At 41.1% G+C, this 70,451-nt stretch overlaps 6 protein-coding genes across 8 annotated transcripts in view; 1 reads left to right on the plus strand and 5 right to left on the minus strand.

Annotated features, from left to right (window-relative positions):
* Positions 1-5,243, minus strand: part of depdc7a (DEP domain containing 7, paralog a) — an 8,440-nt gene extending 3,197 nt beyond the window's left edge. The window contains exons 1-4 of the mRNA XM_035651722.1: positions 5,149-5,243; positions 1,975-2,437; positions 534-664; positions 201-393 (exon numbers count right to left, since the gene is read on the minus strand). Coding sequence (XP_035507615.1) covers positions 201-393; positions 534-664; positions 1,975-2,429 — 779 coding nt within the window. The 5' untranslated portion in view covers positions 2,430-2,437; positions 5,149-5,243. The remainder of the gene's footprint in view (positions 1-200; positions 394-533; positions 665-1,974; positions 2,438-5,148) is intronic.
* Positions 5,244-9,646: 4,403 nt separating this feature from the next.
* Positions 9,647-21,373, minus strand: qser1 (glutamine and serine rich 1). 2 transcript variants are annotated; one of them, XM_035682388.1, is made up of 13 exons: positions 21,240-21,373; positions 18,973-19,082; positions 18,252-18,389; positions 13,994-17,329; positions 13,118-13,422; positions 12,653-12,769; positions 12,415-12,548; positions 12,143-12,330; positions 11,862-11,999; positions 11,675-11,772; positions 11,405-11,551; positions 11,114-11,209; positions 9,647-10,972 (listed from the first exon to the last, which is right to left on the minus strand). In XM_035682388.1, exons 3-13 carry the CDS (start codon positions 18,346-18,348, stop codon positions 10,832-10,834), a joined length of 4,797 nt encoding a protein of 1,598 aa, XP_035538281.1. In that variant the 5' UTR covers positions 18,349-18,389; positions 18,973-19,082; positions 21,240-21,373; the 3' UTR covers positions 9,647-10,831. The 2 variants fall into 2 exon arrangements, with proteins under 2 accessions (XP_035538281.1, XP_035538280.1); XM_035682387.1 differs by lacking the exon at positions 21,240-21,373 and adding an exon at positions 20,872-20,981.
* A 733-nt stretch (positions 21,374-22,106) lies between these two features.
* prrg4 (proline rich Gla (G-carboxyglutamic acid) 4 (transmembrane)) lies at positions 22,107-26,039 on the minus strand. Its single transcript, XM_035682261.1, has 7 exons — positions 25,727-26,039; positions 25,471-25,584; positions 25,123-25,286; positions 24,996-25,023; positions 24,372-24,510; positions 23,416-23,610; positions 22,107-23,262 (listed from the first exon to the last, which is right to left on the minus strand). Exons 2-7 carry the CDS (start codon positions 25,568-25,570, stop codon positions 23,235-23,237), a joined length of 654 nt encoding a protein of 217 aa, XP_035538154.1. The 5' UTR covers positions 25,571-25,584; positions 25,727-26,039; the 3' UTR covers positions 22,107-23,234.
* Positions 26,040-29,700: 3,661 nt separating this feature from the next.
* eif3m (eukaryotic translation initiation factor 3, subunit M) lies at positions 29,701-35,408 on the minus strand. Its single transcript, XM_035652462.1, has 11 exons — positions 35,251-35,408; positions 34,509-34,641; positions 34,065-34,203; positions 33,651-33,774; positions 33,440-33,534; positions 33,164-33,247; positions 32,970-33,069; positions 32,234-32,315; positions 30,961-31,104; positions 30,615-30,675; positions 29,701-29,941 (listed from the first exon to the last, which is right to left on the minus strand). The coding sequence occupies exons 1-11, from the start codon at positions 35,290-35,292 to the stop codon at positions 29,818-29,820; spliced, it is 1,128 nt and encodes a 375-aa protein (XP_035508355.1). The 5' UTR covers positions 35,293-35,408; the 3' UTR covers positions 29,701-29,817.
* A 7,249-nt stretch (positions 35,409-42,657) lies between these two features.
* On the plus strand, positions 42,658-53,162 carry wt1b (WT1 transcription factor b). Of its 2 annotated transcripts, none has more exons than XM_035651901.1 (9): positions 42,658-45,483; positions 47,565-47,687; positions 48,538-48,637; positions 50,048-50,128; positions 50,619-50,724; positions 50,853-51,000; positions 51,334-51,423; positions 52,271-52,354; positions 52,549-53,162. In XM_035651901.1, exons 1-9 carry the CDS (start codon positions 45,090-45,092, stop codon positions 52,668-52,670), a joined length of 1,248 nt encoding a protein of 415 aa, XP_035507794.1. In that variant the 5' UTR covers positions 42,658-45,089; the 3' UTR covers positions 52,671-53,162. The 2 variants fall into 2 exon arrangements, with proteins under 2 accessions (XP_035507794.1, XP_035507792.1); XM_035651899.1 differs by having other exon boundaries at positions 42,659-45,483; positions 52,271-52,363.
* Positions 53,163-59,874: 6,712 nt separating this feature from the next.
* On the minus strand, positions 59,875-65,614 carry rcn1 (reticulocalbin 1, EF-hand calcium binding domain). Its single transcript, XM_035651902.1, has 6 exons — positions 65,069-65,614; positions 63,904-64,097; positions 63,624-63,802; positions 62,064-62,124; positions 61,457-61,656; positions 59,875-61,305 (listed from the first exon to the last, which is right to left on the minus strand). The coding sequence occupies exons 1-6, from the start codon at positions 65,290-65,292 to the stop codon at positions 61,198-61,200; spliced, it is 966 nt and encodes a 321-aa protein (XP_035507795.1). The 5' UTR covers positions 65,293-65,614; the 3' UTR covers positions 59,875-61,197.
* Positions 65,615-70,451: the final 4,837 nt, after the last annotated feature.

Raw genomic sequence — 70,451 nt, forward strand, 5'->3', positions numbered from 1 at the left:
GTACCTCAAAATAAGGAAGTACAGTACTTGAGTATATGTACAATTTTATTATCAGTTTGTCTGTAAAGCAGCTGGTTAAGAGTAAAAAATAACTAATAATAACCTAATAATAATTAGGACTGATATAGAGACATATATTTGAATACAAAAATCAACTTTTATATAACACTGTAAAACTGTAAAAGCTTTAGAAGACCTACTGTGCTTCACTGAAGGCCTTGAGGACCTCCCGGTCTAGGTAGCTTGATGTATACAACAGGTCCGGGTCACTGTCCATGCCGTGCAGGGGAGGCCGTGATGTCTCTTTACCCTCTAACAGGTTTTCCAACAGGGGGAGCTCTATCAACTGCAACAATCTGAACACTGCCTGCTGGTGCCACACCTCATCCACAACTGTGAAAATACAGGAGTTAAAAGCCATAAGGGTCGTAGACACACAGACACATGGTGTGACAGAGCATTTGCTGCATGAAAAACACGGTACTGGTTTTTACATCACTCTCCTGTGTCTCATCAGATAGAAAGCGACTTACGCTCTTGCGAGAGGCCGAGGTTGATCATCTGAGGGGTGATGGTGGAGCTCAGGTTGAGGTTTTCCAGCACGTCCTCCAGTGATTTGTCTGTTTTTACAGGAGAGTGGGTGGAGTAACTCAGCACCCCTTGTCTGAAGAGTCACATAATAACAGCAATCAGTGGAAATGATTGGGAAAAAAACACAGACTTATTACAGGAACAAATGTGGCATCAGGCTGCACATGTTCGCCAGTACCTGTGAGTCAGTCACAGTTTGGTGCTGTTTTGATTTTGGTCATCTCAAATCAAATAGACAAAATAAATGCCCAATTTCCAGCATTGAACAATTTCTGATGAACATTAAATAGGACATGTGAAGCTTTTCTTTTCCGTATATTTACATTATTCCCATAAAGACTTTACTCGGCCCATGCTGCAAATAACAAAAGCCTCATTTAATTAAACTGTTTGAGCACATGGTTCCTCTAAGACTTTCATCTCCCATTAGAGGCAACAGGCCTGTTCTCAGGTCCAGTCTGGAGCTGCCACTCTCATTACAACACAAAGCTGAGGCCATATGTTAGCACCCCATGCATCCTGCCTGTCTGTGCTACGTGCTGGACAGCCTCCCTACAATTTAATTCTCCAGACTTAAAGGAGAGTCAACTGAGTTTGAAGGAATAGTTTTTGGAAATACATTATTGGTTGAGTGAGATGAGATGTTTGATACCATTCTCGCGTCTTTTACGGTAAATACTAAGCCACAGTTGGCTTAGCTTAGCACAATGAATAGAAACGGGGAAACAGGTAGCCTGGCTCTGTGACAAAATCCTCTTACCACCACCTCTAGAGCGCACTGATTAACACAAACAAAACTACAAAAATTAAGGTGTAGAAACATTGTGATATAACATGGGGTATTGCAGCGGACTATTTCTTGCCAGGGCTCAGTAACTTTGTGGAAGTCACTACATCCAGCCAAGAAATACTCTGCCACATAATCCCCTGTAAACAAACACTTCAGTTTTGGTATCATAGGATAACAAGATATAACATCTTAAATGGTGATATTTAGAGGTGCTGGTAGGCAGATTTTGTTACAGAGCCACGCTGGCTAATATTGACCACACAGGCATGAGAGTTATATATATCTTCTTATTCAACTCTGCAAGAAAGCGAATAAAATGTGTTGAAACAAGAACCTCAGTGGGTTTCGGTCTGTTTCATTTTTCTTTTGATTTTACTTTTTCATTTTGCAATTTAGGTTTATGTTTGAACTCATTGTCACACACTATTGAGGGAGTTACTGGAAATTATCAAGACATAACTCCCAGGTCATGCCTCACTAGTTTTTAGAGACATGCAGTCTACAGATATGCTGGATTTGGGATTAGCTCTGGAGGAAGGAGAACAAAGCAAATCAAAAATGCAATCTGAAGATATTTTGACACCAGTCTGTACCTTTCACGTGACGGACTATAGCTGTTCTTGTTCCTGTTCATGCTCGGTGAGTCATAGCCGCTCTCAATGGTACTAGTGGAGTGAGAGTTGGCGTTGGTCAGCGATGTGGAGGAGCTGGTCGTTGGGCTCAGGAATCTGTACAGACTGCAACTACTGTCCTCAAACGTGGCTCGCTTCTTTTCCTTCCCAAATACTTTAATGCCCACCGGCTCAAACACCCTTGAGTCCATCAGGGCCTGACAGAGACGGACGGCCTTGTAGCGGGGCACTGCCTCATCACCAAAGAAACGGTTCAGGGTGATGTGCGCCAACACCACGTCCACGGCCTCTGAGCCCAGGAAGCAGTCATGGTAGGACTTCAGGTTGTGGCGCCGGCGCTTGACCTGCACGCGAGTGTGGAGATTGGAGATGATGCTGCCCCAGATGTAGGTGGCCCGGAAAGGCTTCCCAGCCATGCCTTGTTCTGATGGAGGAGGAGAGGAGAGAGTCAGTGGATGGTAAAAGAAAGAAGGGTGGGAAGGAGAGTCAGAGGCTTATTCCACATTGACATTTATCACTGACCTTCTCAGCTTTGTCTATTGTCTGAGCACTTTCCCAGAAACTACAGGGAATTGTCTTTACCAAACACACACTCCCTCTCCTCTGTGTAATTTCACATAATCAGAATCTGAATTCAAGTTACTTTATGTGGGTGTAACCGCACATGGTCCAAGATCAGCGCATCTCATGAGGGTAGAAACCAAGCCCAAATCCTCTTTGGAGGCATGCTTGAGTACAGTAAGCTCAACCTTTTCATTTAAATTAACTTAACAGATGATTACTACTGCAATACCGCCATCAGCCGGTGTAGGTTAAGAGAAACAGAAAGCATAATCTGTGCCTAATTTTCTTACCAGAACAGACACCCGATGCAATCTTTCTACACAGGTTGCAACACTCAATCACGCACAAGGAAACAGAGACAATGATCATATTGTGAGCCATCTCACACAAGAGATATTCTGATAAGTTCCTGTTGTATTTTCCACTGGATGTGCTGCATTGCTACTAATACATGCACACAAATCAGATGATGATTCATGCAATCAAACACTGACACGTTCAACACATCATTCTCGACGTATCTCATCTGGCCGCATGCCTTGTGTGTTATCCACCACAAGTCCGACCAATGAAGGAAAGCAGAGCCGGCCTTAGCAAGATGTTAGGCTTTCATCTCACAACAGGAAACATTTAAAGCCTGTTGAGCAAATGTTAGGGGAGGATCTGAGAGGCTCACTGAGGCCAGAGGCCATAAATCAGGTATTGTCAGCGGCAGCCAGGCTCCATGTTATGATAACAGCACATGACAAATACTATTACTGACCCATCTGTAGATCTTGACAACAAAAACACTTGGGAACGGTACAGCAGCAAGCAGATGTTCGCTCCCACTCATTTCAAAAAATACAACAGCTCATAGAGAACAGAGGAAGAGGTGTGTGGCAGATTTCTCGGTGATCTGCTGATTAATGAGACACATCTACGTCAAACCGTGTCTCCCTCTGGGGGAGAAGAAGCTGTTCTGAACTGGGGATTTGCATGTCAGGGAAGAACAACTGAGGCTGCAGCAGGAAGAACACCTGGAACGATTACATGCATAATAGGGTTTATGGGAAATATGAGAAATTGATAATGCAATGGATTGGATCTTTCAGTGTTTTAAGACAAAAGGCAAATATAAATTGATAAAGTCACTATGAAATGCAGAATATCACAGGAGCTTAATGTACTTTATCATAGTAGTAGAAAGAAACTGCATTATCAGAATGAAATCCTTGATTTAGGAGTTAGGGCAGGACCATCTGGAGAATCCCATCAGGGGTCCCTAGATTACCAGTCACACAATAAATCCGGATCTTATCAATATCCATTAATGCTTGTTAAAAAGGAAAAAAGAAGTGGGGGTCAGGTGTGGGTCAAAACAATCCTGGGAACCCGGCTGTGCTCTGTCACCTCGTGTTGCTTGCGCCAGGCTGAGATTTGAGGCCAGTTTGTACAACTGACGCCAGACTTCTTCCCCGTGCCTTCGGTCCTCTTTCTAACAACCCAACAGATAGACAGGGACGATGCAAGAGGCGACTGACCTGAATTTCAGCCAAGGACAACAGTGCACCGTGTGTTTGCACACATCAGTGGAGGTAAATAATCGCAGAGGGAGCAGCGCAGTTCACACATGGGGATACCCCTGTAGTGAACAGGGACTATCTGCAAACCGGAGCTGTAGATATATGGCAGCAGAGCAAAAGCAATAGGTACATGTTTAAGGACTGCTGCCATAAGCTGCACTAAACACAGGACTAACGATTCCAGGCAATGAAAACACCAAGAGCAGCAGGTTGTTAATAGCCTGTGGCAGATACCTCCATTCCTCCAACATGCTGAGACTAGTGATAAACGGATCAAGCCTCAGGACACAATATGAATATGCTGAACTATGATAAACTATTGGCCCGTATGGATTTGAACACTCCTATCCTCTGTGGTATATAGTGTATAGTTTCCCTCTACACACCCGTTCTACCTGTTTTTTAACACAAACACTGCGCTGCAAGCTGCTGAGTCGGCAACTGAGCACAAATGCCAGAGAACAAAAACCCTGTTCTAGCTTATCTACATACTGAATTATTAAACTTTGATAAATAAATTAATTACACAGTATAAACCCGTTATAAAGGACGCCTTATAATTTGTTTTTAATACTTTCAACACTTTAGAATATGTGTTTAGAGATTTTGGTTAAATTACAAAGTGGGATATAGGCTAAATATTATAAACTTATTTTAAGAAACGGTGAATTTCGATTAGACATAACATCACTCTTCGATTAGCATTACACCACCTTTCCTCTTAGAAATAGTAACACAAATAATCCCAAACACAAAGTGTGCGTAAAAATACATTCCTGTAAGTATTGGCACATTACATTTAAATAGTTTCTGTCAAATCTAAATGAGCAGTAGTGGACACATTAAAGTGTACTTTCTTAAAACAGCCAACAGAAGCAGAATACAGAACTAAATAACTCACTCAATAACAAACTCTTCAGGTCACAACATTATTTCAAACACTACAGGGAATTAACATAGCCTGTGGTTTTATCAGCTACCAGAGAATAAACTGGTGTTAACCTACCTGGTGTTCGGTGCGTTAAAACTTCCTCCAGTGACTGTAAAGACAGCCATTCAGACCAAGTCCCTGGTCTTCGATTCACAACGTGACGCACGCAAGTACAGTCAACCCCGAAACCGTCCCCTCCCTCCCTCCCTCTCTCCCTCTGTGATCCATTATTCATGTCCCAATCACCGCCCTGCCCGGGCATTAACGTGGTAATGAGGCTGCCGCTGTTTCCTTCAGGTTGAACAAAAGGCGCACTAACTCACTTATTCTTACATTTGGGCAAATCTTTAAGGAGCTGAAACTAGAAAGGAAGGAAGAGCAATGGTCAGGCATACAACTGTTGAGTACCACGGTGTAACCAAAAGCTTCTCCAGCGGAAGGTTTTACTCACACTCACTTAACAGGTGGCTGAAATGAGTTTATCATGTGAGAGCATTATAATACATATATGTAGAGCAGCCAAAAGCAATGAGCAGCATGATTACAGCTATTTATTCCACATTCCTAATGGTTCTTACTGGTCATGTAAGACTTTCAGTTAACATCCAGGAAGTTTTCACACAGCCTAACCTTTTCACTCAACAAGTCACACCCTGAAAGCCTACACTGGCTAAATCTGATATAAGACCTACAGTGCAAAATTCAACAGCAGCAGCCATGTGAGACAGATATGGACAGATAAGAAGAGAAGAAAATATGTGGAAGTTTGATTGACTGGAAGTTAAAGGGACAAAACACACAAAAGGGTGCCTCAGGTGCTAAGGTGGCACCTGATGTTGTTCCACCATGTCTGGGATCATAATGCAGGCAGCCTATCACTGAACTGAAATGACTGCCATCATACAAAAAACGTGCACACCCCAGAGTAAACACACATGAGCTGTAGGGACACATTTCAGATTCTCACCTGGTGTCTTCCTTTCTACCTTCAGGTGTAATCTGTCAATGGAAAAGCAGTAAGCTGACACTGTAAAAACAATGTTGGTCCGTCGCTGAAGGGAAGACTGAGAGGAAGACAGCCATCATCGTGACACAAAAGTGTGGTGCAACGGGTGAGGCATGCAGCTGGGGCAAACCGGTTTGATTACTGTCCTGTTCACCTGTTTATTTGTTATTTCTCGTACCTTCCAATGCGGTTTGGCTGCTCTTGATCAATGCAAGGTGCTGTAAGGAACCTGCAGGGCACTCCACTCATTTTACACATGACAGTCAGTTTGCTCATGAGTCCATGACTGTTGTATAACATGATCTGTGGGACTGGAGGAAGCTTTTGGATGGTTGAAAAGATGAAGAACGAAAAGAAGAGAGCATTTATGAGGTAGGAGGAATGCAAAAGTTGCATTATGGGACATGTAGGATTCAAAGTTGTTGGAGCTTGAACCATACAAAGAAATAAAAGTCAGGATATCTCGGCCTCAGTTTTCACCATTTTTCAAATCCGTTTCCAGTGTGTCCACCTACATTATGCATTTAACAATAACAGTTGATATAGTCACCACAATTAACTATTAAGTGTTATGTCAGTCTCTGACATCAAACAACCTCTGAGCACTGAATGAACAGAAGCTCAGGATACTTGGTTATAGCTTTAACATGCTGTATGTGTTGATTCACATTTTCTGTTGCTGTAGATGATGTATTTTTATATTGATACAGCCATCAAGTCTTACCAGGAACTCGGCCGTAAAGGAAAGGTAACTGTGTGCCTTTGGTTGGAGTAAGCAGCAAAACTGGTTTTACAACTCCCCAGAGCATTGCATTTTGATGTGCTGGTGTTTTGTAAACTTGCCACAAAGCTGACTTCAGTGCTGCCGTGTGATAAATGTGTTAGACCTACACAGAAAATGAAAGAGAGAGAGAGCGAGAAGAGAGAGAGCACTCTGGTTAATACAATCAAAAATTCTAGTCCACAAGGTCAAAGCAATATTTACTCTCTTGCTTCTCTCCATGTGCCCGGAAAGCCCTGCATATTTTCCCTTTCTTTCCCTTACATACTTATCGGTCATGCAATGTCAGTCAAGTAGTAGTTTGTTTACAGTTATGTTGATGATAACTAGCTAAAGGAATTTTCTCTATGAGGTGGCAATTAAAATAAGCAAAACTCACAATGCGAGTTTCTGTTTAAGGATCCAGTGTCACATTGAAAAATATGAAGGAAATGTTAAACACTTTGCTTTCAGGTGGTAGGCACAGTGTAAAGCACTGCCATTACTGTGGAGTTGTTGAAATACATTCCTTTCTAAAACTTTTTAGATTCAGAAAAACTCAGACACAAGTTCCCAGATACGGTGGAAGAAGTACCCAGATCCTTCAATTAAGAAAAAACTATAATTTAAAAATACTCTGTTACAAGTAAAAGTCCTGCATAAAATTCTACTTAAAAGTATCACACGTATAAGTTCTCACTCTGTGACTCATATGACATTATTAGATGGTTAATACCAGAGCAGCATTATATTGTTGAAGCTGGTTGAGCTCACTTTGTCTAATCCCAAACGTGGGGGCCCATCCTGAGCGTCATAAGAAAAAATAGGCAGGAAAGACAAAACAAGAATCTCAGACATAAAATCTATATGAACTGAATATTCTTTAACTGTAAGAATTTTATGAATTAAGTGAATGTTTTATCTCTTTTGACTTTAAACAATTATTCTAATAAATTTAAAGGGAAAAGTGGTGGAACTCGTAGACATCTGAAACTCGACAAGGGCCTCCACAAGGAAAAGTAATGAAAAATGAAAAGTACTGGTAACTAGAAATTTAAAAAAAAATGTGAAGGGGTAAAAAGCCCAACATTTTCCTGTGAGCTGAAGTTGAATATGTGTATAAAGTAGCATACAATAGAACAACCAAGTATCACCATAGTACAGTACTTGAGTAAATGTACTCAGTTACTTTCCACCACTGCCAAATGCTCAGATTCAGATCTTCAGTTGTCGTGGAACATGTCAGGTTAGCCTGTGCAGCTTCCAGATGAAGTATTAATCTGTAACCCCCCCTACATATTTCTGTTGCACACCTTGCAAGTGTGTACGTGATTGGTTAAAAAAAGCTTTAAAACTACACCATCCTCACACAGCACATACAATTTTAACTACAGGGCATTTCCTAAATAAATAGGCAGTCAGTGTTTTGCAGTCGTATCCAACAAACAGCCATCCAGTTGCTGTGCCCTTCTCACATTCTCTCACGCTGCCTCAAGGGTCCTCTCAGTCTGTCTCCCACATATGGAACAATGCAGTGCATTAAAAATTCATATGCTTTTCATCTGGAGAGCAGACATTCAGTATCTGTCTCTCCCAGTTGTGCCCATGCTGGAATCTCAAACGCTTGCCTTACAGGCCATCCTCCGCAACTCCAAAGGACAGAGGACAGTGGCTTTCCTCACAGAGCTGTCGCTGCAGCACAGAGACACTTTTGTTTGTTGGGGTTTGCCAGTCGTTTTGCATTATGCTTGACTGGCCGGACAATTATATTTTATTCAACAGGCTCAAGACCCTCTCAGACGACACAAAGTCAACCACCCATTCACAGTGAATAGTTTAGTCATGAGATCATGTTAGGCGAACATCACGACAAGTTTTGCGCCTTCCAATGCCCACCCCTACCCCTCCATAATATAAACTGCACACTCCATCAAGCAGGTGAAGTTTAACACTAACTGACCTCTCTGAGCTGAGCTGTGAAAAATTGATTTAGAGTTTAGGACTTGCTTGGTTGAGACCTGTAGTACAGTTCTGATGAGTTTGGATTGGACTTTCCTGGTAGGACTAGGACTCACTGTTGAGGCTTTTAGAGTTGTAATGGTGACAGTGACAAAATACCTAATGAAGGATGATAATCTCACACACTCTTCTTACCTCTAACATCTAAGGCAGCTGTCAACATAGCCTCTGAAATAGCAACAAGGACACATCCATCAGATCCTGTGCAGTGGAGTGAATCTTATGTACCAAACAACCTTGGCGCGCAGTCATACTCCTGGTAAAGTACTTCAGAGAAATTCACTGACACCTACAAATTGCGCTCTGAATCTCCTGTTCAGAAAGTTTCTTCCTCGTGCAGTCTACCCATCCGTTTTTCTCACAAAGGCAGTGATTGTGTATTCATGTTCTCGGAGCACTCCAGGTTAAATATTGTCAAATTTACACATTTGTTCCTGTGAGGTTTAAGAGAGCCGAACAAGAGGCTCCATCTGTTTTAAATGCTGTTGACTGCAGCCTTATGTTGGAGTTTTGCTTAAGACACCTTCTTCCCACCTGTTGTGACTTCGGAAATCAAATGTTACGTAATCAGGAAACTAATTTTATATTTATTATGTCAGAGAAATTGCAGTGAGACGATGGTTCACAGCAACCATCGCTCATTGTCATTATAGTGATCCAGCAGTTAAGGAATCATATTGCAGCATTTTTAGTATTAAAGTAATACGTTTCAGAATCTGGTGCATCACACACGAGCCCCAGATCATTTGTGAAATGTTAACCATGTCAGACAAAACATACCAAAGCAACACCTAACACATGCGGCACTTTATTTACAAACTGCATCTGTAAAGAACAAGATTATTTTTGATAGCATAAAATTGGTAACTGACTTATAAAGAGTCCATTTTGGAAAACTGTGAAAAAAACAATGAAAAAGTGTCTCAGAAATTGTAATGAACAAGAGAACATAACAATATTTACTTCTGTGAAAAATATATATCTATTTGTCATAAAAATGTGGGCTATGTGTTTAAAGGAGTATAAAGACAACTTTGATTTATTTCAGTTTAACCTCAGATAAGTCAAGGTAATAATATTTGATTAACAAAATTCATAAAAAGCAGTACTGGAACGGCACTGACTTGCATCTTATAAGCAATGGGGTGTTTGAAGCACAAAAGTTAAACCATAATATAGATTCAGTATATAGTTACTAATTTCCCCTTAAGAGAATTGCTGCAGTTCCCACCTCCCTGTTCTTTTATACAAAATGTACATTATATATAAGTTGGCTCTCCATTACAAAATGGATGTTTTACAAACAGTATATAGCTACGGTTATATGTATATAATATATAGAATTTTTTCTTTTTTTTTTTTTTACATAATCAACTTCTCTGTGTGAGAGCCTACTTATCAAATAATTGATGAAGGCTTGTTATAACTGTAGGAAATTTAGATTTCTGCATTTTTATTTGCTGTGCTCTACTTCCTATGCCGATTACTTTCTATCTAGTGCATAGCCTACTCACTGGTTAAGATCTGGCATTTAACTAAAACAAAAAATATATATATAAAAACAAAAATTATATAAATCTATGAAAAGGCCCATAAAAAGTGGGCTTGTAACTACAAAAGCCTACAAAGACTAGGAGAAGCATTAAATAGAAGTCTTCCAAAATGCTCCCAAAAACAAAGTCCTTGTCCTCTGTTGATCAAGTTACTGCTTCCTGCTGGGATGCAGTGATGCAGCCTATAAACTTTACTGCTGTCCCGCTGTTCACCTGCTGCCACTTTTTAGGCCACGGGCCTCCGCATGTCTTTTAGGCAAGTCGGCTGACAGTTCCCTGATTCAAATATCTCTGTGGCTGGAAGGAGATATTCACTCCATCCTTCTCTGCTGCCAGTCTGAGCTGGAGGCATCCTCTTGTTTTTAAGTGTTGGACTTTCTTGTTTTAAGTCTCTCTTTTAAACCAAAGTCAAGGCCTTGATCATCGGCAGGCCTGCTGCACTTGATTGATTAGCTCTCCGAAGCGATCAAAGAGCCCCTCTACCCAAGCGCCGTTCTGCAGACACTTCTGTACCGTCTCCTCCTGCCCGAGGTCCCCAGCCTGCACCCGCAGAGACGCAATCTGGAGGGCAGAACAGAGCTCAGTTCATAGTCCCACCAAAATAATTAGCATCACCAAGTTAAACCGGCAAAATATTACTCGCCAGAGAATAAAATCTACGTTAACCCAACACAAGCATACACATGTACAACAATGTCTCACCTCATCCTTACACATGAGATATGTGTGATACTTGTAATGCTGCAAAGAGTGGTACAGAGAGAACCACTGAGTCCTCTGCTGGTCAACCGTATACTCCTAGAGAGGGAAAAAGCAAAGTCTTTAAATGCTTTTAGAGGACATGTCAAGACACAGCATGACAGAGAAAGGAACAGTGGCTTCAGTGATCTGAATAAAGGAATGAGTGAGAAACACAAAATGGTGACACTGTGCCCTCTGCTGGACACGTATCGACAGCACACTGAATTTTACAAAAACATCATCTCGTCTTACCTGTGGCACTTTGTTAGGCATCTTGTAGGGCTTCATGGTTTTCTTATTGTAGGCCTTCCCACTGAGACGCACCTTAAAGGCTGGGGTTTCCCCATCCTTCTTCAGTTCAGTTACCACTGAGATCTCTGGGAAGTTGTCTAGAGCCGTCTGAAGACACAGAACAGGAGGGTCACGCTAGAAACTATCATCGCTTTCAAAAACAATTCTTCCACTGCTTTCCCAGAGAACTCACACCGGCCCATTAATATCCAGTTTCTAAGACACACCCACCTTTAAGACCTGTCCTATGTGCAGTTTGTGAAGCAGGCGTTTCCTGTTGTCAGTGATCATCCCATCTACTCTTTTCATATGTGGCAGCAGTAACTCATCTGAAACAAGAGGAGACACATTTTTCCATTCAGTTTCTGGCCTACTATTAAGCCAGTAGCTCATTTCCCAGGAGAGCCAACTCACTCACCGTTTGTCCTCTCCAGTTCTGTCATCACATCTTCATCTAAGGCAATGCTGATGAGCAGTTCCACAAAGCTCTTGAATGTCTCCTTCATGGTTCGTGTGTTGAGAAACCGTGAAGTAAATGGCACTGGAGGGTTTAACTCTAAGAGTGTGTGTGTGTATGTGAGTATGTGAGAGAGAGAGATCAAAGATTATAAGGATGAGAGCGAGAAGAGATTCAGACTTAAATCATATCAGCTTATATCCAAACTAGATTTAATAAGCGAAGTCAAAAGGCTTCCTCACCATCATCTTCACCACCTTCTTCTGCAGATGATCCTGAGGCAGTGGGTGAAAACTCCTCCTTCCATTTCCTCCTCTTCTTAGGTGGTGGCTCTGCCCTGGGCTTGGGTTGTTTGGGTCGAGGCTTTTGGCTTTGGGAGACCAAGGAAGGGGGGGCTGTCAAGCCCAGCAAAGTTTTCACCTGAACGCCCCTGGGTGGCAGAGCAAAGCCTGTTACATCACTGCAACACTGTTCAAACAAAATTGAATTACATCAGTTAATAAGCTTAGCGTACCTCAGCGAGTTCATAGGCTTGCAGCGTGGCTTCCGACTACAAACTCGTACATACTCCCTTTTGTTAACCGTGTCCAAGAATTTCACATATACCCTCTGGTACATTGTCTTGGCGTCACCAAAGTATCCAAGATACTACAAAGAAAACACACAAACAGAAACATGTTACCTGATCCAGAAAAAGAATTTGAACAATCAAATACTGCTAAGTGCACACTGACGTGTCTGCTTTTACTTACACTGTTCGTGGCTGAGAACACTCTCTTTCCATCTCTCAACTCAGGCACAAATTTCTGCAGCAGAGCCTTCTGGACTTTCCAGATGGCTGGAGGTTCACTGCCTGCTCTCATTGTCACCTGGACACATTGACACGGTGCAGAACAGGTTTCAGTATTAACGCTTGCAGTAGAAGAAAATGAAACAATTAATGTTCCAGTGTGTAGTCTGGTGTGTGACTATCCTTCCTCAACACCTTCCGCGTTACGAGAAAAGTGGTGGGTGGCATGTTCAATGGCAGATGTTTCATTAAAATAAGCTCCATTACACTGCCACAAGTCAATATACGTAGTTCAGTTCTGACATGTCACATTCAACGTGCATGACAAGCATCCTCATCTGTGCAACCCTTTCCACTTTGACCACTTGAACACTAAAATACATGTTCACAAGCGTTCTTTCTCCGCCCAGGTTTTTCCTGACCGTACCTTCAAGTTTTCGATATCCTCATTTCTGACAACAAACTCGTCTCTCTCCCGGTACATCCCCTCCCCTCCGCTGTCCGACAGTTCCTCGTCAGTCAGTCCCTCGATGGCCACACTCATCAACTGTACAGCCAGCTGGCCCGGTGGGGTCTCTTTGGACTCCTCTTTGGCCACAAATGCAGTCGCTCCTGAGATGGTATTTGTCGTCTGTATGGGAGCGGTGACCTGCGACAAACAGCTCTCAGTGACAGTGTGTGGCATGGTGGGTACTTGGTTTGGCTTCATCATGGAAACAGGGATTTGGTTATCTGGAGAAGAGTTGCAAATATGAATGCGTTGAAGAAAAGCAACTTCTGAAACAAACAAACTCGACTCGATTCCTCACGTGTACAATAAATCAAGAGATTTCAGACAGCATTCATCAAAGAGGGAAAAAAAATCCAGAAGACAATGCATATTATAGCATATTACCAAAAGAATGAACACGTGAGGGTATTACTGATGTCTGAAGCACAAAGAGGATATTGTTGACTTTGCAAAGAATCATTAACAGAGGAGAGACAACATGTAACAAGGATTAATACTAGATTTAAACATGTGGTTTTAATATTTAAAGGCCAGGGTGTAACAGTTATGATGATCTATTGGCAGAAATGGAATATAGTATTCATAGGTATTTTTCTAAATTAGGGAAAATAATTCTACATGTTCGGTGTAGATGAGTGACTTGAGAGGACTTGGGATGTTTTAGTCTGTATATATAACAACATCTGTAGTTTAAATCTCAATTTTACGATTCAGCCCTGTTTTTTTGCAGTGTTTTAAAAACTTAAATTTGAATTTATCGATTTATCTCCCAGCTCTACAGAGTATCATTACCTGTCCTGGTTTTCCGATCCGAAGACTCATCCAGGGCTGAAAGCGCTGAGCTGATGCTGTTCCTCAGGGCCTGGTTTTTCCCAGTGTTCTCCTCTTCGTCCGAGCTGAATGACGGCAGAGTCTCCAAGTTCTTTTGCAGATCTTCATCCAGACGTTTCTGCTGTGAGCTCGCTCCTTGACTCTCCTGGGGAATCAGGGGCCCGGGCAGAGTCTGCAGTTTGGAAGGCAGAGCAGGCAAAGTACATAGCGGTGGTTTGGACGGGGTGCAGGGCTTCCTCGGGCGACTAATAGTTCGTGTAGGATTTGGAGAGTATTGCTGTTTGGGGCCAGATTTGATGAAGTCAAGGAAGGAGCCAATGAAGCCGGTTTTGACCTCTGGCTGTTTCTCTTCCACTTCACGGATCTTCTGTCTGATTCTCTCCTGCTGTGGACAACCATCAAATACACTCTGTGAGGAAGATGGGGAACCAACGTCACTACCCCTGGAGTTTTGCCGCTTTGCCTGCCCGCTGCGCTTGGCCGCTCTGGCCTGTCCGCTATCTTCCTCAGGACCACCTGGTTTGGTCAAGGACTTGGAGCGAGCCTTCTTTTTGGGAAAGTCTTCACCGCCTGGAGATTCCATGAGGCCATCCTCTGTTTTAATACACTTCGCATGCCCTTTGACTCTGTTCTGCAGACCTGAGGGGTCATACACCTGCCCGGCTAAGTGATAGTCATTCTCAGAGCTACCACCATCTCCATTTGTGTCAAGCTCAGAACTGTTGTTGTGGTGAACGGACTGACCCTGACAGTCTGTGCTCATCTGGGCTCCATTTAGTGTCATGGACATGGTGTGGGAGTTAGTGTTGGTGATGATTGGATGTTGGGCAGAGGAGAAACTAGGGGACATGTGCCTTATATCCACAGTCTGGAAGTGACCTTTAGAATCAACTGGGCTTGCCATCACTGCCATTTCAGCCTCAGCCGAGGATGTAGCTTTGACAAAGTCTTGTGGTGTGACGCCACAGGCTGCCACCGTGGCGGCCAGGATGTCGTCGACATTTGACAAAATATTTCTGTCATCTGCGAGTAGCATGGAGTCGGGGAAGCAAATGGAGTTGAGAGTAAAGTGGTTCTTGGCGTCATTTGGTTGCTGATTTGCCGACTGGCTGTAGTGGTGTTTAGCGGAATCAGGGCACCCTGAGCTCTGTTCAGACACTACTGTGCCCTGCTGACTCTGGGTTTCAGTGACACTGTGACCCAGCAGTTCTCGATCCATGTGAAGATACTGGACGTGAACAGGGCCCAAATCTTGGGTTGGTTGGATACCTTGCACTGATACCACCTTTGAAGTGTTTTGACCATGGTGGATAAGGGGCTGCTGGAGCAGAATCATCTGGTTGTGCTCGAGGAGAACCTGAGTGCTGGGGACGGTGATAAATTGGGTGTGGCCTGCTGGGGTCTGGCTCTGGGACTGACTGTGATTCTGGTGGTTTTGTTGATGTGGCTCAGGAGATTTGAGTTGAAGCTGCTTGAGCTGCTCTGAGCTAAGGGGCACATGTGAAGATATAATACTGGAGTTTGTAGTTTTTGTGTTGGCAGTTTCCTGACCATTGGCACTGCTTAGATGAATGTGCTGTTGGCTCAAAGCACCCATCCTTTCAACCTTTACCTGTGCTGCGTTTGTATGACCTAGTCCCATGAGCTGGTCATCAGAGCGTGAATTGCTTCGGATAACACTTTGTGTTTTGTGATGATCGTCCATTTTGGAAACCACATAGATGACATTGTTGTGAGCGGACATATTGTTAGCTGCGGCAGAGGCCTCCATAGATGCCTGCTGGAGAGCATCAAGGTCCTGGATAGGAAGCTCTTCAAGTTTCTGTTTGCCATATGTTGGCTTTATATCCTGTATTGATGATCTGATATTATTCTGTAAGGCTTGAGCATTTGAAGAGTAGGTAGGCAATGGTGCAGACAAAATGTATTTATGGGCCTGTGTCTGCTGCTGGGACAGAGTGTCATGTGTTTTACCTCCCACTGAGGCCTGCATGAGAGTGTAGTCCTGTGTAGAATTTGATGTGGGCAGATTTCGCACACATGTGGCTGGGTAAGAGGAGTTCAGGGATTGGTTAAGGGATTGTCCTGTGGTGTAGCTCTGAGACTGAGTCGCCGAAGCTTGCCCCTGTGACTGAGATGTAAAAGTCACATTCGGGGCACCCTGAGAGTGGGATGTGGGGTAACTCTCAGAGAGATTTCCCTGACACAAGCCCTGGACCTGAGCTCCATACTGGATCTCCTGCTCCTGGCTCAGCCCGGGACTGGAGGAGTAAACAAGAGTCTGACTAACAGATCCCACGCTATCAGACTGGCTGGAAAGGGAAGGGAGAGTCTTGTATAGGGGGGAAAGTTTTTCTGTGGTAGAATGGGAGGGCTGTGACTGAGTGTGGGGGGTGATGTAGGTTTGAGACAGACTGCTAGACATTAGGTTGGATAGCTGGACCGACTGCTGATTAGCAATCACCGAATTCTGCTTCTGTCCTGGGGAGGAATATTGCTCAGGAGACCCTCGGGTATGGTTCTGCGAGTGCTTGTGACTCTCTTCACCCCCAGCAGTGTGTGAAGCTAGTTTGGAAGAGCAGTCTTTAGCCTTCGGCAAAGAAGTGGACGAATAAGCTTGAGTTACTGCGTCTGTTTTGGGTTGTGGAGCACGACTGACCCCCTGAGAGGAATCTGCTCCTGTGGAAGGGCTGCAGGACACTGGGGTCTGACGGGATGGGTCCTGCTGGTAGGACACATCCACATCACTGCCAGAGCCAAAGTACCCCTGTAAGGAGTGCTCTGAATTGGGCAGTTGCTCAGAGGCTGCGCTGGAAGGCCTCTGGTGGTGTTTAATTACACTACATTCGCGCTGAAGAGCTCTTTCAATAGAGCCTGAGAAAACCGTGGCCCCGTAGGGTTGCGGGGCACCGTGAGGGGTCGGGAGACCAGAAGGTAGCAGGCTGAACTGGGGTTGTAGGAGGTGGGGAGCTGACTCCTGGGCTGAGCGGTAAGTGGAGGACTGCACAGGCAGAGCCGAGCCCAAAGTGGGGGCAGAGAGATGGTTGAAGGTCAGTGCGGTGGGGAGCACAGTCGGGCTTGATTTGAGATGGAGGAGGGGGTCATGGTGTGAAAACAGGCCATTGGTGGAAGTGCTGAAGGCAGGATCCTGGAGAGCCAAGGAAGGGTTGGTAGCATAACTCCTGGAAGGGTAGGCACCAGCGTGCTGATAGGACGACAGAGCAGCAGGAGAGGGGAAAGTGGCAGTAGAAGGCAGGGCACCGGTCAAATACAGCTCTGTGGTAGACGAGTTGGTACCTGCATTGCACAGAATAGACAATATAAGGACAGGACAGGCAACATGAAGTGGTATCATAGTAGTACAATAAATTACAATCCATACAAATCCGTACAATCCATAAAATTTTGATTAACCAAAAATTTGGAAATACTGACATCACCAACCAACTCAATTTTTCCATGTCTTTAAAGTCCCCTCCCACTCAAAACGTTTTTCTACTTATTCCTACAGTTGAACGTTTGGGCTTCACTGTGCAGAATGACGTGTATGCGGAGTGCGACACTAGATGGATGTTTTCACATTCATGTGCTGAAAGTGGAAAGTTTCTCTGTGCGCATGGAAAACCTGATTTTAAGGGGCAGGCCAACAAGCATGATTTGTGAGATCACAAATAGTTTGGAAATATTTTTTTTGTCAATTTTAGTCCAGTATGCAACTTCTACAGGTGTGATGAAGAAAGCTGAAACCACCAGTGCTCATGCACTGAGAATGGACTCTACCACTGAAGTGGGAGTCATCTTGTGTCCAGCAGGAATACTTTGGAAATTAACTACATTTAATGATGTAGAAGGAGTAGATGTCTTTTTGAGGATCATTATATTATTTTTTGGGGAAAAGACACATCAGTCATGCATTATTGTAAATGTGTAAAATTATATGGCCTAGTACACAATAGTATTCTTATACTTATACTGACTAGTATACTTTGATTGCAGATTAAATGAATATCCTTGGAAACACAAATACACATAAATAACATTTATAAACTTGGCTTTCCCAAAAATGTGTTCACAACTCAGTCTCACATATAAAACCAGTAGTATAGGTTACAATAAATAAAATACAGAGCCTACATACATACATAATCATAATTGAAATATTTGGCTGAACCACAATAAGTGTGTAATTAAAACACAGAATAAGTGGATGTGTTCTCACCAGCAGGCCATGATGGGGGTCTAAAAGGAGGAAGCAGTGAGGCACTAACAGGACCAGCCTGAAGGCTTCTAGACTCCATGGCTGACAGGAAGCTCATGATTGAGGTCTCAGAAGTATTACTGCTTGAGTCAAGTGCTCCTGATGGTCAAAAAAAGGAATAGAAAATGACCACAGAAAAGGGCAAAAAAGAAAACACAATGCTGTGTGTCAAGTAAATGAGAGCCTTTGAAGGGTTAGTTCACCCAAACTGCAAAAATACTGTATTGGTTGAGCTATAGTATCTACTCATGCATAAAGTTTGGTTATATTTGCTAAAGGTTGAGATATCTGCTTTTGAGATTTCTGCCTCCACCCTAATACAATAAAAGGTGGAAAGAATTTGGTCTGCGGTGTGTTTAAAAATGACATGCAGAAAAAAACAACAACCTAGAAATGAGGTTTATAATAGTTCTACTTTATACTGAAAAAAAATGTAACACTGTCAACAGATAAACCTATGTATTATGCAGACACACTACTGTAGAGTTTTTCAATGTTTTGATTGACATCCACCATTTTGATTGGTGGCACATGCATTACAGAGGTATATCTAAAAAAAACAACAACAACAAAAAAATATCTGCATGACTAGATGCATCTATGGGTGGCTGTCAAAGTAAGTTTATTATAATTTGGGTGAACTGACCCTCTAAAAACAGTGTGAATAGCATTCAGAACTCACCTGCTGCAGCAGGAAGGTGTGATGTAGTGTAGGTGGGAAGCTGGTGGGAGGAAGTGTAGCTTTGCCGCTGGAGGAGCTCTGCGTCGAGGTGTGCTGCACCATAACTGGAACTGCATCAACAAACACAAACACATACATCTTCACAAGCTGCACAGAAGCACCCGACGACATGACCCACGTAAATGACTTCTCTTGACACACAGCACGCTGGTTTTCAAGTATTAATTCTGTAGAGTCTTGGCCATTTACTGAGTGACAAACTCAGTGGACCCACAAATGTTTGCCCGAGCCAATTAGGAAAAAAAGGTTTTAATATCTGACATATGACTTTATATTCTCTTTGGAGCCAATTCATAGGAAACAGAAATAAAATCACACATAATCAGATCCAGGCAGCCTGATCCAATGTGTTCCCTTTTTGCCAGAAGGTAAACATCTGTGGAGCACAGAGGTGAAAGAGAGTCATCCGCCTCTTCTGGTGCCTTCTGCAGACACACACACCACTAATCTTATCTTATGCAACTTTTCTACCATTTGACTATAAAGCTGATGAAACATATAGCCAATATACCAGTTCACCAATACCAGATAAAATGAGCAGTGGAGTTATATTGCAAGGTGTTACCCCCGAGTTTGTAAATGGAGGGGGGAACCATTAGAAACACTGCTCGACATAAATGCAGTCCAGTATAACATCACTGCAAACCACAACCTCAATAATAAACATGTGGTAAATTATTACGTCTCTGACAGTGTGACTCAAAACTGAACATTTAAATCTTTGTAAAAGTAGAATTTATGGCGGAGCTTTTGTCTTGGATTGCGTTAGATTTCAGATGTGTTCCTAATAAAGTGGTCACTGAGTGCATCAGTTGATCATTAGTTTCCAGAGCAATAGGAATGTGTCAATTTATCAGTGTTTTTAGTCTAATCAACAGCCACAACCTTCAGCTGTTTGGTCACACTGATATGACACAAGGGGAACTGAGGTAATCTTAGTCTTTCTGAACCTGTAATCAGCACATTCCTGCTATATTTTACCTGATTAATCATTATAGTCACCTGATGAGCCAAAGTGATTTGATTCTGTCTGTAGTCTCATTTAGTGGATCATCTTACTTTATCTGCTACAGCCTCTCCCTTATGTTTAAGGAAGGTTTAATAACTTGCTTGTGAACACAGATCTGACTTATTTGTATCAGATTCTACAACTTTGTAACTAACCCTGATCCTCCCCTCCATAATACCAATATGTAGCAGAACAGAAAATAAGTTTGACCCAAAAGTTAGAGCTCTACAACGGTGCGGTTACATTTAACGTTAGCTTATTATGTATATATTTTTAAAGATGTAAAGCACGTTAAAATAATGTCAAAGAGAGTAAAGGACACCTAGTTAGCTCTTAAAATAAGTACAAATAAGTGCTTCGACACGTCGCCCTTTTAGCTCCGAGGTAACAACACCAATAGCTGTTACCACTAATTTCAAGTGCCTTAACTGACATGACTAGCATCGGTGGCTAGTTACCTATCTTGTTTTGCACCTGTGGTTCAACAAAACAAGCCCACGAAACGCTAGTTTAAGCTGCCGACCTGCTCAACTTCATATAGGTGTCTAAAATAAATTCAAGTCTAGTTTGTACCAACTCTGTACATGGCCATGTTGAGAAGACGGTGTGCTAGCGAAACCTAGCAAGGTGGGAGACAGTTAAAGAAAGGCTAAGAAACCACTGAGAAGTCGAAGCCTCTAAGTTACAACTCCGATCAAATCCCGACATTTCTCCAGTCCCTCCAGTGTTCCCAATAACAGCAAGGACCCGTGCACTTTGATCCAAGACCAGAGCTAGGCCCTCCATCACCGAAATTTCCTTCGGAAGGTGCCCTCTCCTTCATCTTTTACCTTGGCTTGACACTAGCTGTGTTGCGGTCATAGGCCCAAGAAGCTACGGTCTGTGCTGGTGGAGCCAGCGCGTCCGCAAAGCTGGAGGTCGGGTAGTTCCTGTCCATCATCCGGTGAAAGATTCACTTTCCCGACGGAGCTTCGTGGAGCAGCGGACATACATCGTAGCAGCCCGGGTCCGACCCACCGACCCACCGACCGACCAGAGCAGGCAGTCCCGTCCCAGCACCGCACACAGTCCGCAAAGCCGCCGCGAAGCTGTGCTCTATCCTGGATAAGTGTACCTTTTAGCCTACCGGGTGATTCCGTTAATTTCTGTCCATCTCTCGTTACGGAGAGCGATGCAAACCCTGCATGGTTTCACGTACCCATGTTAGTTTATTTCCCAGGATGCACTGCAGACTTTGGCTGGAAGTTTTTGTAGTTTTCCCTTCCTTCCACCTAAAAAGTTCAGCTACATGTCTCCCACCTGGATGGTTCCTGAGAGCATTTGAGGCACAAAACAGCTTTTTGTACAGCGCTGCAGAACCTCATGAGTCACATATGAAGCGATTTGTTATATAGTCTGCCTCTGCTTGGATGACGTGTTGAAATTATAAGAGAAATATAAAGATTTCAAATAGTCTTGGTATGGTGTCTTTTAATTCTCAGTGGATTATAGATACATTGAGGCAAATATCTACATTTTTGAGAGCCACTGTTTCGTTTTGTCACTGGAGACTGTAAATCCCCTTTTGAGACTTTTTGGGAATAACTTCTTTGCTTCGACCAGCAGCCATATTGATTTTTGCCATTTTGTTATTTTGAACCATTTAGCATCTCTGAAGATAACTGAAATTGGAGATCTCAGCTGCATATTCCCAATCTTTTTATTTTATTGTACATAAACTGTACATAAATACATAAATAAAAAAATATATAACTCATTGGTATTCACAGATACATTGACTTGTCATATTGACTGATTTTCTAAAAAAAAAAAATCAAAAAAGGTTGTGATGAAAGCTGATAATAGTTGTTTTGGTCTGAACACTTTATACTATGGAAATTACATTACCTACAGTGTTTCAGTTTCAGCATTTTTTTTTCCAGTTAAAAAAACTACATCTAATATAGCTGACAAAACCCTCAACACTGATCATATTTTAACAGGAAATATCAAAGTGGGAATCAGTAAAGAGCGAGCACACACATACACAACCTCACACACAGTTGAAATACATCAAATAATTAAAATATCCATTTTATTAAAAACATAATTCAAAGATGTTTATTACAAGCAGTTATGCTTCAGATCAGATTTAACAAAGCCCTTGATAAGTTCTCATACTGTCAGGATAAAACTCTGGCAATTAACAGTGACATAATAACTTCTTATCTCTTGTAGTTCTCATCTAATGAGAATGAGACACCATCATACAACAGGCTTGTATAATGCTCTTTCAAGTTATAGTTACTGTAAGTGAGAGACTCTGTTGGACAAATTGTTTTATAAATGTAAAAGGTTGTAAAACTGAATTTGCAGAACTTCCACCTCCATCCATTTATAGTCCATTTAATAATTAACCACAATGTAGAAATTGAAGGTAAAAAAAGACATCACATATTAGAAGAACATTCTCATTAGTTAACATTTCCTGACACACTAGAACTTTATAAAGGAGCAAGAAAATCTGCACTTTAAAAAACTAAAAGATAAGACAGCTTTCAACCACTATGTCATTAAAAGCTGTTTGCTGTCCTTCTGAAGGAGACAGGAAGCTGTAGGACTATATAAAGCGATCAGTCTCTCTTCCCTTGCAATTAATACTTGTTGTGTAATGAACATAATCCTAATGTCGCTCTCTCTCTCAGACCTTCTATACATGCTGTGTCTATGGAAGCTGCCCCTTACGGGCTTAAATATTGCAGCAACTTATAGCTCTCACGTCTAACACATTATTGATTCTTCATTTTCATTTATACAAAAAGCAGCAAATTGGGTCAGTGTATTATTAAGCTTATTCAGCACATGGTTGGAGTCACAAAGCATAATCACAACTGTGAAAATAGTTAATAGAGGCCAGTGAAAAACTACATGCTGGCACCAAGCAGGTAAAGAAGGGGGAGCTAAAAATGGACATGATTATACTGCTAGGGAAAAGGTACACCAACAGATCAGAAAGATTAGAAATGTACAAGGGGAAAAATAAAAAGAAAGAAAAGAAAGCTTAATCAGAGCAATAAACAGAAGGTATAAGGCAATGTCTTAAATCATATGATGATGCCAAAATTGGTATACAATGAAAAGCAGAGCAGTAGTGTAAATGTGGTAATTCTCTCCCCAACATTGACAGATGTGCGGATATGTTGTCCCGAAGATACTACCGCCGTAGAGTTCCAGGTCGTGAGCTAAAACCAAAAACAAGAAAAGTAAGTTATAAAGAAATGTGTGAATTATCTGTGACTGCAATGTGGATTGTGTGTGTGTGTGTGTGTGTGCGCAAGAAAAACTTGAAAAGTGAGTTATGACATAACTGCAAATACAAATGCATATGCAAATACCCAGGATAGGGGGGAGGTGGGGCGTCGTGCTGTCCACTTTTAGCGATTGCCTGCTCATAAGACGGCAGCCCCGGGGGATCAATTTCCTCCATACAGGAAGGCGATGCGGGTGGGGGCACAGGTTGTAAGGACACCTCCTCTAGTCGTCGCATTATTAGAGAAGCATTACTCCTCCTCGGCCGTCCCCGAATGGAGCTGTGAGAGGAGTGTAGACATGTATATCATGTTATTAACATGTGCCCTATTTAATACCAAGGGTTAAGGTTAACTTTATTGTCGTCATACAGCTGTACACAAGACATTGCATGAGTAGGTTCCACAGTGCTATGTCTAACAAGAAGCAGTAACATATTGTTAGAGCAGTTGCAGAGCTTGAATAACTTAGCAATTCATTTATTAGTCGATTCATAGAATATAATTCTGCAACAATTTTGACAATTCATTGATCATTTCATCATTGTCTATTTTGAGCAATCACTGGTTCCAGCTTGAGTATTTGATGCTTTCCTTTGTCATGTATTATAGTTAACTGAATATATTATCAGACAAAACAAGAAATGTATTATGTAAATTTAGGCTTAGGGAAATTGTAACTATTGTCATTTTACAGCCAAAATGATAACCAAGAAAATCATCTGCAGATTAATTGACAATTGCAGCCCTGAACAGGTAAGAACAATAGATACTGTACAAGAGTGGCATCAAATTATACCATAAAATGGTCCATATGTCCAAGCTCTGAAATATTTTGTGTTTAAATCGTCAGTTTGTTCAAGTACCTGAGTTTATAATGCAAAAGAGTTGTATAGGCATCTATAGTCTCGGGGGCACTATAACTAAAAGGTGGTAGTAAAGTGAAAGTGTGCAAAAACAATGTATCTGCCACTAATATACCTTTTCACAGCAGCCATTATAATGTCAAAATGGCTGCTGTGAAAAAGGTCTCTCTCACTTACCTTGCACGGCTGAAGTCGTCCTTGCATTTGCCATGACAGAAATACCAGATCAGCAGACAAAGGATAACAATGGCCACTCCACCAGCGATCAGTCCCACCAAAAGAGATGTCACATCAACCCGACCACGCTTGTCCTTATCTGTGAATCATCACCGACCAAAGTGAATAACTGGACAGCGCTGAGCTTGTCTGATAATGGCAGGGAGTTGTATGACATTCTAAAAACCACCTGAATAACACATCTGATACTGATTCTTTGGTTTGGAAGTGGAATATAGTTTAATATTCTACAAGTAGTAGGCATTCTGTTATTAGATCTATTCAGAATTCAGTCCTCATCACTAATGCGAAAACAAATTATATTTGCAAAGGCGAGGTATGGCCCACAGTTGGAATTTGAGCAATACATTGACTTGTAGGCCTAGCAGTCATTTTCAGTGCTACTGTGCGCTCCTGAACAAGTGGTCAAACAGGTTTTTGAAAGCAATGGTAAACAATTATCCAAGCTACAGCAACACACAAGTATCCGTAAACAACATATAGCTGTACACTACTTTCGTGTCTGTTAACATGAATTTAAAATGATCCAAGTATCACATTGAGGTAGTTCATTATCTCTCTTACCTTCAGTGTATTCCTTCCAAAAAGTGTCCTGCAAAACAAAACCATCATTAGTGTGGTGAACTCCTGCCTCTCCGTGCCCATGACATGACCCCAGTGAGCAGCAGCCCACTGAACACCTTCACTTAACTGTAGCAGGGACGTTCTCAAAGACCTCCCTCGCTTCTTCGTAATTGCAGACTTCTTCAAAACACTCCCTCTCCAGATTTCCAGGAACGAACATCTCAAAGTCAAACCGGTTGAACAGCAGATGGCGACCCAGGAACGAATTTGCGTCCCCCTCATCCACAAACACTGGGAGGGGGAAGTCCAAACAGCCGATTAACAGGGAACTACACATATATGTGTGCGTAAAGTGGATTCAGTGTGTGCGTAAAGTGGGATTCATGTGTGTTGCGTAAAGTGGATTCATTGTGTGCGTAAAAAATGGATTCATTGTGGTGTGCGTAAAGTGGATTCCTTTGCGCTTACACCTCACCTTCTTGGTCTTGTGATCCTTCCTTCGACAGCAAGCTCCTCATACAGGCCAGATCTCCACAAGACAGGAGTTGAAGGAGTATGAACAGATGAAACAACATGGTCACGCGTGCACCTGCGCACGGATAACGGGTGTGGCATTAATTGGCAGCACAGAGGGCAGAGTACTATTAACAACGCGCCCAGCTCCTTCAAAAACTACAATATCTGCACTTTACTGTAACCACCAAGCACCAGATACCATAATTCCACATTACCTTATGAAGAAAAGTATCTCATAATGATAGTCAGAGTTCAAAGCCGACAAAATGAAACCTAATCTAAAAGCAGCGGCAGGTACGTGTCCGAGCCTCGACGCTGATAAGATGAATCAGGAAACGTCCAGCGATAGTCACAAACAACAGTGTTGCACCTTACTTTGAAAAAGTTTAACACGGCTCATTATTTATAGACAAAATACATAGTTAAAGCTGTGGTAGTCCCTGAAGAACCCAAGACAGTTCCGGTAGGTTACGAGAAGGTTTTTGTTTACTCCCAGCAGATGTAGCCCCTGCGCTTCCTAAACTACCTGCGCAGACTGAACCAATCGATCGCGTTTACCTGGAAAATGTGATTAAAAAAAAAGTTCTGGAACTAAAAGTCGACGCTAGATGGCAGCTGAAACCACGAAAGTGAAAGTAGCTTTCAGCAAGTATTTTCACACCAAAGTGTTAAATAGGATTACACATGCATCATCTGACTTCTGACTCTGAGTCAGACTCCTCACGCCTTACTCCTCCCAAAGCCAGATCAGTTTGAGCCCTTTGCTCTTGGTCATACCTAAGCAGTACTCAGTGACATGATGTTGCTGTATATCTATAAGATTATTTGATGGTTACAATTTAAGAAATTTGCTCTGAAAAAGAGTCAGCAACTGAATATCAAAACTGTAAATTCATTTCTTACAAAAGACGTATATAAATGTCACCACTGAAGGCTTTTTAACACACACACACACACACACTCTCCCTTTCTCTCTGTCTCTCTGTATATATACCTGCATAAACATTATGAGCTTAATGCTGTAGTTTAAATGGTACTACACAATAACTAAACAAAAAACACATTTTAACTTAAAATGGGGCTACCATGTGTAACAAATTTGGCCCTTAAGCGTAACCTCTGGTTGATCTTGTCTACTAGTTAATAGGATTTATAGGGTCATTTTACTTTAATGACCCTTTAAAAGGGACGGATGCCATATTTTGGCCTCAACATCTGAACTGCTTCAGCCTCAATGCCTTTTTCATGTTTACAATGTTTATCCTCACTTCTAACGGATGGACGCAAATTACTTTTGTAACGTGATGCTATCTTTTGGGATCTTTGCATCAGCACTAAACCTCTGCTCTCTCAGCAGCTCGGTAGTCGGTGACTACTCTAATATGCACGGGCCTTGTATGGGAAAAGGTTGTGTAATGGGCTCCGGAGTCATCTGTGATAAAATACACTTAGTCTGGCTTTTTTCACCCACAAAGAATGGTGACTATAGCAACTTAAGAGACACCACAAACAGTAAAACATGCAGCAACACAGTGAAGATAAAGTTTCCCATTCTGTTTGGCAAAGCATTCTCCATAATAGTGTTTATGTTTCACACTCTCCCTGTCAATACACATCTGCCACTGAGCCTCAGGGCCTCTTGGCTAGTGTTTATGTAAAGCAGAGATAGGATGCAATTGAACATTATCTAGCTGACTACTGCATGGTGCTAATTGAAGTACAGTGAGAGCCCCTGTGTTGACTCTGGATACTGTCAGAGACTTTATCTAGTGTGTGATGTCAGATGATATTGCCACCTTACACCACATACTGCCATATCAATGTTATATTGCTTAATAGTGTCTCACTGCTGGGGTATCCATGTGATTCTACATCAGCTCATGGAGTTTGTGCACAAACACGGTGGATTGTGACCACTGGTGGAAAAAGTATTCAGATCATTTACTTAAGTAAAGGTACCAATACCACAATGTGAAAATATTCTATTACAAGTAAAAGTCTTGAATTCCTACTGAAGTAAACAAAAACATCTGTCAGCCAAATGCATCAGTATCAAACTTAAAAATGCTTGTTGCTTGCTTGTTGATAATTGGCATATTATTATATATTACAATAATAATAGTTAATGCAAATAATTTGATTTGTAAATAACATTTTAATGTTGTAACTGGTCAAGGTGGAACTAGTTTTTATTCTTTATATTCAGTTAGTTTTGTCCAGTAGTTCCCAATCAAGGGGTTGGGCCCCCTCCAAATAGTCACAAAATAAATCTGAGGGGCCATGACATGATTACTGGAGTAAGAATCTTTGCTTTGACAGTGTGAAATTTTGATTCATTTTATCTGTTTGGTAAACAGTTCCTTAAATGAAACAATATAAGTGTAATCTGCACTTCAACTAAATCTGCCCAAACTACACTTTTTTGAGAGTTCACAGACCAGAAAGGTTGGAAGCCACTGGAACTTGAACAATACATTTTATAAGATTAAATTCATGTTTTTAAATGTTAAATCTTAATCTAAGAGGTAACTATTATCTATAGCTGAAAACAAATGTAGTGGCGTTGAAAAGTACATTTCCCTCTGACGTGTTGTGGAACATGTATAAATTAACAGGAAATGGAAAAACTCAACAAGATACAAGTTACAAAATTATACAGTAAATACAGTACTGGAGTAAATGTACTTAGTTCCTTCCACATCTGCTGATAACCTGAGCTCCATGTGCAAAACGGCCTAGTTAGGCAGCTCAGCTTCCAATTAAATCATTTGCTTTTTTCATCAGCGAACAATGCAGAAGTACCTCTATCTGACTATGATACGAAGAGGTTGTGATTTTTGCACCAGATAAACCAACCACAGCACGCAATATTTACATCTGGGAAATCTCACATGACAGACCATCCCCAAAACAGTTATTTAAAGTCAGTGAGACAAATTAGAGACAAGAAGAGAGGGGGAGATCACCATCCAGAATGAGAAAAGTAGCTGAGAAGCAATTGCTTGCAGAGAAAAAGGAGAATATGCTGAAAGATGGAAACCAAGATTGGAGGTTTGCAAACATTTTGCTGAACCTTGGTCACATTAGTTTTTATCTCCAGCTATACACTCCACCTTGCGGGTGACTGTGATGAGGTTATGCTCCTGAGAACGTGTTTTGTGATTTACACTCACTGATAAGAGTCAGAGATGCTGCTCCCTGTGGACAACTGGACAGAAGTGAGTGGTGAGCCTCTGCAGACCTCTGGCATGATAGTAAAAAGAACACACTGCTGCAATAAATGTATACTTCTAATGCCTATTTAATCTGAGAAAAAATATTTGAGTGGCAGGGCTGGAATGATCAGATTATGACTTTACTCGGTACAGAATGAGAAAAAAAAAAGTAAACCCACTGAGCCGTGGCTTTATTAGTCAAAGAAAAAGCGCAGGGGTGGGGGGTGGGTATTCAAAGAGTGCTATGTCAGTAGTCTGCACTTTGTCAGTTTGTGCTGATTTCATCACAGCCGCAGAGGGAGAGAACTCCAACAGACCCCTTTTACACCTAATGCCTGGGCCATATATCATTAGAGTTCACATCCTAATGCTCTGGATGAATGGCACTTTCCATCAATGGGCAAAGGCAAGGTGAACTTAAAAACTGGAATTTAGAGGTCCTAGTTTTTCCACTTTTAAGACACATCAAGAGACATTGAGTCATACTGACGACAGCTGAACTGTATCTATTACCGTGGACAGTTTCTAATTTGTAGTTGCCGTAAATCAGCGCCTACACCACACAAGCTTAAGTGTTGCTGTTACAGTAATGCAGCTCTGACCTCAGCAGACAGGGTCATCCTAAGTTCACTTTACTTTTGTCACCTCTCATGTTTTCCCAGACAAGTGACCCTCTCACTGCAGGACATTTCTCAACCCAAGTAACAGTTCATCTCATCTAGTACAGGCCTGCTGTCCTTTAAGCAAAACCAGATGCTGAGAGCCGCTAGGGGACAAGCTCCCATTAAAGTCACTGTATGGCTTTCTGAAAAGATGATAAGGCAACTAGTGAGGTAGTTGTCTGAAAAGATTGATTATATGTATATTTATACATTAATGGCACAGTAAAGCTTTCGGCTGTTATTCAACTTGCTGTTACTTCAGAATAACTCCAGCAATCTTTAATTCTTTAACAAGAAAGAAGCAATCACGGGTGATATCCATTGTTGTTTTATTGGATGAATATAAAAGCTGATCATTTCAGTCTGAGGATTTGGAAAGCAGAAAAGAGTAGAGGGTCAGGCAGTCTAGACAGTCGGGTTAAGGTGGAATTAAGCAGAAGGTGACAGGGCTTGCAGACTGGTCTTGACGGTTGCTAGGTTGGCCTTCCAGGAGCTGAGGCTGTCGTGCAGCTGCTGCCACTGCTGCTTGCCAAAGGTGCGGTGTGTGCTGTGGCTGATTGAGTGGAAACAAAAGCAAGAATGTTAAATTGACAAAATAAATGCAGGCCAAGGTCATGTCTTCCATGCTACACTATAGAGAGAAAAATATTTCCTTGAAAGAAATGTATGAGCAATAATATTGTCTAGTTTCTACACATATTTATCTGCAGACCAGAATCAAATAAACCCATAGCATCCTTGACCCTGACAAAAGAGACTGCTTTGACCAGATTCAAGAATACAAACCAACCCACATACTAATTAATTAATCATTGCTGCCTAATTTTGGCCAATCTGAAAAAACAATGTAAAAAAATAAAACAGGAGGCTCCACAGAAGACAAAAAAAAAAACTGTCACCTAAATTTTAACCTCAAGTTGTTTTTACTTCAGCAGAATCTTAGCTAGGTTTCACTTGTAACTTTCACTTTTGAATACCGGTAAGAAGCCAACCACAACTACATGGAAGTCCCAAATTTCCAAATATTATCTGACGCATCAGTCCCAACCTCTGGGTAATACAGTACACATGTGCAACACTTTTTTTTGGATGATCCAGGTAAAGTACATTGGGTCTACACTGATACCAAGCCTACATGCCATCACTGCCCCACTAATAACGATCTTTACTTGGTCAAAATGTAAGACAAATAAGTCGTGCACGACAGTTTGATAAAAACGTATTACCTCACAACCACTTTTCGCTGTGTCTGGTCGATTTTGCAGTACACCATCTTGGTACGAACAGCTAGAAAGAAAAAGCAGACCGATAGGGAATAAAGAGAAAGCAAAACACCACAAACACAATAACACTTTAAGAAATTGGAAATTGAAACAGGAGAGAAATCTAATGCGGGTCATAAAACACTGAAAGTGCTATGTTTGGTTATATGCCATTTCTTCACTGGTTGAAGACCAGTGACCACTGTGCAATCACTACCCTTTCATCCCACCATTAGTGGCTTATGAGAAACTAACAGCATACTTAACGAGGGTGGACAGCAAAGATTAATTTGAGGTGAAGCGCTTGTACCGTCAATGACAAAAGCCTCAACATCCTCAGCTCCGATCTGCAGCTCCTGTTGCATTGTGTCAAAGGAGATCTCCTTGAATTCCACCGCCATGCCCATGAATGTCAGCAAACGCATCTTGGCCAGGTTTTGCTCGTGAGACAGGCCTGGGGAGCGACACGCAGGGATCATTAAGCACAAAACAGTCACAGTCGATTACTCTCGACTCCGGGAGTTTCCCTGTGATAATTGTTTCTACATTTAGGAGCATGCAGTCAGGGAATCTACTCATTAACACAAACACCACTCCACATTGTCTGTTTTGAGAGTCCATCCTACACATGCTTGTAATTACAGCTAAGCCTTTAGTAGTGAGAAAGGGACACACTGCTGACACATACACATTCCTGTACTATGTCAACAGAGCACAGTGTTTTTATTTTATATAGATTCTGTGATTACTTATAGGAAAAGGTTGTTCAGATGGTCTTTAAATGTGCTTTTGTACTGCTATTTATACAGAATAGCCTTCCTATGAATCCAATTTGTTATTAAATTTAAATCCATTTCCTCTTAGAGGTTTAAATGTTTTCCCAAGTGCCCCTCATAATCATAGCAATAGCAGTATACTTAAGCTATACAATTATAATAAAGGTATAAATTATGGGAAAAGACCCTAGTTCCTAAAGACTAAGAAAATATCAAATTGCTTTAGAGGCCATTCAGATTTTCCCTAGGAAAACGCCAGCCACACCACTGTCATACTTTTTTTCAACCTCCAAGGGAGGTTGCTCTACTGTTACGTCTGTTGTTCCTAAGCAACCAAAACCTGCAGCTTGCATGACGATGATGATGAAGTTGCAATAATTTAGCAGTACCCCTCACCGACTTAACTCATTAAAAGATACAGACCTGTGGTGCGCTCGCTGCATTCTAAAAAGTTGAGACTGTTCCATCTCACAGCGGCGCTTTAGATTCTTAGTGTGCTTGTCGCGTGTCTCCATTCACAATAGTGTATATACACACACCTTAAAGACGCAACATCTGAGCGGCCCTTTAAAGACAGTACTCTCAACACACTCAAAAGTGCTCTTATAAGGCAAGTTACAATACATATGTCAATGCTGATTTATAAATACGGTAAGGATAGACATTAACATTGCCAGTATGTGTGTTTGTGTATATATATATATACACACACATACATATACATACATATACATACATATATACACATATATATATACATACATACATATATTGATGCAACCAATATCTTGAGTTAGGGCTACTTACCAAGAGAATCAATGAAGTCTTTGTTACTCTGGTAAAACTTTACGTATGCTGCTAGTTTAGCGCTCACAAAGATGGTTAAGAGCTGAAAAGAGTCAGAAGAGAGTGAAATGCCATTATACAACACAGTTGAAAAATCTTTATATTCATACAGACAAGTTATGATAATCATGTCTAGACTGAGGTTATGAGACAGATAAATGGAATGCACACCACACTGGTGTTTTTTCCTTGATGAACATTGGATTAAACTATTAATATCTTAGAAATGCCATTCTGTTGATCCATGAACGACACTCAGGGTGCACACACACCATATTAAAAATATTTCTTCATTGCCTCAACCCGCTCAGATGCTGAGATTCCCGTTGCTCAACATTCGACCTTTGTAACTGGTCGGCATTTAAATATCGAGTTTTGCTTGCCTTAGCTGTCACTGACACAACATATCAAAAATGCATCCAAGCCCTACATAAAACACAGTCAAACAGCTTTTAAATCAGTGTGCATTAGCATTATAATCACATGACATAACCAGTCTCCACATACAAGAGCGACAGGTTTGTCGCAATGACTAATGGAATATTTGTTTTGAAACAACGGTTCGATGTGCTTTGTGTGTTATAAAAGGCATCGAGAAAGTCACGTTTTCCAAGAACTAATTATGTTAACTGACAATGCGAGTAATGTCTTTTATACATTTAACACCACAAGGCATTGCACATCCTTCAGTACTAACGTCATGGATGAGTTCTCCCTCCAGGAAGCGAACAGGTTTCAGGGTGAGCAGATGGTCAATCAGGAAGGTGTTGGGGTCTTTGAGAGCTCGGACGATACATCTAAAGATAAGAGACAGAGACGTGTGTATGAATGAGGGATGTACGTTATGTGAAAGGATTAATGTCAAACGTTACAGAGGGTCTCCATGTTTACCTGTGGGCATCGACACGTGCTTGTGATGCATTGTCTTCTGTGTAACTTCCCAGCAGCTCAACCATCACTTTGGCTGCAGCATCACTGTGTAATGAGCAAATTGTTGGAACGTCGTTGAAAACTCTTTTGCACCGAGGTAATTTACTTGAAGGATAACACACAATCTCAGAATCCTAGGCCCAGAGGTGTGTAAATGCATAAACAAATGTATCACCATGAGTTTATACATCTTAAATACTCTGTATTGTATTTCTGTACACATCTGTATGTACTTACCTCTTTTTGCAGTCAACCAATGCTTCATACACCAGCCTCAGGAGTACGTGCTTCTTCTCTGTGGTCAGGTTCCAGTCAACAATCCACTTGCGCACCTAGTAAGCAACACAAACATGTATCATAAATGAACTGCAGAGAATGAAATGCCACTTGTAGTTTGAAAAATGTGATCTCTTGCAGTGTTTATATTAATGGAGGTGAGTAGATATACCTGATCAAGGTCAGTGGGGATGAAGGAGATGGCATTACAGGTTGCCGCAACCTTGATGAGGCCACAGAAGACCGTGTACCTCACTGGAGTATTCTCATCCATGCCGTGGAACAGGTTACTCAGCCTGTTAACATCGAAACATGAAAGAGATTGTCAAGTGTTTGAACTCGGATTTGATTCTCGTCACATGCCCTTTGTTACGAAAGGAAGATAGCCGCTTTCCTGCCCGTCAACGTTCTTAACAGTATCCTGATGTTAAGCTGTCAAGACCAGCTGCCACGACCCCGACTAACATCAAAACAATGGCCTGCTTACGTTTCCATGCACGTGGATCGTATACCTGGTCAGAGATTTGGAAATGTCAATGAAGAGAGGCACTGCTGTGGACAGAAAGAAAATAGTAAAAACACTCACAGCTGCATCCTGAGGGAGGGTCTCTCTCCTTCACGGAACTTCACCAGTTTCTCACATAGACTTTCAATGAGAGCCTCTTGCTTCTCCGTCTCCAGAATCAGCAGCAGAGACACAATGCTGTTCATCACACTCTCCACATCTGCAGAGAGACAGGGAGAGTCCATTAGTGACTGAAAAAATGGTCATCCATCCAGGAGTAGTTTCAGAGTTAACTGCACTCAACAAGTGTAGTTAATGACATGTAGAACTACTGCATTGCACTCAGGCGAGCTGGTATTGTGAACGTTGGACAACTGGAGAAGATAAATACAACCGAGCCATGAGTAATGTTGCGTATGACACCTGTGCACAACGTAACACATCTGCTTATGAAAAAGGTCTATTGGCTGTTTCTAACTAACTGACCACGCGTAAGATACAGGGGTGTTCTTCACCATCACCTACCTTTATCATCGTCCTTGAGGCATACATCGCACGCCTCGATGATCTGAGCCAGGTCTACGTGAAGTCCACCTTCAGAGTTCTCTTCTGATATATCAGCTCCTTTGGACTTGATGTAGGCTCTCAGCTCTAACGCCTGGAAATGGGAGACATTCACATAATGAGTACTAGTGGCTAAATTAAACAACATAAAGAATTGCACTAGCAAGCTACATATGAGTAACAGTGTGTAGATATAATGGTTTAGACTAATATGTTTTCACTTTCTACTGTTCTGGTGTTGAAAATTTGCTGCAGCAGGGAAAGTTACAAGCATTTTTTTTGTACATCTACGTTATCAGTTATAGTTGACTATCAAGCAGGATTGTTTGGGTGGCTTGTTATTTTTTATTACGTCTTTGTTTATCAGCTAACACGTCTGGCTAAGCAGCTAGCATTCAAAGCTAACGTTACACCTTTAAAGGCGTTTGTGGCAGCGTGATTAAACACAATAGCAACGAGTCTCGACTAATTTAGACACAAAGCACCTTTACACGGTAGGTTTACTGATACATGTACACATAACGTGCTCCCACACACGTCACACACTCAGCACGTCGCTTAGCTAGCATTCAGCCCGGCGGCTAACAACGCTTAGCATTCCTGCTAGCTATCATGCTAAGTTATCTGGTTGGGTCGTTTCCATGTATCGACTCATCCGCGGGCGGAACAATGAGAGGTGAGTTTGTAAAGCCTTGTGTCGTACCTGGTCTTCTTCCGTAATATCGATAAACGCCGGGACGCTCATTTTAGGTGATTTTGTGAGCTCGGATGATGAAATCCACGCTCCCACCACTGCTGAGACCTGACCGGGAAAGAAAAGGCAACAGAGCCGGGGAACCTGTTGCAGTTCCGGGTCGTGCTGTTAAAGGCGCAGTAACCTAGCTGAAAAACCGAGGGACGTCTCATGACCGGGCTGTGAAAGCAGTCCCTCTTCCTACATTGTCACTTTTAATTATTACAATATGTACTCTGCACATGAATTATTGGCCCTTAAATAAATATCTTTCCAGATTAATTGAAAAAGCCCTGTCAGTGTGTGCGACCCCTTCCTCCAGAGGTCAGATGACCTCCTAAATTTTCACCCAGACTTCCACCACACCATATCCTAATCTTCTATTCTTTCTTATCCAGATATCAATCTCCACTCTGGGAGATTAACCCTGGATGTCTTGGATGAGAGTTACAGAGGTGAAGCTGATCCCCAGGGGAGGTTATCTGATTGAGCTGCGGTCCATCTGTGTGGACCACCATGGCAGGCCAGAGCTCTCCAACCTGGAAACACTGTCGGTGTCAGAGGGCAACACTTTTCCACCATACACCCGCTGACCCGTGGGTGCGCTTGTTGGGCCTCTGTACCTAGTGGGATGCTGTGTATTGTTACCATGGCAGGTCACTTGGTGATTGAGGTGAGTGAGGTGAAGAGGGTAAGTGGAGCAGGAGTTCACCCTGAAACTATGTAGTCAGGTTACAAACATTTGAGGTGTTGAGCAGGCTGTGTCCCAGGGTGAAGACACTGTGGAGTGTTTTCCATTGCAAGACCGCGCTGCAGCTCACAGTTCATCTGTCACAAAAACATGTGCATTTTAGGGGATTCTTAGACTATGGAGACACCTCATGCCGTGTCATAATTCCTTGAGTGTCTGCTTCTATTTTTCTTCGCAGTTACTGTTAGGGAACTGAGCTCTGTAGCGTTCAACAGGAAAGATACCTTAAAATAGTGCGCTGTGGGGAAATGGCTGATGGAGTGTTTCACCATAGTGCTGGTATGATGCGTCATTCTGTTGGGAAGGCAAGTGCCTGGTACCAAATCCCACCCTCACTCTCTCCCTGCCCTCGTATGCTGTCATGGCGAATAATTTATAGCCGCTTCTCTAAAAGTGTGCTTGTGTAACTGTGAGGCTTTCATTATCTGATTAACAGCTGTTGTCAAGTGCCTGGTGTATTTCAAGTCCCGAATAAGAGTTTTGGAGGCTTTGAAGCTCCAGGTGCATGTGAGACATTGTTTTTGTCTTCTTTAAAAGGTCTTTAAAATGCCACTGTGTGTTATGATGCTTAATAGCTTTCATACTATCCACGACAGAATGTCCTGAAAATAGCATGGATATTGGAACAACAGTAAACCTTTTAACTCCAAGGAGACTGTACCTGGTACATGTATTAAACGTGTATTAGAATCGTATCTGTTTTATATCATTCTAAAGCTAACCTGCCAATGAAGCCTTCACAAGATGTATAAGTAATCTAGCAGCAGACGTCGCCCATGTTTTCAGCAACTTCTGTCGGATGGTGTTTTTTATGTTGGTGTATATGTGCAGAATTCAGTTGAATAATATTGGTTATTCTGCTTTTGTCAGGCAGTCTGCTTCTTTAAGTCACCAGTTCCCTCGAGGTTGGGAAATAATTACAAATGTTGCCAAAGAATATTCACACCTTCGCAGGCAAATGTCATGTTCTATTTAAAATCCTATTTCTCTTATACTTCTCTTTTTTTCCTAGTCTTGTTGCGACAGACTTTTACGTGTAAGTTTGTTTTATTGTAAGTTAATGAAAATTCAAGATTGCTTATTGTAAAATTTTGATGCACTATATAGGTGTTGACCTTATATTTATACTGTAGGCACATATATTGTTTAGTGAGTGGGTTTCTGCCTGTATTTGTGTGTGTGTGTGTGTAAGATCCCACCTCTATATTTGCCAGTAAAATCCAGGAAATACACAAGTATAATAAGACAAAAGGCTTCTACAGCTAATCCAAAAAGAATACGTATTAATGTTCATGTCTGAAATATGTATATTGTCATTGTGTTTACACTGATCTCATCCATGTTTGTTTGATTGGAAATAACCCATGCTCTTCCTAAAATGCTGGCACATTGCCTGCTCAGCCTCCTCAAAGATAAATGACTGTGTGTTAAGAGTTAGTTGGGCCCAGGTGTCTGCTTTCCCCCTGTCAGCCAGCCAAGTGGTGAGTATCTATGTAAGTCAGTCTCATGGTCATCATCCAACATGGCTGCCCACCTTCTACCCACTAATTGTCTGGTTCCCACAGTTCTGCCTGCCTTCACAATCTCGGAAAAATCCCCTTGCTCAGCCTCATCTATCAGCCAGTGACCTTGTCAGGATACACCGCATGAGTAACTTCCCTGCTTCCCTAGGTGGAGCGAACTGCTTGTTAATTACTTATAAGCTGACCCACCCTCCCCACACACACATATACAAGACACAAATAAACAAACAAAGCCAAGATATTAAACAGAGGTGAGTCCAGAGTCTACAGTGGTCCAAGGCATGAAAATCCCATGGCGCCCAGCTAATGGACTATTACTGTCCACAGCAGCAGAGATGTATTATAAACCCTTTACATATTCCTCGGTTAGTATGAATGCATGGCTATCATCCAACAGTTGAAATTGTTTCACAGCACAGGCTAGTTAATTTCTGTTAATTACTTGTAGTACAGTGTCTCAGTTCACTTATCATATACATTTAGATTTGGGCCAGTGAGCCAATAAATAAACACCTGCTAGCTAGTTCATGCTAAGAAAAGTGTTGTAAAGTGGTTGCTGTTATTATCCTTCACTTTATTCTTCATTCTCTGCTGCACACTTTTCCTCTAAATGTTTCACTACCAAAAGAATAACCCCACAGCTGAAACAACTATTTTGATACTCAATTAATCGTTGTTAAACCCTTTCTATATTTCCAGTTGTGGGGATTTGTTGCTTTTCTTTGTCGTCTTCTTGAGGAGGAAGGAATTTCACGGCATCACCTCAGGCTTTCGGAACTTTGGATGGGAATTCTTTCTAACATTTTATTGAAGAATTGATTTATAACTTAAAGAAAAGATAGTTAGTTAGTCATCAAATACAGATGCTTTGGGTGATGGTAAATTGTAAACAAAGTGGCTCTGTGCTTTAATCAACAATCAACTATCCTTTTCTAGAATAACTGATCCCACCTTTAATGAAGAAAATAACTAGCAGCTTTATTGATAATGAAAACATTTGCATAGTTGCAGCTCTAGATAACTCTTAAGCATTTTGCATGTTAGAATCAGGCTGCATGCTTCAAAAGAAACCTGCTCTCATGAGCTCTCTTACCTCTTTTATTTGTTGCTCATTGTTTTATGGCTTGCAAATTTATTGGATTTACCCATATTGGCAGCTCAGATGAACCCTTTGTACTGTACCTACCCAGCACCAAATGGCAGATGACATATTTATTGAGTAGCTGGTGAATTAAAGACCCATCCCTTGGTGGAGCCCAACCAGAGCTAAATGAGCTACCTTTGTCACGTGGCCAGAAACAACGACTGGTAATGTTTCTCTGTCTCGGAATGTGCAAAATTAGGTTAGCCATACCATTCATTAGCCGGTGATCTTTTGTATATGTGTAGCTATCAGTGTGTTTTAGAATTTTTCTGCCCCCTTACGGCCACAAGTTACTTCATGCAGCTTTAACAAAACCAAAGCACATTCTATGTGCATAGAGAAAAATCTCCTATCCCTCTGCTGTAGTCGTGTGCATGTGTGTGAGCATGCACATAACTTGTCTGACTAAAGGCCTGTGGTCTACTGTGATAGCTGTTCAGTCCCTGTGATCACTTATCTCCTCTACCACTAGATGATCAATCACACAGCACAGCTGCACACCTCCGACTTAGTGAAATTAATTTCTTTTCTTCATTCAATTAGAATTTTATTCCTTTTTTTATCTGCCTCTTAGATGTGGTTGACTTGGCTGCACTGTACGAGCCATCTGCAGCCAAACTCATGCATGACCAGGAAAAGAAGGTCGGTGCGTGAAATACCACTGTTATCTTGCCATATCACTTAATGACCAGCTTCATATCACACCAAAGACTGCAGTAATCAATCAAAGTGAGTTTGCATTTGTGGTGTTGAGCTATCTGAGGTCGTTAATCCCCCTATGTGGAATGCGTGTGCTCTGTTTCAACCTAATGGCAGCAACAACAAAAAAAAAAGTCACGGTCTTCCAGGAATTCTGACGTTCCTGTCTGGATAGATTGAGTGTTCTCTTGTCATCAGAGTGTGTTTATATTAAACACACTCACAGGCTAGGAGGAGCAATACGAGTTAAAAAGGCACAGTCAAACAAAAAGTCAAATTTGTTTCAATTGGGGATACATTGCACAATATTTGGCTTGAAGCTATACATGCCAGATCTCAGAAACACTAATTAGAGGCATGTTAAACTGTGTGACCCTTTGCCATTGAGATACCGTTTCATCAGTGCTGATAAATATGATGCTGAAGACGGAAAACAGACAATCTTCAAAACTTTCTCTATAATTAATTGAATTGCTCAGACGCATGTATGTATTTCTCACAAAAGCAAAATGTGTTTGAAAGGAATTATTTTTCTTATTTAATTTACCTACAGACGTATAGCACGAAAACTACTTTGCAACTCAAGCGCATTGTTTTCAGCAACCTATAGCATTTCAGTGCAACAGATATTTTATTTCCCACGGAATGTTGCAGTAAATCGGTATTTCCCTAAAGTGAAGTGTCAGAGGTTATAGTAACATGACTGTGGTAATTTCTCTATTTTCCCATCATTGTGCACATATCTCAGAGTCATCCCGTAAAACTTTTGCTAATCTAACGTCAGAATGAGGCACAAGGGTATGACAACAGACAGTAACCACCAGAGATATCTGAAATGTTTTCTGATGACTACTTAGGCCCGGTCCACAGCTGCTAGGGTGTGACAGCATGGATGGTTGCGGTTTACTGTAAAGAACTGATAAAGGTTGGCCTTGATGCTGACAAACTGACACCTGCTGGGATGAGACATAGGCTGTTCAGCAAAATTCAACACTTTTAATAGAAGTTCCTTTTAAATTCAAAACTTCTGTTTTTCACTATGACATTCAGTCATTCCACAGAGTACTTTTATTCCAGCTGTTTAGTTTGATGATGACAATGTGTGGAAAAGGTCAATAGTGCCTTTATTTTTAAGTAAGTAACACTAATGGACACATTTTTAGTTGCTCTAACAATAGCTGACAAAAGTAATGGTGCAAACACAAAATACAAAATGTCCAAATTATAAGATACTCACCTGAAACAGCTTATTCATCTGTGCCACAAAGCTCCATTGTTGTCCATTACATGTATCACAATAAACGTGGGCACTATACTTTATTTTGAGACAGTCGCACATAAACTTGTAAATACTTGCCGGTGCACTGGATGTGTCTTAATCCGCAGCTGAAAATAGTCCCAGACAAACAAACCGTTTACTTCTGTTAGTAGCGTGTGCTAAAAACAGTGCCCAGCTGTTTAAACAAATTGTTTGGCTTTTTTAAAAATGTTAGTATGTATTTATGGCTCATTTAAGTTTACATCCTCAGAAAAAACTATTTGCTTGCGGTTGAGTGCCACATATAAGCTTGGAAATTTGGAAGGTACTGAGACAGACTAACATGGTTGATGATGGTTTTGGTCTTTTCGTGGGAGTTGTTGACAATATCAAATATTTAGAATATCCTCAGCTTTTTCTTTTAATGGCTGTCAGTATGCTGATCTTCAGTTTGATCCGAGTATTTACATTCCTTAGTTTAAAGTATTTCCTCTTGCATTTGATCCAGGAACATCCAGCTTTGTATGAATGGATATGAATACGAGAGGGGGAGGAGGTGGGGTCTTGGGTTTGGTGATAGGGGGCAAAGGTGATCATCAACAAAAAGAAGAGAACGGGTGTGTGAAAGATCACTGGAGCAGTGTTGTGTCTGACACATGAACCATGGAAATGCCCACTCTCCCACAGATCTTTCTTCTTTGTTTTTTATCTCCAGTCTGATATGCAACACTTTGAAGATGAGAATTAAAAACTGACAATTGTTGTTTTTCACATTGGTCACAGGAAAGATGAACAATGTTCATGCTGTGCATTGACATTGACATTGCCTTCAAGAGAAATTCATTGTAGATATAACATAAATGTTACCAAAATGTATCCTTAAATAAGGCAATCAGTGCATTCAGATTTTATCTCAAAGAGCAGAGACCTGGCTGTTACAAACTTCCAAATAGTGCTCTGAGAAAGGAACACAGAGGAATATTGTTCGGCCTCATTTTTGTTTTAAATAGTAACCATTTTCTAGAGACCACAGGCAGATAGTAGGGAAATGATGAAACGTTTCAACACACTGTTGTTATGTCTGTTATCAGTTTGTTTCCATGCCCACACAGAGAAGTGAAGGACTATGGCTTTTTCATGCCACTGTCAGCACATCAAAATAACACCTGTTGATCTTTGGCAGTCCTCTCCCGCAGGCTGTTTTGATGATCGCATCACATGCAATTTTAATGCTGATTGCTAAAATTTCTTTTTAAGTAATATAAATTATATGTAATTTTATATCACCAGTGCTCTCGGTTTAGAAAGAAGCAGCTTCATAAACTATCTTGAGATGCAGTAGCATGAATACAGATGTTTATAAAAATGGAAAAAGTCATTTCTTTTGTCATGTTCCCTGCCAGGTCACATATCTGTGTAGTTTATCACACGTCTCCCTGGATGAAACAAACCCTTCTCAAATTCCCTCCTACTCATCTTGCTGTAGAAAGTTTGAACGTTGTGTATTTCTTGTTCAGGGTCAGAGGCAGTATTGACCATTTCCCTTTCTCTGCACACTTATGTTGTTTTAAACCCTGAGTTAACCAGAGATTGATCTGAAAGAATGGGTGTATTTGGGGACTGCCATCCGTCATAGGGGCTGAAAGGGTTGTTTTCTCCTGGCCCCGTCACCTTTGATGAATCCCCACTAAAGACTCCACTGGGGAAGGCACGGACAGCATTTGCCTTGGCCCAGAGGCACTGCATTTTCTTTCTTTCTCTCAGATTTTTGGCGAGATACTTTTAAATGTCCTACAACCTTTTGTACATGCAGTACATTATTTTAGTTTGTGTTTGTTTGTAGTGGGTGTACCACAGAAGGTTTTTCCAATTGTTGTGAGAGAAATTAATTTTCTTTGCTACTATTTTGAAGGCAGCTACGTGGACATCCTCTGAATGTCTGGGTGTTCAAGGGTACGGGTCTACCTCTGCACTCGTTTATTTTCCAAGAATAAAGTGAGTCAGAGACCACTTTATCTTAACCGTGACCACAAACCACCCAGATGTATCTGTGTTTTGCATTTAGGGGCATAGACAGTGTTTTATTGGGAGGGGGTCCAATAATTTTCTAAAAACCATCAATCTGATTCATTCACAGCCGTACAAACTAGTTCACAAACACCAGAATACCTAAAATAATCTCCCACAGAGTTCAAGGTGGTCAAGACTACTGGTTTTGTACCAGCATCACCATCCAGTCAGACGCTGTAATCAATACAATAAACACTGCAGCATCTGTAGGTATGCAGCATTCCTTCAGCTGAACTCAAAACAGAAAATGGAATCAAGAGGGCACTGGAAGATACATCAGTGATATTGTGCAACAATGACATGTAACCTCTGTTAACGCTGCCTCAGCATCTTACCAGCTGATTTCATCACTCTTACAGTGACTTAAGACTTCACTCTCACACACACACTCTTCTTTTTGCCCATTTCTAATGTACCTCCTCCCTCCCCCCACCCACCACTTCTCTTTAAGTTGAATTAGGGGTCATTAGCGTTCACTGGAATCCTAGACTTATATTCCAGATGGCGATGACAAGAACTGGCTAACAGGTTTCACTTAACGTCTTCTAGCTCAAATTTGCAGTGGATTTTTAATTCCATTTTGAAATGAGATATCATAAAACTAAGGAAATCCTTTTGTGAAACTAATTCACTGGTGGATGAATCATTATTAACCACGATGTCACTGGTAAGTGGGCCTATAGTTCAGGGGTAAAGAAAGTCATTTGAATTGTGTGACAGACAATTGACTTGCTTTTGCTTTTGCTCTTGTTGTTCTTGCTTCTGTCACAAATGGGGTTCATAATCCATGGTAATACAGTATATCATCATTTTTTAAATCTTATTATACTTGCTTTTACAGTAATTCTAACCTATAGTGGTCTCATCACAAGTCAACTGTAACTCACTGTTCTGCTACGCTGGATGTAGCACAGTATATTTTTTTAAAACACATTGTCACTGTTTTAAGCTTTTAGGGAAAAGAGGAACCTGAATTTTGATCTGACAAATATAATAATGTTAAAAGATCCACAGCAGCTGTCTTGAATTTATAGGCATATTCCAAGTTACTGCATTCCTCTGTAGTTCCACATTGAGTTAAGCTCGAGTTGAGGTCAAAACCTCTATCTCTTAAGCGTTCTCTCTCTCTCTCTCTCTCTCACACACACACACACACACACACACACAAACTCCCCCTTTTCTCGACTAATAAATAATTATCCTTTTGTGTGATGTGGCTTTGCTCCAAGGCCATTCAGTTTATGCGAGTTACTTTTAGTGGAATAGCACATTTTCTGCATGTTTTACCATTTTTACATTTTGAGTAATAAATTATTCATCTGTATATTTATTAATTGTCCAGCACAGTCTTTCCATTAAAAAAGATTCATTTTTTTTAAACATGTCATTGAGATATATATTATATATTGAATAAAAAAAGATGACTAACTTTGGATATGTAAACACATATACCATGATTGTAATAAACCTTACCAAAGATAAAATGTTTTGATATGTTATGATTGAACTCATTGCTTATATTATTGCCTCACTCAACTTACTTATTTTGAAAGTGGTGTAGGTTTCAGAAAAAATGAGTCAGAAGAGTAAGAAATGATGATGAAGTAGATGGCGTAGGTCAATAGTGTAGACATAACAAATGTTTTTTTTAGTTTTGTTTTCTATTTTAAATCTTAATAAGCTTTGAATATGTTCAAATTTTACTAATACGCTGTTTCCATCCATCAGCCCATTCATTTATTTTCAGAGAAATTAAACAAAAACATCTCTCCTTCTTGCACACACTTATTTATACACGCTAACACAAACATCCAGAATGAGCCACACTTGAACTTGAACAAAGAATGAAGAGCAACACCCGCTCATGTAAATGTGATGTTAGTCATGATCTACTCAGAAGTGCAGTCTGTGCTGGCTGGGGCAAGGCAAGGGAGTCATCTTCTTCTCAGTCTCCTTCGCTCCTCCCCCTGTCCAATGAGTTACGCAGTATTAGAGCCTTCAGGAGGAAAGTCAGACATTATAGAGGCAGAGGGACAAGGCACTGCACCCTCACTGACTCCTCCAAACCAACCACAGATACCTAGGGAGCTTGAGTTTTGGCATCCAGAGTTTGGCCACCATCACTAATTCATTTATTTGCGTTATTCAGTTCATCACTTGTGGCAGGAAAGATGGCTCCTCTATTGTGACCACTGATGTTTGTTTCTGCAGAAGAGTTCGCTCCATGCTTATTTTGTTTCTTCAAGTAGTATTTTTGTTATACTTTCAGGAGATTATTACTGTGTGACTTTTTAATCTCCCAGCTGTGCCTCTCTACTGGAATATCACCACTCGATCTTTGGTCTGTCTCAAACCGCTTCACCAATGCTGACTGAACCGTGTGGCGCCATGTCGATGGGGTCAGATGTTCGAGATCTGACCCTCTTACCTCCAGCACCTCCTGTGTCATCCTTGCCAGGAGCTGGTGGTGGCCAGTGGACCCAACTGCTGGACCTTCACCCTGGCTCTCCCTATGGCTCCCTGCCTTCCCACCACTCCCTGATCAAGCAGGAACCTGGTTGGGGGAACACTGACCCAATAGAGGACCCTCACTGTGGACTTGGGGCCTTCACAGTTCACTTCTCAGGCCAGTTTACAGGCTCAGGCCCTTGTCGAGTTGGGGCCTTCAGAGAGCCGACTGCAGGTCAACCGAGGATGTTTCCCAATGGAACCTACCTGCCCAGCTGTATGGACAGTCCTCCTGCACCCAGGAACCAGGGTAAGCATACTCGTAACCTGTTCCACCTCAGTTCACCCCACCTTTCTCTTCTCTCTAATGTTATGTAGGAGCCGTGAAACATGAGGAGCAGTTGTTTTCACTATAAAATCCAGGTGTTATGACAAGCCAGTGTTTTTCTAGATTTCCTGCTGTACGTGTTCATGATGTAACTCCATGTTTAGGGGTTGTCCATTGTGTTGTGTCTAAGCAGGATGTTATGTGCTGTACTGGGTCATTCTGTCCTATGTCAGGAATAGGCTTGACAGCTTCCTGGTAATGATTTGGCAGGGATCTATAACAAGTTATTTGCACTATTGTTTACAGGATATAGTCTCAATAGATAATGTTTTATTCTGTTAAATTCATAATTCAGAACAGATCATTACAAAGATCATTCATAAGGTTTCACCACGTCTTATTATTGCATACATTTTTGCAATGCCAATGTTCGTAAACCTACTAATGTATCCATCTAAAGTTTAGATACTTATGCAGGATTCATGTTTCAAGTATTATATCGTGCACTTAAAATCAGTGGTTTCAAAATTTACTCAGTTTAGGTCAATGTAGCACCAACATGAAGCTGGGTTGACTTAATGTACTGTATCCAGTACTCCTGAGTAGAAAACCACCCAAAACAAGTGGTTGTTTTGACGCAGTGTTAGTGGTATTTTTTATATTACTGTTGGGTTATTAACCCAAACTAAATATGGCACAGTCACAAACTGTTATAATCTACTCTAGTTCTTTTTAAATGTACATGCCACTGTATATAATGGCATTTTCAGCTGCCACGGTGAATGTGAATAAATTACCTTGAAGTTATGCATTTTAAAGTTTTGATTTTATTGGCATGTATTGGCAAATAGAGTTATTTTCTATTACATAGATATTTATGAAAAACTTTACCCTTACTGTGGGTGTTCTTTAAAATGAGTCAATTGATCACAATTACTGCACTGAGCAGTAAAACAGCAGAAAACGTCAAGAAAAAAAAACTTACTGGGTTAAGATCTTCATTAAGAAGTGTTTCTCTAGAAGAATTCCCAAAACAAAAACTTAATCACAGGCTTGATTTATTTCTCTGAACAATACTTCTGGGATTAAGAAGACCTGCACTAAACAGATAACAATGAGTTAAACTGTTATTTATCTGGAATATTAATCTGGAATCAAACTTAATTTCTGTTTCCTATGAAGTGCTAACATTGATTTGATGTCTTGGCCTTCACTGTAAGCAATGCTGGTATCTGTTGTCTGTTGGGGCTCATTACTCAGAGGTCAGAGGTTTACAGCTGTAAGTGTCTGCTGATGTTACTTTCAGAGACAGTTTTCAGTGAGTCTTGTTTGCTCAGTGGAAACCAGTTTTTGATGAAGTAATAAAACACACAGCATAGTCCTCTGCAGGCTGCAGGGATTTAAGTAAGAAAGCCATGTGAGTCATTTTTCTTAGAAACTTTTCAACATCCCTCTCCGGCCTGACTCAGGACGCCTGTCTGCGTTGTATGTGTATGTAAAATAAACACTGCACACAGTTTGAATGTGCTTGTATAATGTTTTTCACATAGCTTTATGAAATGTAATATTCTTTAACTTTCTATCTTTATATATTACACTCAGATAACTGCAATAATAGACGCAACAATGCGTACTGTTACCATTTTTTACCATATTAAAACTAATTAAGTTAGCATACATGCAATTCATTACTTTGCAACCTTGTTTTTTTTACAGAGCATATTCAACAGTAGCTCATCTCAGATCGTCTCTGGTGTGTTTGCCAAATTTCTTTTTCCACCTGCTATAAATATTGCAACCACAAGGCCAAAGACAGATGGGGGGAAAAAGAATTTGTTACAAGGAAAGAGGATTTAGTAGTTTAATGAATGTCTCTCTGTGGTAACCCTGCCAGGGACTAAAAGCTACTACCACGGAGCTTTAGATAACTGACCAGATACTGGAGACTTTGCAAAGCTTCAAAATGTTACAGTCCTTTTGCGTGATGTTAATACAATAACTCAACCAGGCAAATAAGATAATTTTAACTTTTTTTTGTTTATCTTTTTGTTTTCTCTTTTCAGGTTATGGAGCAATGGGCTTGGACAGCAACCCCAGTTATGGTCACACTCCGTCTCACCACACCCCTCAGCTCCCCAGCCTGTCCTTCAAACACGAGGACACGCTGTCACCGCCAAACAACATAGGTAGCTATCTTCATCCTGAAATGTTTTCACTAAATTGACTCGCAGACTGGAAGACTGTCATGTCACAGCAAGGTTATATAAGTAACCCGTCATTTTTCATATCACAACAGAATCGCTATTATCCTTTTTCCTTCATCTCCCCCCGTCTCTGTCTGCACACACATTCATATACGCAGGCATTCATAAACACACTCTCCCTCTCGCTCTTTAAGCATACGTATGGTTAATGACTTTGGAAATGATAACTTGAGGAAGCAGCTTTATAGGACTCTGCTGGAATGTCAAAAACTGTCTGGGGACCAATATACTATATGAACCTGAAAAGGACCACTGTTTCTAATTGACCCGTTCTCTCTTTGAGAAGAAGAGCTGTGTGTCTGAGCACACATGCATGTACAAAAGTGTGCCTATGTCTTTGAAATTAACAATGTATACTTGAATGTGTTTTCTGTCTGTTCTGATGAAAAGAACATGAAATATAAACATTTTTATGCAAGATCATTCCTAGGAATATTTTTAGCTTAATAATACTAAGCTTCTGAAGGGCAATGGAAAGCTATACTTTGACGACCATTCTTTGAACAATTTTTATCATCAAGTAAACGTTTTAGTAATTTATTAAAGTCAATAAGAATGCCCAAGAAAATACGAATGTGGTTTCTTAATATGATTAAATTATCTTTTTGTTTTGGAGTGTAGATTTGAACAAAATAAGCAATCTGTATATGACATTTTAATAGACCAAACAATGAATCTCTAATGTAGAGAGTAATTGGTAGATTAATCAATAATGTACATAATTGTTAGTTGCAACCCTATTTTGAAGCAACTGTATTTTTTGTATATTCAGTTGACCAGCAGTACCCGGCTCCTACTTCCATGTTTGGTTGCCACAATCCTGCAGAATCCTGTCCGAGCAGCCAAGCTCTGCTGCTGAGAAACTACAACAGGTACAACTATTTGTCCCTGCGTGCTCATATTGTTGCATTATTTGACTCCTGCTACCTTGAATCCCCTTTGAGACTCCACTCCACTCTTCCCAAAGGTTTTCAGCCTCCTCGCTCATCAATTAATGGCAGATTCTTTCCACTAACACCACATGCAGCTCGCTCACTTGCTGGTAATTTTTAAAAGTGTGAACTCTCTCTGATCCTATATTAAGCCATGTGTCTGCCTCTGCACCGTCTGGATTGCGAATCCTAATTTGTTCTGAGGTTAAGTGCTGCCCACTGGTGCTCAGCAGGCCAAAACAAACAGTGAGTGATCTACTGCTGTTGTGTCCACCCTGAGGAAAAATGAGGAGAAAAGTAAAAGAGACAAGTTCAGTGAAAGTGAAAGTTGAGTGGGGGGTGGGGTAGTTAAGGCTTGGGATCTGCTTATTCTAACCTCTGAATATGTTCCCAACTTGTTTTCATTTTGATGCAAAACATCTCAGAGGGTAAATTAGGATGAAATTCTTTGAATGCCGCCCTGCGATTTTGTTGGAGAAAAGGAACATGTGCTACCCAAATACTGGAACAGCAGTTGATAAGAGAAGGGAAGACTTTGCTGTTGTTACAGCTTATGGCATGAACTGGAAACCCTCAAACAAACAGAGAGACATGCACACGCACACACTCTCACATACACACAGTGAACATATGTCAGATATCAGTGAGTCTTTCCACAGTTTAACATAGTTCAGAGCTGATTAGTGAGCCATCACGATCCTTCCCTCAAGGACTTCTCAAGGAATGCCGTCCAGAATTCCCCTGAAACTGGTTCCCGCCTTTTAATGATACTGAGGACAGGGTGATGTCATGCACTGGTTCATGGTGTACTAGGCACGGAGGCACTCACCCCCGCAGAGTGCACAATCACATCTCCAAGTGTGTGTGCGTTTTTGTCAAATATGTGTGTGTGCACTAGTGTGATCTGCCAAGGTAAAGAATGGCTCCAAGCCCATGTTTTTTAATGAAGCCAGTGAGGAGTGTGGTGGGTGGACAGGATGTGTTAATAAGCAAGCAAGTTGGAGTTTCCCCTGAACGAAACGTCTTCAATATCCATACAAGGGAAGAGAACTGACAGGAAAGCTGCACAGTAACATCAATAGTGTCTGTGTTTTTTAATTGCAGTAGCCAATTAATAAAGAAAGAAAAATAAAACCAAGACATGTAGAGTATTTTCCCCTTCTTCTGTTATAACCTCAGAGCTAACCTTGTTCCTTAACTTTTGATTTAGTAATGTAATTACATATTTTATTACCTTGAAATTTAACAAACCAAATAAATAATAAAAATACAATTCTTTTTTCTTTTGTTTTCCTAATTTTTTTTACCACAAACATAAATAATAATGACCGTGCTGTATGTTTCACTCAGTGATAACCTGTACCAAATGGCATCTCAGCTGGATTGTGTAACATGGAACCAAATGAACTCCCTGGCATCCTCAATGAAGAGGTGAGGTTTTTTTTGTAATTTCTGTTTTTTTAAATAACACGCTGTATTCTTCACTCTTGACTAGTATTTGTGGCAGTGCAGAGGAGGAGGAAGAGGAGGATTTGACCAGATGGCTGTTGGCCAACTGCCGAGGGAGATTAGGAAGTGGAGAGGAGCATATTCATATGTGTGTATATGTGTTTGTTTGTGTGCCGCCTTGTACTTATTGTATTGTGTGTTTTAGAAACGAATTGGAGGTTTTGCAAAGTGGGTACTGGATCTCAGTTCTTCAGGGAAGAGTTAAATCATGTTAAGGATAGCTCTGTAGTGGTGATGGTTAAGAAATGTGTGTGCTTGGGAGGTTTGAACTCTTTTTGAACTAGCTTTATAAACACAATCTGGGACATACATTTTCTACCTACCTGTCTACCTGACAAATCTATCAAAATATTTGTTTTGCCCTCAAAATTTTCACTGTTTTAAATCATGTTTAACTTTGCTCCTGCGGCAGCGGCCATGCAACCGGCTATGACAGTGATCCCACAGCCCCACCTCCACCCATGCTCGTCAGTGCCCAGTACCACATACACACACACGGTGTCTTCAGAGGACTTCAGGTCAGACAGAGTTAACACATGAAAGCATAAAACATACACACACATACATACAAGTAAATAAATACACAAAATAAACTTCTCTATTATAAAGCCCTCTGTCTTCTCCTTCCTCTTTCTCTCTCTTAAAGGATGTCCGACGGGTAGCTGGTATTGCTCCACCAGTCGTAAGGTCATCAGAGGCCAATGAAAAGCGTCCATTTGTATGTGCTTATCCTGGCTGCAGCAAGAGATACTTCAAACTGTCACATCTGCAGATGCACGGCCGCAAACACACAGGTGAGATGATGTGACTTATACCCCTTTTTCCTGGCCAGACCTCAAACTGCTGCTTTTTATAAATCACAATGAGAAATTCCTACGGACGGTTAAAGTTCAACTTGCTAAAAAAAGCTAAAATAGAGGCGGTGTTTTTAGGGTTAGGGTTAGGTCTGAATGTGCGTGTATTAGGTTGATAAAGCTTGTGCATCAGCTTTCCTCAGATGAATAAAATTTAATCACATAAAGGATGGTATAAGATAAAATGCACCTAACTTTGACATGGTGATTTAGCAGATATGGAACTTGGCATTTGGGTGATCATGGTAATGATATGGTTGCTTTGTTTTGCAGGAGAAAAGCCTTACCAGTGTGATTTCACAGACTGTGGACGCAGATTCTCTCGCTCAGACCAGTTAAAGAGGCACCAGCGCAGACACACAGGTACACTGGTGAAGTATGAGTTTCCTCCAGAGCCGTAGCCACCATTGAGGACACTGAAATCAATATCTCAGTATTTTTCTTCTGGGAATTTGAGTTTTAGAAACCTGTGGGGAAAAGCTTTAAAACACAAGGTGGTTATTTTATAAGCAGGTTCAAGCATTTTAGACTAGGCCAATGCATAAATAAATAAATACTTTAGTATTTTCCCACCAGAATTGTATTCTTGCAATGTGAAGACAGACAGAAGACAGATGAATAACAACTGAAACATTTTACGGATTTTATTTGTAATTTTTGAAGTTGGGGGTAGGTTGTTGGAGAAATCATTATTTCTAATATCCTGGCTACGGCTTTAGTTCCCTCTGTCACTTTTCTTTTTTCTTTCTATGAAAAAATATGTGTCATCATTGTTACAAAACATCAGAAATTGTACAATATCATTTAATCCAGCACAAGAATACGACAAACTTCCGCTTCAATATTACCTCTCTGACACAGGCCTAACAGCAAATGAATATTAACTATATGTTGCTTTTGAATCTATGCTTTAAAACAAAGAGTCTACTGCAGCTCTTATTTGTTCAAATATATGACCCAACACAGAAAACAAACCATGTTTGATTCAATGAATTGAAATTACAGATGTTTTCTTCCAGTGGTTCATTACAGAAAAGGGCCAATTAATTATTATCTGTGAACTGTGAAAAACTGAATTTTCTCTTGTGTGTTGAAACTATAAAACCTCCCTGAACAGTTGGAATGTATAATGCTTGCTGTATCCAAAACATATGAAATTCTTCTCATTTCTGTCTCTGCCACCACAACAACTGTTTGTATCTCTGTGTAGGAGTGAAGCCCTTTGAGTGCGAGACGTGTCAGAGAAAGTTTTCACGGTCAGATCATCTTAAGACGCACACTCGGACTCATACAGGTAAAACAAGTGCGTATACCTTTATTTTCTACCTTTCCATTCTTCTCCCAATGAGATTTTTCTGTTAAGATGGTACCCCTGGCTTTAATTCATGTACAACAAAACACAAGCTCGCATTCCAAGAGTTGAATTCACTCTAAAGCAATGCTCCCTCTTTCTTTTCTTTTTTTCCTTGTTTGTCCCCACCTTGTCAGGTGAGAAGCCCTTTACCTGCCGCTGGTCCAACTGTCAGAAGAAGTTTGCCCGCTCTGACGAGCTGATGCGCCACCACAGCATGCACCAGAGGAACCTGACCAAGCTGCAGCCTGCCATCTGAGCGGCGAGAGGAGGAGGAAGGGGGACGAAGAGGAAGGTGACAATATGTTGTGCCAGCTAGTAGAGAGAGATGCTGGAGCCTGGTCAGCGGTTATGGTGCCTTGCCAGACATCACTGAAGTGGTGAGCCCAGATGATGCCTCCCTCAGCCAGCGGACGTCAGGAGACTCGGATGAAGATCCTCAAGATGCGCCTCAACTAGCACTCGTTCTGGTTATGTGACATTAAAACTCAGACTGAGTGGGTACAATACCACAGTAATTCTGAGCCAAGAAGAAGATTTTTTTTTTTATGTGAGATGAGGAAAATGTTGATACACTATTTTGGATATTTTAGTACTCTTGCACTGGCTTTTTTTTTAGAATTGTTAAAATTGTGTCACCTTAAAAATGTGCTGGAAAATATAAACTGGATTTAGGAAATGGACAATGTGTCTTTTTTTTGTCCATTAAGTTGAACACAGAGAATCTTAATATTCCAACAGTATACATGATTATCACAATAGACTATATGAGTATTATGTTTATATAAGATTATTATTTTTGTTATTTGTTTTAGTTTTAAAGTCGATCACACATATTAGAGATGATAGAGATAGAGTGTGTGTGTGTGTGTGTGTGTGTGAGAGAGAGAGAGAGAGAGAGAGAGAGAGTGGGAGAAAGAAGAGGTGTTGGTGTAGGTTAAGAGGCCACCTATGAGTGGTGATGGTGGTGGGGGGGATGATGGGGAGGGGGTGACAGACAGTAAAACAGCACCCCACTGTGACTCTGACAGGGTGCAGGTCTCACCCTCCTAAATCTCCAACACACATCTTCATAACTAGGAACATCTGGAACCCGGTAAATCTCATTAGAAAAGACACATACCTCACTGTCAGCTGGCTGTACTTCACTTACTGCCCCCTTCTGCATTGGCTGGGCCCCATAATGCACACACAAAAGCACACACACTCAAATCCCCATTGTAAATAATAACCTCCAGTTTAGAATGGCATTTTACATCCGCGAGCCACATGATGGCAGTATCAGCCTTTCCAGACCAGCAGTTGGGACTCTAGTGGTGGAGTGTGACTAAACACATAATACTCCTCATACTGTTCAGTCTTCATATAGTCCATCTCCACTTCAGTCTTGCCCTTAGTGGTACTGAGCAGCCACAATAAATATGTTAAAATCTACAAAAATAAGAAACAGGAAGGCACGTACAGAGTGTGACCCGGCCCATCAAATATACATGATGTGGATGGTAGTTGTGTGTCAGCTTGTGTGCAAGTCTATAAGAGATGATTCAGCTGCAGCGGGTGTATTAATAAAATATGACTCAGTGTGGGAAGAAAGCTGTTGCATGGCTCTGTGGGCTAATGATGTCACATACCTGGAAAAGCAATGTAAACACGCACAAAACAAGGATGGTATATTTAGCTGTTGGCTACATGTTCACACATGGAAACCACAGCTCACATTTACTGAAGGCATTCACTCATACAGAAACACACATGCAGTACACACACACATCTGCTCCTGCACTGCTTGTTTCCACGGCAGATCTCGACACTTGCCAAAGCAACAGAAAGATTAAGATGCCGTTCTCCTATTTCAGGGTCACAGACTACTCATTTGAAGTGGTGATTCAGGTTGTTTTCCAATTCACTTAATGGCTGCGAGGTGGTATCTCTGTGATGTTCTGTTTTTTTCTGCTTCTTAATCCAATGCACTTTGATTAAGAAGAGCTTCTCTTTGTTCTCTCTCTGCAGGGGCGCCGGGAAGTGGAGGAAGATCAGAGGGACAGCGGAGTGGAACATTTTACTCACTCCAGTTCATTCCTAACTGGAGACTACCAAGGCTGCGTAGAGCATGAGGAACTCATCCTTTAAACGCCCTGCCTTCATTATCACACACACTTAAAGAGACACTGGCTGCGGCCTTACATTGATCTACCTGATCTACTTTCCTTTAATTGATTGAGAAAGTTTCCGATTGGAGAAAGTATAATATCTGATGTCTGCACTCAGTCCTGTTCTGCCAAATGTTACCGCCAATCTGAATGCATGAACACACATATCCACGCACACACTCTCACATGCACACACGCCACCAGATGCCCCCTCAGCTGTACTGTTGGCTGTTTGCCTTTAAGGGGTGTCAGCGTGGGTAATCTCAGGTGACGTACACCTGGTAACGCACAGCCCAAGACATCTGTAGGACAGCAGGCCTGCTAGCTTCACAGCCTCCAAATCCACGTGCAACCCCCCTAAAAAGGTTTCTTTTTGAGTGTAAGTGTGATATAACCTCACTGACACAATGAAAGACAATAAACAAGCACAGTTCATCCTATAGGCTATATGAAAGTTCCAACATTTACTTTCTTCATGCTTTAGAGCTCTATTGAATAAGGAGTATTTCGTTTACTTGGTCTGATAAGGAGTCATATTATATTTCAATATGTAATTCTGTAAAGTCCCAGGTGCATCCAACATCCCTACAAAGCTCCTGCTGTGGGCCAAAAAGACATTATTTAACCTCCGGGAGCAGGAAAGGTCAATGCACATGTAGCACACAGAGGCCTCTATGAGCCCCTAAGGGATTGTTAACAAGGTCAAGGCCCTAGAGAGGAAACTTAACGGGGCTACAAGGAGGCCTGCATGCAAACACAATGCTGCACCAACAGGAGGCGCTGTCAGGGACTGTTCAAATGTTAAGTGAAGCATGTTCTTAGTTGTATTCCCAGACAGCATCCCCCCTCCCCTCGGGCTAGCTCTCTTGTTCAGAGCTTCTGCTCCACAGTCTGAGGGGCCTGGGGGTTCTTGGGGGTATTCCCTGTGGTATAGCAGGGAGCCTGAGGGGCTCCGGTGTGTAGGAGCTTTGGGAATGCAGAGGCCTTGGGGGGCCTGGAGCTCAGATGGGGCCTAGAGGGTAAACTTTCTCACTCAGGGAGCAGATACAGAAAGACAGCAAGGGGAAAACACCTTGAGAGGAGTCTGTCAGATATGCAGGCAGCAGCCGGGGAGATCCCACGAGGGAACACAGGCACAGGAACACAAACAAACACACACACGTATGTACTCAAAACCAATATGTGGGCTAGGAAATAGAGACTGCTAGATCTTTTTAAATATTCCCCCCGCTCCTCAGCCATCCTGTCTTTCATCTTCTCCTCTTTTCTCCCTCCTGCTGTCTTCTCTATTCCGCTGTAAGATATTAATGCCTAACAGGATTAGATGTGTCTCTGTCATGTGAGACACAAGATCACAAAACCAACCCCGAGACCCCTGGGGAACAGTGGGATGGGAGGGATGAAACAGGGCCTCGTCTCCCCACTCCTACCCTCCATCCCAAAGGTATCCAGATGCTGGGACATGGGAAGAGAGGACTAGAGAAAGGAAATGTTAAAACAAATGTTGACAAATGGAGCGAGAGAGGCATTTTGTCCAAAGATATCAGTCTCACTGGGATGGCATTGTCTCCACCCTCACTGTCATGAACTCCAAAACAACTCCACTATGGGCCGCTTTGCTAGTCTTTTAATTAAAACTTGAAAAGTTTCCCTCTGCATATATCATATAAGATATGCAGCGGCTTGTCAGAATGACTGGGCAACTAAAGTAGCGATGCAGCCGTGTAAAAGCTGTTTGAAACTGATTTTGACTCATCCTGACCTCAGTTCAAAGGGCCCCCATTACTCCAGAGGCACTTACAATTAGTTACCAACTCACTAGGTTTATGGTTCCTAAATTGAAATGTATTGCTCTTTAAAACCTTCTCTCTAATTGTGTAGTCATTAATGCCCGATTCCCTATCTACACTGCGTTGATGGGCACATAAAAACTCATGATGATAGATGAGCACAAGTGCAGTTGTTAAAAAGAGAGGAGGCTGCCGCTTGTTCTTTCTCATCGCCACTAGGAGGAGTAGAGTCCTGTGGTATAACCTATGAGGGATAACCACTCTCTCTGAGATGACATGAAAGATTGATGGATCCCTTCAAGCTTCATTGTCCAGAAGTAGAAACATGTGAGGCGCTGAATTAGCCTACATTCACATGACACGCACATACAATCACACAACCTGCACGAACAGAGTAGATGGTCTGCGTATCATTAGAGCTGTAGCCAGCATTTTATAAAAAAGGTCAAAAGTCCAAGTTCACCAAATGCAGTAGATTTTGACCACGCACCAACAGAGGGTCGATACATTTTCTCTTTTAAATTGTTATCATCTGTCTATTTATCATCTGTTAAATTATATTTTCCACAAATTTTAATTTCTTACACGATGGTCTCAATGGTACATAATCCACAATGCCTGGAATAAAATTCTGGTGGAGGAACCATGAATACGTTTTGGCAATATTGCCATAAAAATTGTCACATTTCAACATATTGAGCCTTAAAATACTGGAAAGCCTACACTTTTTAATGATGGGTTCTTCTGGATGAATGATTATTAAAAAACAAGCAAACTGTGTTTTAGGAGGGGGACCTTTTTTGTGGCAGATTGTATTTGTAGAGCCTGGGACAGAAGACCAAATCTTTGCTTACAATATAATGTAAGAAGTGTCTGATAAATGTTTTGGTGTCCTATAAGTCCTTTTGGGCAAAATCCTTGTATGTGCATGACAATAACATAAGGAACTAACCGGAATCAGCCTATAAGATTTCCACTCTAAGAAGTACTACTAATTCTGGCGGTGATAGCAGTTATAGTAATAAAAATGTTATTATTCTAAATATTAAGAAAAAAGTTATTTTGTGGGCAGTTGCAGTATGTATTTGGCTCATTCACTGCAGTTTCAGCATTAAACTATAATCTGACCTCCGATGAGAAGAGACAGGGAAAGCCCAACATGACAGCTCAAGGGAGAGGCTTTCCCTTGAGCTGTCATGTTAGGGCAAATAATCATATAAAGTTCCCAGTCAGCTTGGTAAATATAAAATGTTTTGTCTAAAGAGCACGAATAAGCTTGATAATGAACAGAAATTGTACTTTTGTTTGCTATTATGCATGTTATCATATAATGGGCAGAATGCCTGTTATGAAAGCCTCAGCACAGGATGGGTCAGATGTCTCAAAGATCATTACAAACAACACCCTGGGCTGCAAATCCCCAGGGTAGAAGAAACAAACACAAGAGATAAAAGACAAAGATGAGGGAGTGCAGATATAGTCAGATGAAAAACAAGGCATCCTGATGATAAGAGTCAGAGAGAGGAGCAGGGGGAGTTGAGGGGCGGCTGGATGCACTGTATAGTTTGTTATGCAGGCAGTTTAATTGTAGTAGTCATTTTAGGTTTGTGGCTTTTAATTGCTGTTATGGAAATGGAAGTGTACTATAAAAGAAGCTCTTTAAAAGGAGATCGTTGGTGGACAAGATTAAGTGAAAATTATACTAGATGGGGGGGCTTATAGTCTCAGACATTAATATTCTACACTTTATGACCCTCCTCTCCCACTGTCTCCACCCTGTTCTCACCCAGAGGGCTCATTATTATCAGTGGAGAGGGGTTGATCTACGCAGACACTCATATGAGAGCTGTCTGAAGGCATTACTGTACACACACTCCCCCAGTGTGAATGATTAGGAACCTATCATAAACAGGAGGGGCAGGCTGTTAAACATGACCGCGAGGCAGGCTGCACAGATAGTCCATGTGCCCCCATCTTGCTCAGTCAAACACAAATTTGGTTCTTTTACATCTCTGTGCACCACTTCCACTCATCCACTTCCACTCACACATTGGCCCAGACACACAGATGCACTCTGACACATGACAAACCTCATATGCTATTTGGAGGAAGTACATTGAGCTACTTAGTGTTTTAGGCCTCCCAATTATTCAAATGAATGACGCAAGACTGACCCCACACTCTTTAGCAAGGCAATAGAGCAACCATTAGATTATCTAAGGGACATTATAAAGACCAAAAATAACTAAAAACTTCAAACGTCACTATAGGAAACACCTCCACATTGAATTATCCTTAGACTTGGAGTTTTTTGTCAGATGAACATAAAAGAAATTCATCTGAAAAAATATGTATTCTTGGATGACGCTGTATAAGTGGAGCCACGCCAGACTTTGGTAACCTATTTTTCGCAGATTTTTATGATATATTCTTATTCAAACCTGGAAAATGTCAAAGAAATGTATATAAATGTAAAAATATCAAACAAGACCTGAATATCTAATAGCTTTCCCGACCTTTTTGGCTTTGCAGTCAGGGTCTGAGAGTGTCTGAAGAAGGTCCTACATCACAACAGAATAACACAGCCCACACATACATCGCCCTGTTCCTTGTTCCTAATGAGCTTTATCACATTGGTCCCGCTTGACTTGTCTTGCTAACTGGCACACATATATCCATATGTTCCACATGAGCAAGCAGAGGGGACAGGCTGGGTGGCAGAGCTGCTTTCTCAGTTACATCTGAGAGTTTTACTGCAAGAGCCAGCAGCAAAAGCAAGTCAACTTAACTCCATCTCTGCTGTGTGTGTGTGTGTGTGTGACTAATTAGTCATAAGAAGTGTCCTCATCCGCTTGCTCCTGATGTTCAATGAGTCAAAAGTTGAATACAGACTTGAACATTTGAACCCAATAGAGCTACCTGAGATACACTCATGTGAAACTTTAAGCGCACGGAGAACACAAACAGTACATGTTCAGGGACAAACAGCAAGAGAACCAGGTCCAAGTACCAAATAACTATTCAAATGCACAACAAAATGGGAGCCGGATGTCTTCAGCAGAGTTCTATACAAGCTGAAGTCTCTCAATCAGCTTACACATAGACATACATAGGCTTTATTATTTACTTATATGTATGTACCTATAAATACAATTTATATTCCATATATTGTGTTAGATTGTGATATAAGTATTATTTATATTCTTTAACATTGTGTGAGCACCTTGAACAACTGTAACAAACAAACCCACCTCGGGATCAATTAAGTATTCGATTCTGATTGTGATTTTGAACAGGACCAAGCTGTTTTCTCCTTATTTTCAGCCTTTGTGCTAAGCTAAGCTAACCAGCTGATGGCAGTATTGATCGTTTCCAACTCTCAGCAAGAAAGCAAGTGTAGTGTATTTCCCAAAATGTTGAACTATTCCTTTAAGATGCCTATCTGAGAAGACACCATAATGCCTGTGTCTATCCTTGAACAATACTCAAAAAAGAAATAACAGCTTAACACACAAAATATACAATAGTTTTCTTTAATTGACACATTTCATGAGCATGTGCAGTGCGAAAAAGGAGAAATCTTGATGTGTTTGTGCCCGTGTGACGTGGACTATAAATGCAACTGAGGTTTGGGACAACAAAGCACAACAGAGAAAGAGGAAGAGGAGGAAAGAGTGACATTTATACTAAAATCACATGACGCTCAGATTCTGGTCATAGTTTGTTCTTTTGATGAGTTGCATAGCTCTATGCATCGGTCATATAGAGTATCCATTAAACAGTATAAAAAAAATGTGATCAAAAAAGACAAAATATGAATTTGTTTTTTAAAAGCATCAGGCTGATATATGATACAATGCCAAATGCAGTACAGCTGATACAGAAGATGACCACAGAGGGATGTAACAGGAAGCAAAGAGTCATGTGAGTGGTGAGGAAAGGAAACTTTTCTACCCTCCTCAAAAACAAAACAAAACAACTTTAATTAAATTAGACAGTTGTAAAATGGTAAAGCTCAAACGTAACATCAACAAAGATCAATAAAAATGTAACTTGGAGCATACTGTTGGCCTTAAGTACACCAATAAATACATTTTCAACTAAGTATGAAGAAAAATAATCTTTCACAGGCTACACTCAAACCAAACGCGTGCAAAAACCATGCCATTAAAGGTCAGTTAATTAATAGTTCTTAAAGCACTTAACTAATCCAAAGAAAGAAATATTAAAATCGTTTGGCAAGGAAAACTGTAAACAAAGAAACATCATTTGTGTCTTGTTTAAACCGACATATCTAGCTGAACACTGTATTCCTCTCAAACCTAGAGTTCTGAAGATATCGATAAATAAATAAAATCAGAATAAATGTTCTGCACTGTAGTTTCACATTAACATAGCTATCAAAATCTGTTCCTGTTTCTGGCAATTCACGTAAAGCTCATCACTCAGCTTTGACAGGTTTTTATTAAAGACTATCTACACGGATCTCTGAGGCAGCGAAGCCGGCAAATGCGGCTGGAAGGCACCATCGATGGAAAGCAGGTCCACTGGGTCTGGCTTTTGCTCCTGAATGTCAGAAACAGAACCAACCGACCCGAGATGGACCCTTAGTGTTAGTGGTAGGACCGGCCCTTAACCCTCCTCTTGTTTGGTATGTACAGTGTTGGTTTACCATCCATCACACTGACATCTGTCCCGCTATTATGAGGAAAGGATGCAGCAGTGGGTGCGGTGGTGGGAGGAGGCGCAAGAGTCTGTGATTCTGACTTTGAAGACAAAGATGTTCAACAACCCTCCTCACTCACACACACACACACACACACACGTTATAAGCTGCACTGAGGGCTCAGAGCTCATCGTGGTTCTTGGTGAGGTCTTCTCCGTAGTTAGTGGCCTGACTTCCCACAAACATGTTCCAGTTTTCGAGGATCTCCTCTTTGGTCAGCATCTGGTCCTGAGAAGGGATGACAAGAAATTGCAAGATAAGTATTATTCTAACCATATAAAAAGAATTTAAAATGAATCATTATTAGTGTGGACAAGACCTCGTGCACAAAAAGTGACAAGAGACAGATGTTAAACACATTGATGTAGCTGAACTGTACCTTGTCCTGGTCAGACTCATACACCAGATGTCTGGCCTCGGCTTGAGCATGGTCGTAGTCTTGTGGCATGATCCAGTGGCGGATTTCGTCCTGGTCCATCTTACCATCTTTGTTCAAGTCTCGGAAGTCAGAGAACTGTTCCCTCTCGGTCTTGACCCATTCCGGCTCTGGACCCCCGTCCTCATGTGCAAACATGTCGGCTGAAAAAGTGAAAGTGAAAAAGACAAATAAGCAAACATGAGAAAAAAAATGTACAGTTTCAAGTTAATGTTTGAAAAAACTATTTACGACTCAAATATACTTCTGTGATCCCTACTTAAATAGCGATCATGATATTGGGCAACAACAAACATTTGTCAGGTCAACACAGAACATCCAGAAATGAGTCACCTACTTAAAAGTGGTGGTAAATTAGAGAAATGTGATGGATTTTGCCATTAACAACTATGATCTATGATATTTACTACGTTTTTATTGCACTTAATTTCATCTTTCATAGGTCTTTAATGCTGCTGTTATTATTTGTATTATTTTATGCATTATTATCATTTTTTTGTTCATTTGTTTAAAAATAATTTATTTATTTCAATTCATTGCTTAAACTTACCGATGTACTCATCTTCATCCACGTGTCCGTCGCTGTTCTTGTCAATGTCCTCCAGGGTTTCCTGCATTCAGAATGAGGTAATGATGCCATTAAAGGAAGGGACAAGGGTCAATAATAGTGGAACTTTCACTCCGAGTAATAAAAGAGAAACATGTCGCCTCAGGCAGGACGACTGAATGTATGAGGGTCCGCTTACAACTGGGCTGGCAGACTGACATTGCAATCACAGGACTCCCCGCTGAAGAGCCAAACCCTCCACATTAAAAGATGATACACACTTGTTTTTAGCAAACAATTGGTCAAACACTGGCATTTAAAGCCTTAGCAGATGGTTTGCTCTCTCACATCCTGGATTTGACAGAGTGTGAATTTGACTAAATGGTTACTTAAAGGCTTGCCGTGTGAGCTGATCATTAGTTAACAACACCCCCCCCCGCCCACACACAAGTACAGTAATTGCAATGCATCCAGGCACATGCACGCAGCTACACAGATTCAAATCACTGTATGCATCCTTTCCTACAGGTGAAAGGCCCGCTCTGAACCCTGCTAAATGATTAATAGCCATGTAGCTTCTGTAGTCTTATAGCTCACTAATAATACACAAGAAAATCCATCTATCCATTTTCTATACCCACTTAACCTGTGAAAGGTTGTGTGTAAACAAAAAGAGATGTTCATTCAAAATATAAAACCTATAGACCTCTGTAAACACTGAGGCCTGGTTCTTCCAAACACCGTAGATCAAAAGCTATGTGGGACACAACTATGTTGGAGACTCTGTGGTGACCTGGAGGCTAAACCACGCTCATATTGTCTGGAATTGCACCAAACTAAAGCCTTTATTAAGATATGATGGGATAGGACATTCAAGAACTGTGCTGTGGTGTACCTAGGGGACACTGAGGAGCTGTTAATGAATCATTTCTCTGCATACGACACCGACATTACTCATCGTTGCATGGTCGTGTGAAAGATTTGGAGAAACAGGCCTCTTATTAGCTTCAGCCAGATTCACCACAATCAGTGAAGACCCCCCCCCCCCCGGCTGAACAGTTCTTTGGTAACATTCGGTGACTTCATAAAAAATGAGAGATTAATAATTAACTCTGTCAAATGGGTAGTACAACTTTTATGAACAGAGCAGCATAGTGCATCACTGCTAACATTTGCCACGCAACTATTCCATGAAGCCGGATTTATATTTAAAGATTGAGTCTTAAATGGGACAGTCGGCCCCATCCCACTGGACCTGTTCCAAAAAAATATAGAAACTCAATCATTTCCCGACCGAGTTAAAATTTCATCCAGGAGTTATCCAAATGTGGCACATTTATCCAAGTAGCCCATCACATTAAACAAACTGAAACTCAGATCTGTTCCTGTGATTGAATAATATTTCTTAGTGGACTGACAAATTTACAAAACTCAAAATTTAGAGCAAATATGAATATCTAACACTGTGTTAATGTACCATCTGCAAAAACTTCAACAGACTAGCCTTACTACCCTGCCCCTTTTTATTCATACTTAATTACCATGTGGGCGGAGAGGGCTTACCAGAACCACAATATCCTTCATGTGTTCAAACTCCTCAGGGTGGAGAAAGGATGTGAACTCCTCTCTGTCTGCTGCCAGGTCACCGTTCAGATCAGCTCTTTTAAATCTCCTCTCATCACGAGGAAGCATCTTCTTGAAGCTGAACTGGTCTGTCGCATCTTCAAACTCCTCTGGGTTGGCTAAGAGAGCCAATCAAAACCATACATAGCTTTGTTATACTTTATTAAATGCACGTTAAAGGAAAAAAAGAAATGACATAGCATGCCAAAGCCGCACGTACCGAGGTAGTATCCGTATGTGGCTTGCTTGTACTCATCCCATGAAATCTTGTTGTCTTTGTTCAGGTCATAATCTGTCCACACCTTCGCCACATTCTCATACACGTAGCGCTTCTGTACCCGTTTTATCCAAGCCTTGAGTTCAGCTGTAGTGATGTAGCCATCGGCGTCGCTGTCTATCCGCTCCACTATCTTACTGGAAGGCAAAAGAAGACAGGGAGCATTTGTTAGCTAGTTATTACTTTCAATGCTTAAACACAGTGGGAAACATCCAATATAGGTGCCGCAAGGAGAACTGACAGCCAAAAAAAATCATGTCTCTGAGCTGTTTTACCTCCCAACATGCACTGAGCTACTATTCTTACAAGCAGGGAGAAGAGCACAAAAAAAAAAAAAAATACTAGTAAATAGTGTGTGTTTTTATTGGGTTCCACCATTTTTACAATTAGGGACGTGGCTTCCATGGAACTACTCTAGTAGGAGGAGCAGGCAAACCCATTTTAGTAAGAAAGGAGAGGAGCTGTGGTGTATTCTTAGACCTGGGTTGCCACGTTGTGATGTTACAGAGGGGTCCTCCCACTCTCACCATCACAGGGAAAGAGTTTTGAAGGAGGGAAAGCCCTGTTTGACCAACGTGTGTTACATGGTGCCAACTTGTCATCCAAGCAGTGGCAAAAAAAAAAAAACCCATTAAAATGAATGAAGAAGCACACAAACAGAACCACGTAGCCCCTGAAGTGTACACGCAGCAGCTCCGTATGAAGAGCCCACTGTCACAGAACTTTGCTCAAACTTCATCGCCTACCAATGGTTCTTTAATGATGATCTATAATTGAGATTACGGCAAAGGAATTAACTCCGTAGGGGTGTGTGTGCGAATTGTGCCGGTGGCATAATAATGCGCCGTTTTATCTAACGTTAGTCTCGTAGACTAGCTGGCATGCACATCTTTCTCAGGCACTTGTGCTTATGGTGTTAAATTTTAATGTCCAGCAGTGAACAGTTACACGCAATAGACGGAGAGGAGAGAGTGTGTGGGGGGTTTATTCACTGCAGCCTGTGACATTAACACCAACACTGTCCCGTACCGCACCTAAAGAGCATCCACAGACATCAGAATGACCACCAGAGTGGGCCTACAGGGTGCTAACGACATTACGTCCTTACCCGAGCCTGTCCTTGCTCTCCTCCGGGGTGAGCTGGTCGAATGTTTTGGCCTCCTCTTTGCCCAGAAAGGCCTCATGGTCGTACTGGAAGCTTTTATTGTCTTCGTGGGCTTGCCGGGCCAGTTCTGGGTCCTGATAAAGGACTCTCTCTTTTCTTAAAGTTGGCTTGCCGTGCGCCACGGAGGTGCACAGAAGCACAGCACACACGAAGCCGAAGACGTCCATCAGTCGGGGGTGAAGCTTTCTTTCTTTCTTTCTTTCTGGGGCCGGAACAGTTGTGTTCTAAAACAGGCCCCTGACACTACAATGCACAATAAGCGAGCGGCTAATTATGTAGCCACTTTCACCGGTTGTACTGACACACACTAGCCTTTTCTTCCTCTCTTCGGCAGAGGTGCGCAACAAATGTTTCAGCTGCCAAAAACCAAAGCTACAAAGAGCACCTGAGGCTACACACAGGTCCGCTGAGAACACCTACAGTCTTCACTCCAACGGTTTTAGACAGTCCTTTCCCCTTTCCTGAGGAAGGGACGCAACCAAACCGGGATTTTCTGCCGCCTTACGTACAGCCAATCACAGCGTCCGTTTGAGGCAGGGCCCAGCCTCGTCCACAGATAAGACCCCTGCCATTGGCCCGCGGGATGTCTGTAACGCGAGAGGGATTCAGGCGCCACGTTGCAAGCTGACGCTCAAACTTAGCTCAGCATGGGTCAGTGTGAGGAGCGAAAATACGAGTGCTACGAAATTGTTAGAGCTCTTCAACCTGCAGAGCTGCTTCAGTATCATGGTCGTGTTCCCACTCGCACCAGCCAGCCGTCATGAAAAAATGGGGCTGCATGTGAATGTGTCGAGCGTACAGGTATGTGTAGGATACAAAAATAGTGTTAAAGACCCAATATTCCTTAATTATGCCCTGTCACCTACAAATATGCAACCCTGTAGGCACTTGTTTCTGCCACAGTTTGTAATATAACAGACTCAACCATCAACACGAGACCCTGAATATCTGTGTACGTGTTCAGTCATTATGTGTTTGAGGCCCTCTAGACAAAAGTCATTGTTTAATAATGCGCCTTTTTCACTAAATTAAGTGAATACTATATAGTGGCTGAGTTTGATCACTGTACAGTCTAAGAGCGTGTGAGTTATTTTGTTTGATACCGAATACTAGATGCAAAATCTTTTGTTTTCTTATATATTTTCTTAAATCTTATCTTTTGAGTTTTGAGGCCTAGTTAGTTGGTTCCACAGAAGTTTCTAACCTGTAGTGCTTCATATTTAGCCACTGTAGGAAAATTATTGGGAGGGACACAAGAGATAGAGAGTCAGAAAAGTGGGTGGGTTATGTAATTTTTTTATTACTTGAGGGATGATGTTGGTCTATAAGTTTTGGGAGAGCAGGGGACGTTTGTTTAAAACTTCAAATCACCTTGCTTGTAAAAGCCACATCAGCTATGCAGGGTTTATTAGTACCATAGAATGAGAGCACACACAGTTTCCACTATTTCTCATGCACATCAGCAAGCACTGTAATTTACCAACGGTAATTAACAATGTGTTTGGATACTTATGATGTCTCCACCATGTCTGGCCATACAACTTGAGAATTTGCTTATGACAGTAGACAACTTTTTCTACAACATGAAACAACTTTATCTGATCTAATTCAGATTTATTTGTGTTATTTTGAAGTCTGGCTGTGGGGGTGAAAATAAAATATTATGGTTGATGAAGTCCAGCACCAATAAAGCTGGAAAATGTTTGTTCATTTAGTGGCAGTGAAAACATTTATTTAGCAACTCTTTGATAGACAGAGAGTGGCTGGAATAGTCACTATTCTGTTATGTTTGCCATACATATATTGTTGTGAAATACTGGAAGGGAAGGCTACTGCTGTATTGCAGTAAGTCAGAGGTAGGATCCAAAGAAAATATTTGCCTAATAACACTGGAGAGGGTCTTATGAAGCATGGTGCGAATTCTTTTTCCTAACTTTTTTCTGAAGTTTTGCATTACCTAACAAAAAGTTTGGGATTCCCTTGCAATATTTTTTGCACCCCTCCTGATCAGTATAGGGACAGTTAGTGTGTTGGTCTAGTTCAGTTAAAAACACTGCCAGTTTACTAAGTAAGTGACCTTTTATTTAAGAAAGTAAACTTTTTTAAAACAGCAGTTCCAAAGTGCTTCACAGTTACTAAAAGTGCATAATAGTACAGCATTGTAACAGAAAAAAACAAATACTCAACAATAAAAACAATATAACAAACAATACATAACGCTCTGCAGATACTATAGCAGGAGAAATGATGTGATGCTTTACATTATGCGTTTATTGCTCATGACAGTATACAGCCACTAACTGTGAGCACAGCTGCTCTGCCCGGCTGTGGTGGTTGAAACTGTGGCTGTGGATGTGGTTATTGCTCGGACTATGGCTGCATTTATAGTTGAATCTATAATGCTATGGATATGTCTACAGTAGCTGTGCTGTGACTATTTTATACTGCTCCTACTAACGTTAGCCAAGAAAGCATCATTAGAACCACTGGTGGTTCTATCAGATATGACAAATCTGTTTCCTGTTGAACTCCACAAGAGAATACAGTAGCTTTATTAATGCTCAGCCAGCGTAGTCATGTTAACTCACTGCACACAAACAAACAACCCCTGCATGCAGTCAGTGTTACACCCCTTAAAAAATAATGATCAAAGGAATAATCATTCCAATGCACAGCCATGGCTACAGACACAATCAGTGACAATAACAGCCACAAAGCTCATCACAATCGCAATATAGTTTTCTACCATATTGTCCCTGTTACATAGAACTAATAGTTACAATAAGCTTCCTCAGCCTTTATTAAGCCGACATTTGAACCCTCTTAATTCAAGAAGTTACCTGTTTTGTCATGTGCCAATTAACTTATTCCAGTTCCTGCCATTGCAGAGCCTACAGGAGCAATGTCGGTATCAGGGGTGCAGAGATCCGATACGCCGTATCAATATCAGCTTTATTGATCTTATAAAGTGGATCTGCTATTCAGGATGTGATGTTTAACATTAAATACAGTTTCTTTGTCATTGTCAATGTGCTGTCCATTTACTCTTTCTGCCTCTGTTGGCTGCAGGATCAGTTTTTAGTCCTGTTAGACAGCAATATTTGGCCTCATCTTACCTTTATATATGAAGATAATGACTTCCATGCAGCAAGGTATAGAGATTTTAAATTTGGAAAAAAGACAGCATTGATATCAGATTGTACTTGGTATTAGTAGCTAGCCTGAGTTAAGGTCAGGAGAGGAAACATTTGGTTTGGTGCATCCTGATATTAAAGCCCAAGACAGCAACACTATCTCTAGTCTGTCTTTCTGCCCCAGTGGATGTAAAGAGAAAAGTCAATGTGTTAGTGAGAGAGTGTGAAGGTGACCCGGTTTTGTAACTTCATGCGTGCGACATAATGTTTTGAGAAAGACATAAAGAGTTTGCATGGGGAGGGGGTTGCGATCATATCTACATGAAGAAGACTAGAAGAATCACATTACACAGACACATCTCATACTGCTGTAATATGGAATAGCAGACTCTGTACCCTGGAAACAACTTGCTGACACTGCCATGCCTAATCCTCCTTCGTGGGCAGGAGAAACATGTACTTTGCCATTCATCAGTAGCATAATAAGCCAGCACATGGCACTTTGCTGTTTTGCATAAATAGTACACCCCAGTTTATGATTATAAAGGGGCCCTTGGGCTAACTAGCCTCTTTATTCAATTAATGAATAGTTAATGTATTTAAATTAGTCCTGCCTGGTCAATTTGAATCAGTGTGTTGTGTAGACATGAAAAAATACAAATGTGTTTTTTTCCAGTGAGACACATCGCTGAAATTTACTTAAAAATGTAAAAATCAACATATATTTATAGTAAACTAAAATACTGAGATACTTTATTGGTATTAGACATACTAGATATACAAGAAGAAGAGTACATTATCTGTTAACAATATTATAGATTTTTAAGCTTCAGCCATGGTGCTTAACTCACTTGAATGAAAATATATAGCATTTTATTCTCTCAATCCCAGATGATAGTGGACGTTTTTCGAGGTATGGTCTACATGTTGAAGTTTATTGAAAAGCTAATATCAAACAATAGCAGCATGGCTGATCAACTGCAGGCATTAACACACTGGAGAGAGATTGTAGATGCAGAGTGGCTTTCAACATGAATATTTCACTCAGGAATAGAAAGGGGAGGGGGCTGCAGCTACAGGGGTGTTCAGTTAACCATGAGATTATACACACTGCAGAAGGCATTTGGTTAATGTAATTAAGAAAACCCTATGGTGGGAGACACAGAGCATTAGTGTCCAGGATATACAGTTCTGTTGTGGCCTCTTCCTGCCCCATGCTCACAGCCACAGACTGATTTTATCTGATACAGGATATAATAATTATTTTTTGTATGCAAAGAAAGCTTTTGTTAGTTTACACATTTTATCTGAACATATGAATGTCTAACTGCTTATTAATAATAACTGAAATCCTCAATGGGTTTTTGGAAGTGAATTTCACTATTACAACAAAGCTTCTTTGTTTTTACCTTTTGCTGGTTTTGTTTGGTCGCTTATGGCAAAAAAAAGTGGGTTAATCTTCCTGTTTTGCTTCAAGCTACCCCATTGCATATTTGAACCAAAAAGCAGAAAAGAAAACTCATTGTTTAATGAGAAGCCTCATAGTTGATGAGAATTGTGCAGAAAATAAGGACTTTTTTTCTTTTCTGAAATGTACACATACCCAAAGAAGTCCTGTTCGCTTAATAATATTGGAATTCAAGCAGAGCTCAAATGATAATTACATTTTTTTCAAGACTTTTTATGACTCTGTGGTGGCTTCAGCCATCTTCTATGCTGTGGTCTGCTGGAGAGGGGGTAGTATGGACAGGGACAGGAAGAGACTCAATAAACTGATCAGGAGAGCGAGCTCTGTCCTGGACTGTCCTCTGGACTCCATAGAGGAAGTGGGTGAAAGTAAAAGGTAGGATTTTTTTTAGTGAAGCTGACTGTTACACCCTCGGTGTAAGAAGGGAAGGTTACCATACCATAGCTTTATCACTTTACCATCGTTTTTTTTATATCTGTATTTATTTATTTCACGTAAATGCTGCTGTGGACAAGGGAATTTCCCCGTTGTGGGATTAATTAAAAGTAATACAAACAAACAAACAAAACTACCCCCAAAAATTTTGTTTCCAGCTTCTCAAATGTGAGGATTTGTTACTTTTTGCAATTATATATCATAGTAAACTGAATGAAGGTTTTGGACTGCTATGGTAAGTTATAACAATGGCATTTTTCACTGACATTTTATAAAGCAAATGATTAAT

This window comes from Morone saxatilis, unplaced genomic scaffold (assembly GCF_004916995.1).
Source record: "Morone saxatilis isolate NCDOM2014 unplaced genomic scaffold, NCSU_SB_2.0 Contig11, whole genome shotgun sequence".
Classification (NCBI taxonomy): Eukaryota; Metazoa; Chordata; class Actinopteri; family Moronidae; genus Morone; species Morone saxatilis.

Coding starts and splice junctions, on each gene's coding strand:
- qser1 (XM_035682387.1), bottom strand. CDS start 20,981: ATGATGGACAGGAACTACCCGACCTCCAGCTTTGCGGACGCGCTGGCT. Junction 13,423..13,993: donor GGATCGGAAAACCAGGACAG/GTAATGATACTC, acceptor ACTCTTCTCCAG/ATAACCAAATCCCTGTTTCC. Junction 12,000..12,142: donor AGAAGGTGGTGAAGATGATG/GTGAGGAAGCCT, acceptor ACACACTCTTAG/AGTTAAACCCTCCAGTGCCA.
- prrg4 (XM_035682261.1), bottom strand. CDS start 25,570: ATGTTGTTTCATCTGTTCATACTCCTTCAACTCCTGTCTTGTGGAGAT. Junction 25,024..25,122: donor TTGAGAACGTCCCTGCTACA/GTTAAGTGAAGG, acceptor TTTGTTTTGCAG/GACACTTTTTGGAAGGAATA. Junction 24,511..24,995: donor TTGGAAGGAATACACTGAAG/GTAAGAGAGATA, acceptor GATGATTCACAG/ATAAGGACAAGCGTGGTCGG.
- eif3m (XM_035652462.1), bottom strand. CDS start 35,292: ATGAGCGTCCCGGCGTTTATCGATATTACGGAAGAAGACCAG. Junction 31,105..32,233: donor AGACTTCATTGATTCTCTTG/GTAAGTAGCCCT, acceptor GTCGCTCCCCAG/GCCTGTCTCACGAGCAAAAC. Junction 30,676..30,960: donor TGAGGCTTTTGTCATTGACG/GTACAAGCGCTT, acceptor TTTTCTTTCTAG/CTGTTCGTACCAAGATGGTG.
- wt1b (XM_035651899.1), top strand. CDS start 45,090: ATGCTGACTGAACCGTGTGGCGCCATGTCGATGGGGTCAGATGTTCGA. Junction 51,001..51,333: donor GCACGGCCGCAAACACACAG/GTGAGATGATGT, acceptor TTTGTTTTGCAG/GAGAAAAGCCTTACCAGTGT. Junction 51,424..52,270: donor GCACCAGCGCAGACACACAG/GTACACTGGTGA, acceptor ATCTCTGTGTAG/GAGTGAAGCCCTTTGAGTGC.
- rcn1 (XM_035651902.1), bottom strand. CDS start 65,292: ATGGACGTCTTCGGCTTCGTGTGTGCTGTGCTTCTGTGCACCTCCGTG. Junction 63,803..63,903: donor CACATACGGATACTACCTCG/GTACGTGCGGCT, acceptor TGGCTCTCTTAG/CCAACCCAGAGGAGTTTGAA. Junction 61,657..62,063: donor GGATGAAGATGAGTACATCG/GTAAGTTTAAGC, acceptor TCACTTTTTCAG/CCGACATGTTTGCACATGAG.